This window comes from Tenrec ecaudatus, chromosome 10 (assembly GCF_050624435.1).
Source record: "Tenrec ecaudatus isolate mTenEca1 chromosome 10, mTenEca1.hap1, whole genome shotgun sequence".
Classification (NCBI taxonomy): domain Eukaryota; kingdom Metazoa; phylum Chordata; class Mammalia; order Afrosoricida; family Tenrecidae; genus Tenrec; species Tenrec ecaudatus.
In genome coordinates, this window is record NC_134539.1 from 108,522,772 (window position 1) to 108,594,860 (window position 72,089).

General features: G+C 42.1%; 4 protein-coding genes across 4 annotated transcripts; all 4 read left to right on the forward strand.

Annotated features, from left to right (window-relative positions):
• The first annotated feature begins 12,680 nt into the window (after positions 1–12,680).
• Positions 12,681–13,646, forward strand: LOC142458652 (olfactory receptor 3A2-like). Its single transcript, XM_075559605.1, has one exon. The coding sequence runs from the start codon at positions 12,693–12,695 to the stop codon at positions 13,644–13,646; it is 954 nt and encodes a 317-aa protein (XP_075415720.1). The 5' UTR covers positions 12,681–12,692.
• Positions 13,647–28,625: 14,979 nt separating this feature from the next.
• Positions 28,626–29,600, forward strand: LOC142458653 (olfactory receptor 3A2-like). The gene has a single exon (XM_075559606.1). The coding sequence runs from the start codon at positions 28,644–28,646 to the stop codon at positions 29,598–29,600; it is 957 nt and encodes a 318-aa protein (XP_075415721.1). The 5' UTR covers positions 28,626–28,643.
• A 15,004-nt stretch (positions 29,601–44,604) lies between these two features.
• Positions 44,605–45,558, forward strand: LOC142458169 (olfactory receptor 3A2-like). The gene has a single exon (XM_075559222.1). It carries the CDS (start codon positions 44,623–44,625, stop codon positions 45,556–45,558), a length of 936 nt encoding a protein of 311 aa, XP_075415337.1. The 5' UTR covers positions 44,605–44,622.
• A 15,652-nt stretch (positions 45,559–61,210) lies between these two features.
• Positions 61,211–62,170, forward strand: LOC142458170 (olfactory receptor 3A2). The gene has a single exon (XM_075559223.1). The coding sequence runs from the start codon at positions 61,223–61,225 to the stop codon at positions 62,168–62,170; it is 948 nt and encodes a 315-aa protein (XP_075415338.1). The 5' UTR covers positions 61,211–61,222.
• Positions 62,171–72,089: the final 9,919 nt, after the last annotated feature.

Below are 72,089 nucleotides of genomic sequence, written 5' to 3' on the forward strand. Positions count from 1 at the left end.
ACCCCTTTTGCATTTTTTTTCTTTTCTTTTTTATAAACTTCCCTCAGTGGATTCATGTTGTACTTGCCTTACTTCGCTTAGCATAATTCCTCTAGTTCTTCCCATGTGGCAATGTGCTTCATGTGTTCATCACTGCTTTTTAGCAATGCAAGTACTCCATTGCATATATGAACCTGTTTTTAATCCATTTGTCTGTTTCTGGAAATTTGGGTTGTTTCCAACTCCTTGAGATTGTGAACTGTGCTGCAATGAACATTGGAGCACATGTGTCTGACTGTGGTTTGTTTCTTGCCTCTTCTGGGTAAATGCCCAGTAGGGGGATGTCTGGGTCATATGGTGGCTCGATTTCCATCTGTTTTAGAAATTGCCAGATCGATTTCCATAGTGGCTGTACACACTTACAGGTCCACCAGCAGTGGATAAGAGTTCCTGTCTCCCAAGGCCCAAGTGTCGACCAATGGAGATCCCCTCATAGAGGGGTTTAGGAGAGGAGATGGGTTAATTAGGGTGTGAGGTAGTATCGATGAAGAACACAGCTTTCCCCCGGATCCTGGATGCTTCCTCCCCCCAACTACCAGGATCCGAATTCTACCTTGCAGGGCTGGATAGGACAGAGGCTGTACACTGGTGCATATGAGGGTTGGAGGTACAGGGAATCCAGGGTGGTTGATACCTTCAGGACCAAGGGTGTGAGGGACGATGCTGGGAGAGTGGAGGGTGAGTGGGTTGGAAAGGGGGAACTGATTACAAGGATCCACATGTGACCTCTTCCCTGGGAGAGGGACAGCAGAGAAGGGGGGAAGGGAGACTCCGGATAGGGAAAGATATGACAAAACAACGATGTATAAATTACCAAGGGCATATGAGGGAGGGGGGAATGGGGAGGGAGGAGGGGAAAAAAAAGAGGACCTGATGCAAGGGGCTTAAGTGGAGAGCAAATGCCTTGAGAATGATTGGGGCAGGGAATGTATGGATGTGCTTTATACAATTGATGTATGTATATGTATGGATTGTGGTAAGAGTTGTATGAGTCCCTAATAAAATGTAAAAGAAGAAAAGAGAAAAAAATGATTAGGGCAAAGACTGTACAGATGTGCTTTATACAATTGATGTATGTATATATATGAACTGTGAAAAGAATTGTATGAGCCCCAATAAATTGTTAAAATTAAAAAAAAAAAAGAGTTCCTGTCTCACCACAGCCCCTCCAACACTTGTTGCTTTCTGACTTTTGAATTGCGCTCTCTTTGAGGGTGTTAGGCGGTATCTCATAATTGTTTTAATTTGCATTTCTCTTATGGCTAAAGATCAAGTATCTTTCCTCATATGTTTATTGGCCATTTGGATTTTTCCCGTGTGCAACTTCTGTTCAGGTCCTTTGTCCACCTCCTCAGTGAGCAATTAGGTTTTTTTTTTCTTTTGGAAGCTAGCAGGGTATTATAGATTTTAGTAATAAGGCCTTTGTCTGATGTGTCATTGCTAAAGGTGATTTCACAGTGCGTGGACTCTCTTATTAATGTCTTGGTGAATTATTTTGATGTACACAGGTCTTTTATCCTCAGTATATCCCATTTGTCAGTTTGTGCCTCCTCTGTGTTTGTGTCCCTCCCTATTTCTAATAGTCTATGTATTCACTCACAATAAGGATTTCATGAAACCTTTTTGTAGTCACACACACTTCTCCCCTCATTTCTTATTTCCGTAGTACAGGGAGTGTCCTCTGGACATTTCTAAGGAACATAATGAGATGGCGGTGTCTCAGATTTCATATGAGGTTCCTATACCCTGAGCCTGTGGCTCCTTGCTCCATACTCGTCCAAAGCAATGTTGGCATCTCTTTCTCGTTCATATAGTCCACCTTCAATGGACATCTCAGCAGTTTATTGGAACAATCTCCAGGCATCCTGTCAGGATGTGGACTCCTGAGTCACAGGAAATGCTCCCATGTCAATTCCCTCTTTATAGGCATCTGGGGGTCTGCTCCATTCCCTTGGTCAACACGTGTGTTCCTCGCAAAACTGAGGACACTAGCACAGTGGGCCAGTACATTAGTTTCTTATTGCTGCTGTAATCACCACCAATTGACTAGCTTAAAACACCAGATATCTATACTCCTACCCTTCCTGATCGTAGAAATCTTCAATGAGTTGTACCAGGCTAAAATCAAAATGTTGGTAGGGCCAGTTCTTAGGGAAGCTTCACGGAAGAATTGACTGGTCCTGCTTGCTTCGCTTGGCTGCAAGAACATGTAGAATGCCCTCACTATAGTCTGAAGAAGGAGCAAAGGGCAAGAAGTCAGAAGACAGGTTGAGCATGGATGAATCAGAACATCTACTTGATGGGTCTGATACAATCAACCTCAGACAATAATTGTGAAGATCCATAGGGATGGTACGCTGGTGAAACCCTTTGCACATTGTCGTGTTCAGTCAAGCTTTTATGAATGTTAACCATGGTGAATTGTGACATACTTCAACATCTCGCCTCATTCAATCATCTCAGTAGTAATTATCGGTGGAGAATGTGCTCTTTTCACAGACCAGGACACGACACTGAGACCTAGAGTAAGGTGACCAGATTTTAACATCGGTAAAGCCGGACACAATTGACCGGGCGGGTGGGGGTGGGGAGGTGTTCTTGATTAAAAATTTGGTCTATCTAGAGCAACAAAACTTTTCTTAGAACACAAAAATAGTATTGTAATATATATTTTCATTTTAACATAAGCACATTTTACAAATATAATACATTAAAATATGTATAGTATTATTTTATTCTTTGGCATATTTCTCATTTGAGTGAATTTATTTTAGTAGATTGCTGTCGTTGCTTAAAAGGTCATGGAATTTTTCACAAGAATTTGTTAAATTATATTTGACACATAAAATGACTTTTTAAGTCTCAACACTTAATTGTGATTTTTCTGATGTGCACACTTTATTTGCCGTTGAAAACACATTCAGTGGCAGCATCAGTTCCTGGAAAGGACTGCGTATTCCACAATTTTTAGTGCATTAATGTATGGAACATGGTGTGTGTCCAAATGATGAAGTATTTCTAACCATTTGTTCTCTATTGTGATTTTTGCTGATGCCCAAGATTTAACCTTTTCCTTATCATCATATATTTTTAATAATGATACCTCATTAAAAAGATCATTTTTGAAAATATTACTATATGGGAAATTTTGAGCAATATGATCAAATGATTTTGCACATCATTCCAATTAAACTCTTGTTTTAATGCAACCCAGTGAAAATGTTAAATAGGATTGTAATGTACCGTCTACTCTTCTAAATAATCTATGCAGTTACTGTAGAACTTTTTAACATGATTCATGATATCTGCATGATTTATTACACCATGTTCTTCTGGTTGGCTTGTACTATTATGGATAGTTATTGGAAGAAAATTATTTTCTAACTGCTCGTGACCCCGAAATTTTAAATTATTAACTTCATTTGCTACTTCGATTACCAAAATTTGTCCCCTTCAATAAATTTTATAGCATTTTGGAAAAGAGCTGCTTGATTGTGTACAAACTCTAGCCAAATTTTTGAAGATTCTTTTTCAAAAAACTCTTCTAAAATTCTAGGACATTTATCCTGTGATAGAAAGTAGGATTTCAAAGGATTGTATATCTTCAAAACTCTTTCGACAGCTGGCAAAAAAGCTAACCAACACGTGTTACTGTATCAAGGTATTTTCTGATAATCGAGCCACAGTTTCACAAAATTCTTTAAGCATTTCAAGGGGCATAGTGTACATATAGAAATAAGAATATATTTTAATAACAATATTTTCCACATCTACAGGCAAAAAATCAGCAGCTGTTTGAATGGTGCTTTGTCTTATGTGCACTGCACAACCAACACCAATAATGTTTTGATTAAGGTTTTCTTCAATTTATAAAAAATATAATTTGTACCTCTTCTTGCTTTTCTTCCAAAATTTGCATTCATGTTGTCTGCACAATATGCAATCGTTTATGTTTTACATTTTTAAAATACTTTTATTGGGGGTTCTTACATCTATCACACTCCATACATTCATCCAGTGTGTCAAGCACATTTGCACATATATTGCCATTATTCTTTTCTTTTTTGAATTTAATAAATCTTTTTATTGGGGCTCATACAACTCTTATCACAATCCATACATACCTCAATTGAGTAAAGCACCCTTATACATTCATTGCCCTTGTCATTCTCAAAATTCGTCTCCCACTTGGGTTCCTGGAATCAGCTCATTTTCCATTTTTTCCCTCCTCCTCACTCCCTGCTCCCCCCTTTATAAATAATTATTTTATCTTATCTTACACTGCCCTGCGTCTTCCCTCACCCACCTTCCCATTGCCTATCTCCCAGAGAGAAGGTTACACATAGATCCCCAAGATCGTTTTTCCCTTTCTACACCCCCTTCCCTCCCGGTGTCACCACTCCCACCGCTGGTCCTGAGGGGTTCGTCTGTCCTAGATTCCCTGTGTTTCCAGGTCCCTACTGCACTGCTGTGCATCCTCTGGTTAAACCAGGTCTGCAAGGTAGAATTGGGATGATGATAATTGGGAGGGGAGGAAGCGTTCAAGAATTAGAGGAAGGTTTTGAGTTTCATTGTTGCTACACTGAACCCTAAGTGACTCATCTCCTCCCCACTATCCCTCTGCAAGCGATGTCCAGCTATCTACAGTTAGGCATTGGGTCCCCATCACGTGCTCCTCCTCATTCACGGTGATGTGATTTTCCCCGCCTGCCTTTGTTGTTTGAGACCTGGTCCCCTCTGCCCTTCACGATCACACATGTTGGTGTGCTGCTTCTGTGTGGGCTTTGTTGCTTCTGAGCAAGATGGCCGCCTGCTTGCTTTCAAGCCTTTAAGTCCCTGGACGCTATATCTCTCAATAGCCAGGCACCATTAGCCTTCTTCACCACACTTGCTTATGCACACATTCGTCTTCAGCGTTTATGTGAGGAAGGTGATCACACAATGATGATTTTTGTTCCTTGGTGTCTGCTACCTGGTCCGTTCAACACCTTGTATTCTCTTAGGCTGTGTGCTTCTTCTCTGGGGGTTTTGTTGCTTCTGAGCTAGATAGCCGCTTGTTTGCCTTCAGACCTTTAAGACCCAAGACACTATATATTTTTGACAGCCAGGCACCATGAGCTTTCTTCACCACGTTTGCTTATACACATGTCTGTCTTCAGTGATCATGTTGGGAGGGTGGGTCTCATGGAATGACCATTCACCTGGGCAAGGTGCTATTGTATTGAGGAAGTGTGCATGAGGAAGCCCGTGAAAATTATTTCAGAAGTTTCGCTGGCTACAGAAATGAAATCTAAAATTCTAATTTTAGTCAAGTTTCTGAATAAAAAATATCTAATAATGGCTGGAAATAACTTTATATCCTTATGATTAGATGCGTCAGAATATATGGATATAAAATTAATATTTCTATATTTTTGTTTAATTCCGAAAATGCATATGGGGAAAGGACATTACACACAATTGCCTCAGATTGTGTTCTAGCACAGGCAGATTTATTGTTGATTAACTTTTTGACAACTTGTGATGTACAATCCATGGATCTGAAGGAATGATTGTGATTAATAGCATGAAAAGAAATAAGTCCTTCTGCTAATGCTAATTTCTTTTCTTCATCTCCATAAGTTGTTCTCCGAAAAAAATCCTGTATTTTAGATGAAGATGCAGCAGTATTTAAATATCTTTTATGTTTCTGTGTCTCCAAGTGCATTGATATATCCTTCTTCCCGCCGTGAGAAATAGAAAATTCACCATTACATCTCTCACATTTTACCATGTAATCGCTTTTGTTTTTTTAATAAAAGGAAATTGACTCCTTAGGTCATCGTTGAATTTGCATCCTCTTTTCTTACTCATTATGTTAAAAATCAAAAAATAGATTAAAATTATATTATAAGTTAATATATACATATTGCTTCTAAAACACTGCAAGTAGGTACATAATTACATGAACATATTTTATTGTTAGCGTATAAAGTAAATTAATTAGATTGTTATAAAGTAACTATATATTTTAAATTATTTTAATTTTAATCCTATATTTCTTTCTAAATAATAGCAATACTAACTTGTATTATTTTTTCCTCTGGATTTGCAGTAACATAAGTTGTAAGTGTCACTTTCAAGGCTGGTGCTAGACTTTTTGCCAGCACTATAAAACATAAATAATACGAGTACTGTCAGCAAAATCCAAGAAAATATATGTATATTTGAAATAAATAAATAAATTACTTAGCTACATTATCGGAATAGCTGATTTGTTGACATCACTGGCTTAACTAGCACTAGTACTCAGTATGGTGTGTATCGTCTGAGACACAGGTACAAAATGTTTTCCTCATGGCCAATGCCAATAACTGCTAGTGTTCATTAAGTCCAAACAATGGTGGTCAAATTCTAACAACTGATCAACAATGCGAACTTTTCTAATCAGTTCTCAATAATCAGTTTTCCACAATTAGTTGTTATTATTAAAGTTTAACATAAAATTAACAAAAATAATGTAAAACTCATATCCTGGTGAAATAGCCACATGGCAGCCTAAAACTGTATATTCCCTTCCCGTTCTCCCGCCCTTCCCTAGCTTGTCGTGCATTCTTTCCAAACCTCGGAACTTTTTAAAAATGTATTGGAAAGGGGGACAACTTATTAAAAATCTGGACTTCCCGCCAAAAGCGGGACGTCTGGTCACCTTAACCTAAAGGGGGTCAGCTACTTGTACTCAGTAAAATCACCAGACAAGCAGATCTGTCTATTGTGACTTCCAAGCTTCCCTGTCTATTGTGCACCAAGCTTCCCTGGTGAGAGGAGAGCTTGTTCCCCCTTAGAGAAGAGGGGCTGGGTCGTCATTGTGGATAGGAGGATAAGCCAGAGAAGCACCCTCCTCAACCTTTCCACAAGTTTCACAGATGATTCTATGGCCTCTATCAGACACTCAATCTCTAAATATCTGACCTAGAAAGCTGCCTTGAGAGCCAGCTCTCCTGAGTCCTTCTAGCACCATTCAATGCTTCTACCACCACTTCCAAAGCCAGTATGAGATCCCTAAGACATGGTCCCAGTGGCCTGTGCTAACAAGCCCCCGAGAGAGGAGGTACCTGAGGATTCATTATGAAAAGGAATTTGAAGATAGCTTCTTCTTACTCTTGACTCCTTAACTGGGGGCACCTCTGAACTCCAGGTCCAAGGGAGATCTGGGAATTGGTTTTTCTTTGCTCAAGGTTCCTACTTGAGATTGACGTCTAAGGAAGAAATTGGCCCCCGTAAGCAAACCACCCCTAGTCTTCATTGCACTTCTAGTTTCCTGCATGGCTTTGGAGGTATGGACAAGAGACCCCACCACTAAGAACTTCCATCAGCTGCTCCAACAATCTGTACAGAACAGCCAGCCTTTGGAAGAGAGTGTAAAGTCCCAGAAAGTGTGAGACAGCATTGTTGTACTGAGGAAGGGTATGAGTTTGTTTACTTTTCCCTTCTCAGTCTCTCTTCCTGCTTCCTGAGAGGCCTAATTTCTGATGCCCCCAGGGGATAACACAGCAGGGATGATTGTCCTATGATACAGAGTCTATTTCCCTCTGGGTTTCTTATATATAACTCTTTGCTTGCTTTCTGGTTGGACACCAGGGTCTGAATTGCTCCTCATTTTCTCTCTTGAAGAAAGCTCACTGACTTCTATGCTCATTCCAGGTGAGTACACTCAGGGATCCTTCTTCCCAAATCAGAGAAGGGGGTTCTGTTGACATTGATTCATACATGGCTTTAAAGGTAGTGCAACTGAGGCTTCGGAGAGAAAACTTACTTATGGGAAGAGCTGGGACTACAAAAGATCCTGCATCCTTTTCAAGCACCATCTACCAAAGATTTCATCTTGAATCAAGTATTTTTCTCCCTGGGGTGAATATGAAGATAGGCACAAAGTTCAGCTTCTGCTCAGGACTTAGTCCATCAAGCTGGCTAGAACTTTCAGGTTGAGATTCATTGTGTCTTCTCATTAGCAGAACATGAAGGGGTTGACTGGAGCTCGACTGATTTGTAAATCAACTATAGCTGCATCTCCAGCCACCTAGAAATTGGGCAACATCTTCTTGCTCTCCGGTCCCTGACCATCGCTTCCTTGTCTTTAATTAATATCCACCTTAAACACCTTATTCTTTAAAACATAAAATAAAATGTTGGTATGAGGATTGCTACATTATTGCTTGGCACCTTCAATACAAAGAAAATAATTAATTCCTACAACAACCTTGTTCCCTGAACTTGAACCTACTATTTTCCTAAGTGACACCAGTCCATAAAAAGTTAGCCCAAATTCCAAGAGGACAAAATATTTCTCTCATAATTCCAAATTACGTACTTATACCCTCTTTCTCTAAAAGCCTATGAACATTTCATCATCATTATGTATTAATCTAAAACACACTGAGTACTAATGATGTAAAAAGAACAGTGTTTTTGATAAGTATTACAATAGAAAAACATTCATCAAACACATAGTCTGTCCTCAAATAACTTACATGAAGTAGAGGAGATGGTCTCTATTGATCAATGAATCCTGGAAAGTAAACACAGTAAGTTTCATCACACACTGTGTGAGGGAGGTTTGAGAGGAGAGGGATCATTTGGAGATGGGAAATTTGAAACAAGAACTATTCCGCAACCAGCATTTGAGTCAAGTCTTGAAATGTGTGGACACGTGGAGTTGGAGGAGGAGGAGAACAAATAGATGAAAGTGTATATACACAAACAGGTGGAGACTCACAGCACTGCATGGTGTCCCCTGCTGGCATTACAATGAACCCAAGAGGGAAGGAGGGGGAGCAATGGACTTTTCCTTGATAAAGAGCATGCAAAGACTTGAATCCACTGATCTTTATCTATTGTTTTGTCAATTTATCACGCACTTATCTATTGACAAACACATCAGTGAGAATCAGTCCTAAAGACAATACCCAACATATACCTCCAAATCACATGACCAATGGATTAAGGGAGATCAGAGAGGGCGCCATCGAATGTCTAGGGCTATTGCCTTTGTGTCCACTAGGTCCCGAACACATGATGGAGACCTCCTTACAGAGCTCGTCATTGGATACAGAGATACAGCCTCTGGCTCTAAGAGAGGGTCCACTCAGGTGCATATTCTCTACTGGAAGCTGCAGGTCAGATTGTAATTCTACCTGGAGGAACGTTTTGAATCCTGTAAAGAGAATATCAATCAAGAGGGGAAGCACCAGCCCTCATCTAGGCGCCCTGGGTGCAAACACATTGGCGGCTCTGGAGCCTGGGTGGATATTAAAGCCACCCGAGAAGCTGTAAGAAAGCCTGGCTTCCACCCAGACCAATGAACTCAGAATTTGTAGTACAAGATGGTGGCCTCAAGATTTTCATTTTCATGCTTCCCAGGTGATTCCACCAATCATCTTTGTTGATAGTTTAGTCTACTAGGGGGACAGGTATTGCAGTGAATAGACTGACCAACAGGGCTTTGTAAGCTGTATTAAGTTTCTGAAGCTTTGGAAACTGTCATTTTAAAACAATTGTCTCCCTCAGAAATAACAGTAAAGTAAAATTGGACGGATGTCCATGCAAGCTTCCAATGTAAGGGTGCAGAAGGGAGGGCTCCTAGCGGTTCCCAGTGAGTGAAATCCTGAGAGGACAGTGACCCATTGGAATCCCTTTGGGCAGTGGTTCTCGACCTTCCTCATGCTGTGGCCCTCTCATACAGCACCTTATGTGGCGGTGACCCCCAACCATCACATTATTTTTGCTTCATCACTGTAGTTCTGCTACCTTTATGAATCACTATGTAAGTATTCAATATGCAGGATGTATTAGAAGACCCCTGTGAAAGGGTCATTTCACTGCCAAAGTGGTCACAACCCACAGGTTGAGAACCAGACTTAGGGAGTCCTTTTTGTATTAAAAAAAAATAGTGCTGTCTGGGTCCAACCATAGAAACTCTGACTTATCTGGATGGAGTTAGAGTTGGGACTTCAGGAGGTGTTTAAGCTCCCAGTAATGCAAATGTACAATCAGGGTGGAGACCCACCATGGTAGAGCATGAAGAGATGTGAATGACAGACTAACTCCTTGTCCTGTACAGGAAGGAAGGAAAGCATCAGGCAACGAGGTAGCATCTATCCCAGAGGTGCCTTCAGTAATTTAACAGCTATAGATCCACGTGGTGGCCCTAGATATTTACAGGCTGCAAGGGGATCTAAGACCACTGAGGCACATAGTTGATTTCCAAAGAAAATGCATAAATCCCCTCACGGTATCAGAGAGAGGCACTTGCTGGATGTTTCAGGAGAGCTCAAAACAAAACAAGAACTCGAGTTCCTTCTGACTGTCAGTGACGCTATAGGACACAGTAGACCTGCCTCTTGGGGTTTCTGAGACTAGACCTCTCTCTGTGAGCAGAAAGTCTAATCTTTCTCCCAGAGTAGCTCATGGTTTTGAACAACTGACCTTGTGGTTTGCAGCTCAATGTATAACCCACTTCTCCCCCTGGAGTGTGGTTGACAGAAAAGGAAACTGAGTGAGGCAGTTTAACATAACAACCTACCCAACATTTTGCCCTAGACAGGCTCTCTTGAAATTTGCAAGACAAGGGACTCAGAGATTTGTAAGGACTTACCATGGAGGAGCAGGGACTAGAGCATTCCCTGACAAGAACGTTTATTGATACTTATAAAATAATATAGTTAGAAAAATTCAACAATGTTATATTCCTACCTTTCTTTGAAAACCACTAATAATATCTTGATATTTCCTTCCACTTACTGTGCGTTTCAGGATTGATATCAAATTTTATATATGGTTTTGCATCCTCTCTTCCTTACCATCTTATAAAAATTGTTTGGTTTTATGAAGTTATTTTGCTTATGTGGAATTTTTAAATTAGTGTTTTCCATCTTTATGTTAATATACAAGCACTCAGATCTTACTGTCCACCATTGCTCTTACAGACAGGCAGTTTGTCTGTGGGAGCTTGTGTGTTGCTGTGATGTCGGAAGCTGTCACATTTCAAATGGTATGTGGTGGTACCAACTCGGCACGTAAACACCACAATATACATTATTGTATCATTTTTAATCTTGCAATTTTATTCTACTTGGGTTCTTTAAGGATGTTTTGATCATCCACTGTGAACATTATCTCAGTAGAATTTCCTGATATAAATGAGTGATGCCTCTGGAGCATTTCTTATCTCTGGTGCCTCCTTCACAACTCCTGTCCTGGGGCTTCATCACCCCAACCCTGGCCAGTATCACCCTTTCCTCATTCCCCTCCAGACTGCAAGTTCACAACTCAAACACTGCTTCCTATCCTATTCTGTGCAAAGGCATAGCACTGATCGTTATTTTAAAAAGTCTAACCCACAACCCCACTTGTTCCATGGGCAACAGAAGTATATTGATAACTTTTGATCTGTAGCTTGACATAAAATCAGAAAGACTTAGTTCAGTCTGGTCCTCTGGGTACTTGAAATCAGTGGAAGGCTTCCCTGTTTCCATCTGCAAGCTAGTCAACTTCCACTCACAGCAACCTTCAAGGACAGACGAGTCTGTGCCCAGGGGTTCCCCAGGCCCTATTTCGTATGAAAGCAGTTTGTCACATCTTTTGCCCATGAAGCAGCATATGCGTTCCAACCGAAAGCTTTTCAGTGTGAGTTGAACTCCTTAACCCAGGGGCCACCAGAAGCCACCCACTCCTATGAAGTCAATTGTGATTCATAGCAACCGTGTCAGACAGTAGACCTGGCCCAGGGGATTTCTGAGGCTGCATAATTTCCTAGATGATTACCTCAGTGTCCTCCCAGGGATCAACTGGTGGATTTGAACCACTAACCTTTGGTTAGCAGCACAATTCTTGGCCCCTTGCACCACTGGAGCTGCTTCATGGAAAACCTGTGTTTGTGAAATGGGGAAATTCAGCTGTTGCCAGCAGAAACTAACCTACAAGCTATGGTTACAACTCTTATTTCAGTAGGTGCAAACATATAGACAAAGTCAATCATTTTAAAATTAAGTTGCTATTCAAACATCAGTGTAAGGACTGGGATAACAGCAAGTGTACTAGCAATGGATCGAAGAGAGAATTTGAATATATAGGTTAGAGCAGGTGCCTCACTTCAGGGACATGTATTTGGCTGGTCTTTCTGGTGTTTATAGTCCTGGGTATATTCTCATAGAAGACATACCTTCATTTGCTCTTCACTACTTTTTGAAATCTTCAACGCTAATTTATGGTTTCATAATCTTTCTAGTATTTTGAGCAATAAAACTTATTATTATAATTTAAATCTGTTTCATAATTTAGATGATCCCTCAAGGAAGACATGGAGAAATTCCTTCCCCATGTGACTATATTCAAAGATGTGGACTATTTTCCTCTTTTGTTCCCAAGGATTGCCGATAAGAATTTCCAATTGAAGAGTTGCTCTAGATATGTCAGCTGACAGTAGATAAGCAATATTGAATAGGTCAGTGGAGGTGTGGTAGGAAGTGGGAAAACATTCATCCTGACAACAGGGAACTTACCAGGGGCGTTTTTTTTAGTCTTTAAAATTTTTGAAAGGGTTTAAAGTATCTATACTAAGTAAGTACATTGGGGGACTGATGCCTCCACTCTCGGACATCTCCTTGCAGGAGCTCATGGAGTCAGATGTTGGGACCAACAGGACAACTCTGAAGGAGTTCATTCTGCTGGGCCTGGTGGAATCCGAAAGCCTGCAGCCACTGCTCTTTGTTCTCTTCCTCTTGGCCTACTTGGTCACCGTGGGGGGCAACCTCAGCATCCTGGCAGCCATCTTGATGGAGCCCAAACTCCACACCCCCATGTACTTCTTCCTGGGGAACTTGTCAATGCTGGATGTTGGGTGCATCACAGTCACAGTTCCCCCAATGTTGGGTCGTCTCCTGTCCCACAGGCGTACAATTCCCTATGAAGCCTGCCTCTCACAGCTCTTCTTCTTCCACCTTCTGGGTGGGATGGACTGCGTCCTGTTGACTGCCATGGCCTATGATCGCTTCCTGGCCATCTGTCGGCCCCTCACGTACAGCACCCGCATGAGCAAGGAAGTCCAGAGGACATTGGTAGCTGCGTCCTGGGCTTGTGCCTTCAGCAATGCACTGACCCACACTATTGCTCTATCTACTCTCACCTTCTGCGGCCCCAATGAGGTCAATCACTTCTACTGTGACCTCCCACAGCTCTTCCAGCTCTCCTGCTCCAGCACCCAAGTCAATGAGCTGCTGCTCTTCGGTGTAGGTTTCATTATGGCAGGTTCCCCTGTGGTTCTCATCATCATCTCCTACATCCACGTGGCAGCTGCAGTTCTTCGGATCCGTTCAGTGGAGGGGAGGAAGAAAGCCTTGTCCACATGTGGCTCCCACCTCACTGTCGTTTGCCTCTTCTATGGGACAGGGATCTTCAACTACATGCGCCTGGGTTCAGAGAAGGCTTCAGATAAGGACAAAGGGGTGGGGGTTTTCAACACGGTCATCAACCCCATGCTGAACCCACTCATCTACAGCCTCCGAAATTCCGACATTCAAGGTGTTCTACGGAGGGTGCTAGGACAGAAGAGATCACTGAATGGAGAGTGAAGTCATTTCTTTCTTGCCATATTTATGCTACAGAATTATTACCCATGAGGGCAAAATCCATTTGTTCCTATATCATGAGGCCTCAATACTTTTGTACAGTGTTTCTCCTTTAAGAAAACCCTACCTGGTTAATTTATTCATTCAATAAATATGTATTAAATTATTTCTCTGATCTACTCACTATTCTAGGGTTGATGAATCAAAAGTCTCAATATGCGTGCAAATCACATCCCAATAAAGACAAACAAACATATTGAATAAGAATCACATAAATGGTATCTCATAGTGTGATGTGCAATAGAGAAAACAAATAAGACAGCAAATATCATCTTAGGATCTGATGAGCCAGACCCTTGCCAAGTTGCTCCCTTGTTTTTAGCTGTGCTGAATTTCTGGATAGAGTTGAAGCTTTGGAAGTTTAGTAGACCTGGGAAATATGGTCCTACAGGAAAAGGGCATTTGGTTAATTACAACCTGGGTCCCCTAGAGTCACTATAAGGTTTCCTTCTGACGAGGACTTGAAATTCCCTATAGATCAAATGTCAGAGTATTGTTATTTAACCCCTGGGCCCTATACCAACAATAATTCTATTTTTCTATATCTTTCACATCTGAGAAATTCAGTTCTCCCCACCCTCCTACGCTGGCATATGAGAATCTAACCAGATATTTGGTGGCGGGTATTAGGCATGTAAAAAAGGAATAACTAAAACTGATCCCACTATTTTGGAGTCAATTGTGACTCATAGTGACAGTGCTCCGCCCAGAGCAGAATTGAACAGTACCTTGGGGTTTGCAAGACAAGATCTTTATGGTAGCAGACAACCTCGTCTGTCTCCTATTGACCAGCTGTTGGATTTGCACTCCATGAGCAGCCAAGATCTTGAACAGAACTCTTTAGAGAGGAATAATCCAAACTCCCGGGCATCTGACCCTTCAGACTCAAAGATAACCTACATAGGGTTTCTGAGCCTGGAAATCTGCACCAGAGAAGACAATCTCATCTCTCTCTGGCAGAGTGGCTCGTGGGTTTGAACAACTGAACTTTTGGTTAGCAATCCAATGCTTACCCAACAGGACCACAAGGACTACTTATAGCGAGAGGAGTAAAGTTCAATAACTAAAACTATATTGATGTCTAGATATCCTACACTCATAAGAGGAATATTTTATCTCCATTCGCTGCCATCTCTTTTATTCTTACTTGAAATGTGGCAACATCTTTGAAAGAACAAAGTTTATTCCCCACCATGTCCTCAGAATTTTAAGTATCCAATATGACCATCTCTATTACACTTCATTTTTCTCTCTCAAATCTCCAGGCTCAGAACATGTACATCCTTAAATATGGCCCCTGGGATCCATGCCACGTCCTAACTTTCTCTTATCAGTAACTCACTACAGCTCCAAGTGTCTCCCTAGTCTTCAAACAGGCATATGCTTTCTCTGCAGATTCCCTTACACAGAAACAAAAACACGCCCACCTCATGCCTTCACTTTGACTCTGATTTATGGCCATCCATATAGCGCTTCTGAGGCTATAAATCTTTATAGGAGCAAATAGCCACAGCTTTCTCCCAGAGAGGCTAGTGGGCTTGAACGAAGGATACTCTAATTCCTATCTCACAGCAAGTCTGCCCTTCCTGTACTGTGTTTTCTCCCAAGTCCTTGATTTACCTATACTCACTTCCTGGGTTCAAGCTTTTGGAAGGATAGGCTGAGGCGGGGATATAAAGAAAAGGTCGGATGAGAGGAGATGAGACAGGATTGAGAAGAGAACAATGAAGATCCAGGAAGGGGTGGGATGAGATGGTGGGAGAAGAGTGAAAGGTTAGACATGGGCGAGCGTTCAGGAGGGAAGAATGGCAGAGTGGAAAGGAGGTGAGAATTGGGGGTATCAAACAAGGAGACTCAGCTAGGTTCATGAGGGGAAAGATGGGTGTGGAGAAAGTGAATAAAGAATCAGAACGCCAATGAGAATAGCCTTCCTATTGTGGATGACTTCCCCTCACCACAGGTTCATAAAATAACCCGAATCTCTATGGTTTGGCTCCACCCTTCCAAAAAGCAGGAAAAAAATAGTCTTAATTTTTATGAAATTATAATAATATAGTCTGAGAAATCATTTTTCTTCTTCTGGGCATGATACTATTTGAGAAAGAGAGCTAGTAGGACATACAGAGAGGAGAGAGAGGGGGAGACTATGAGCACTGAGGGGTCCTCTTTCCAAAACCTATAAAAATTTCAACTCCCCAAAATATGCTAAATGCCTTTGAGGGTGAATAACTTATGAGGAAAATAATAAAATGATAAGTACAAAGTTGATGATTGTGGTTAACTTTAAAGGTGGAGAAAATGGGATAGAATGAGGAATTGAAACGATCTCTGCATTTTAACTGTATATATGTTTGAAGTCCACACATGCTGCACCTTGGATTAAATTTTGTCTCTCCAAAATATGTACGCATTTGGCTGGGCCTTGATTCCCAGTGGATTGACAGCTATTTAATGATTCAATATCACAGTATATAATGGAGCTCCATGACATGCTCTCTTATGATCAGCGCTGTAAGGGCTTAGGGTGCCATGCAATACCCTCACTTGAGTTACAGCCCTGATCTGATCTAAGGGGAGTTTATCTGGGGTGTGGCCTGGGTCATCTTTTATCTTACAAGTGATCAAAGGAGGGAGAAGCAAGCAAAGAGAGACAAACAATGCCATCAAGAACGAAGATCCGAAATTGGAGGGCATCCTTTGGATGCAGGATCCCTGTGCTGGGAAATTCCCAGACCTAGGGGAGGGAAAGCCAAGAGACATCAAGATCCCCAGGGAAGCTGAGTTCCTGATGTAGAAAGGAGATAAGGACTGTCCCCCAGAGCCTACAGAGAGCTTTGCCCTGGAGCTGGCCTGTAGAATAAATGCCTATCAGTTAAAGCTATCCACTTGGGCTTCGTTCTGTCATAGCAGTGCTAGGGAACTGAGACACAGTGTCATCATTGTAGGATTTACTAAAATTATGAGGTAGCTACACAAGTGATTTCTCCCTTTATTCTCAATGCATGCCTGGCATTTTTAAGATTCACATTTTAAAAGTCACAGAACAGATCTCTACATGTGCACACCTAGAGTGACCATCTGTCTTTGTCTGGTATTCTACTATATATATATATATATATCCCCCCATTTTATCATCCACTCACCATGATAAACATCTATCTTCTTGCTGCCACCAACCATGGTGTGGGGAACAGTCTGCTGTGGATCTCTTGAAAGATTTTCTCTGACAGTTATGCTTACGAGTGGGATATCTGAGTAATTAGGTAAGTAGGTAGGTAGGTAGATAGAGAGGTAGGAAGGGAGGTAAGTAGATAGGTAGGTAGGTAGGTAGGTAGGTAGGTAGGTAGGTAGGTAGGTAGGTTGGTAAGTAGGTAGGTAGAGAGGTAGATCAATAAGTGTATAGGTAGATACAAGCAAACAAATAATTAAACTCACAAACATTGAGTCAATTCTCAATCATGGTGACCCTATAGGACAGGGTAGAACTGCTCCTGTGAGTTTCTGAATCATAACTCTCTATGGGAGTAGAAAGCCCTATCTTTCTCCTTCAGAGAGTCTGGTGATTTTGAACTGGTGGATGGATATGGACACGTCATATTCATAGTTACATTTAATCTTAATAAATCATCATACATTGCTCTTCTGATTATCTCTACTAGTCTCCACGCCCATCTACAGGGCACACTTCCTATTTTCCGCAGGGACTCACCAGCATCTGGGTGATGAATAACTCTAGTTTGTATTCGGATCGGTGTGAAGTCACACCTCATTCTTCACTGTTTGCAAGTGAGGTGTAAGATCTATTCATATCATCTTAATCATTTGGGTTTCCATTTCTGAGATCCTCTTTTCATATGCTTTGCCAATCTTTCTTCTGAGTCTTCATCCTCCTTTTATTTGGTTTAATTTCTTACAGTTGTGGGATACTGAGATGGTTAATGTTCATTGTACTAACCTGGCCAATGACCACCTGTGGGATTAATTGAAGCCCGGAGAGATAAGCGACTCGTCGAGCTTCGCCTCTCTTGTCTCTTGCTCTTTGGTCATCAGATCACTGTGCGTCTCCCTTGTTTGTTTTGTGCCTCAATTTTCAAGCTACACTACCTGTGGGATACCTAACCTGTGAACTGCGTTGCTGTAATTTGAGGTTCCTTCAAGTCCTGCTACACCAAACTTTTGGAATGTACATCTCTTGAGCTGTGGACTGTCGGACCCTGTCATCTGGCTGACTGTTGGTGACAGTCTTGATGTTTGCTGCCTGTGCCCGGATAGCCTGAACTGCTCTACAGAGGACTACCTGGTGGCCCTCAAGACTTGAAGGACTACCAGTGTCTCAAACTATCTCATGGGAGTGAGTTGCACTGAGCCATATGTACTGATTTATAACTTAATTAACTGATTATTTCTTATCTATCTCTACAGGTAAACATATATAAAATTATGAGCGTTCTTGGTTTGTTTCTCTAGAGAACCATGTCTAACATAGATACCAATCCCTTGTTTGATTTAAAGACATTGGAAATGCTTTTCTCGAATCAATTTTCTGTTAACTTTGAGAGTGGTATCCTTTTTTTTACCAGAAAATCTTAAATTTTCCTATTTAAAAATATTATATATATAATATATATATGCTTTTATCAATTCACATGGTGAAGTAAAATCCCATATACCATTGCTGGGTTTTCTCCAATGGTAACATAGTGGAGAACTATAGTATTGTATAATGGCCACAATATTAACAATATATACAGTCAAGATCCCAAACATTTCTGTCACAACAAGGTTTTCTCCCTTTTTTTTAGGGGAGGGGGTCACAAATTACTTATTTTCTTTTTTTAAATCATCTTATTGGGGGCTTATACAATTCTTACCACAATCCATACATACATACGTTGTTTCAAGCACTTTGAACATTTGTTGCCATCGTCATTCTCAAAACATTTGCTTTCTGCCTGAGCCCTTAATATCAGCAGCTCATTTCCCCCCACCTTCACAGTTTCCCCTTCCCTCATGAACCTTTCATAATTTGTAAAATATTATTAATTTGTCATATCTTTCACTGTCCGATGTCTCCCTTCACGCACTTTTCTACTGTTCATCCCACAGGGAGGAGGTTATATATAGATCCTCATAATTGGTTCCCTCTTTCTAACCATCTTTTTCTCCACACTCCAGGTATTGCCATTCTACCACTGGCTCTGATGGGGTCATCTGTCCTGGCTCCCCGTGTTTCCAGTTCCTCTCTGTACCAATGTACATCCTCTGGTCTAGCTAGATTTGTAAGGTAGAATTGGGATCATGATAGTGGGGGAAGGAAGAATTTAAGAACTAGAGGAAAGTTGTATGTTTCATCATTACTATACTGTACCCTGACTGGCTCGGCCCTTCCCCACGACTCTTCCGTAAGGGGGTGTCCAGTTGCCTACAAATGGGCTTTGGGTCTCCACTCTTCACTCACCGCCATTTACAATGATATGATTTTTTGTTCTTTGATGCCGGATACCTGATGTCTTCAATACCTCGTGGTAACACAACTGGTGTGCTTCTTCCATGTGGGCATTGACGCCACTGAGCTAGATGGCTGCTTGTTTGCCTGCAACCTTTAAGGCTCCATATGCTATTTATTTTTTATAGCCGGGCACCATCAGCTTTCTTCACCACATTTGCTTATGCACACATTTCTCTTCACTGATTGTGTGAGGAAGGTGTGCACCATGGAATGCCAATTTAATAGAACAAAGTGTTCTTGCATTGAGAAAGTACTTGAGTGGAGGTCCAATGTGTGTCTGCTGCTTTAATTCTAGACCTATAAATATATGCACGTAGATCTATTTCCTCACCACCCTAAATAAATATGTGTTTATATGTACATGTCTCGATTTAGACCTCTACATGTACATATGTACATGCTCTTTGTCTCCTAGTTCTTTCCTCTATTTCCTTTTATTTTCCTCTTGTCCCACTATCATGCTCAGCCTTCATTTGGAGTTCAGTAATTTCGCTCGGTTACATTGCCCTTACCAAGCCTCCCACACCCTCCTTGCCACTGAGTTTGGATCACTTGTTACTCCCTTGTCCCTGGGTTGGTCAACACCACCTCCTAATTTACCTGGGTTGGTCAACACCACCTCCTTATTCCCACCACCCTCCCATGTCTTCGCCGGAACCATTGGGCCTGTTGTTTTCTCCTCCAGATTATTGATCCAGACTATCTTATCTAGATTGATCCACAGAGATAATTATATGCACCCAAAAAACAAGGCATAGCAAGACAAAGTGACAAAAGAGAGCACAACAATGACAACAAAAGAGAAAATCAATGACCCATAAAAGAATAAATTAATTTAAAAGAAGAAAACAAAAAATTTTAATTTTAAAAAGAAAGAAAAACCTGTAAATAGTTCAAGGTCTGATTTTGGACGTCTAGGCATGTCCTCCAGTCAAGTGCAATGGCATGCCACACTCTGGCCCCCGAGTCTATCCTTTGCAAAGCCTCAGGAGCTCCATGCTCTGCTCCCCCAGTTCCTCTTCTGCATGTCTTTAGTGTTTTGGCTCAATGTCGTGGGGTCAGTCTGGCCTATCCCACTCCGAGTCTCCAGTGTTGTCCCCTGTAGGCCCATGGGGTCAGCGAGGTGTCTCATAGTGGGATCAGCCATATGGTCTACTCTATATATTGGCTATTCGGAGTGGGGCTATCGTCCTCCAGGCCTGGTGGGCCAGGATGTGCTCCACTCTCTCTTCCTTCCCATTCATTTGCTCCCATTTGCTCTGATCAGACATGTCCCTCTCCCCAGCTACAGCTTCAGTACATTTTTTGGGGGGAGGGGCAGTTGTCCACTTAGCTGGGATTGGGGCAGAGGCCTCAGGCCCCTCCACTGGCTCCCTATTTCAGACCGACATGTAGCATTCGCATTCCAGAACACTGGATTTAAGTCTTGACCCTCTTTCTCTGTGGAGACTCACAGGATTCCTACCCACCCCTGGGGTGGCTCAGTGCCCTATTCCCCCTCCTCCCATCTCTTTTTTTTCCCCTTTCCTCTCCCCCACCCTCCTTTCTAGTTGACTACCATATGTACTCCTGATTTGGTCTGGCCCTGCCATACTACCGGGACCTCACCCCTGGAGTATTTGTATACAGTATTTGTATACAGTGCCCTTTTGCATTTTCTTTTCTTTTTTATAAACTTACCTCAGCGGATTCATGTTGTACTTGGCTTAGTTCACTTAGCATAATTTCCTCTAGTTCTTCCCATGTGGCGATATGCTTCATGCGTTCATCACTGCTTTTTAGTGATGCACAATACTCCATGGTATGTATGAACCGCAGTTTTTAAAACCATCCATATGTTGATGGAAATTTGGGTTGTTTCCAACTCCTTGAAATTTTGAACTGTTCTGCAATGAACGTTGGAGCACAGCTGTCTGGCCATGGTTTGTTTCTTGCCTCTTCTGGGTATATGCCCAGTAGGGGGATGGCTGGGTCGTATGTTGGCTCGATTTCCATCTGTTTTAGAAATTGCCAGATTGATTTCCATAGTGGCCGTACATACCTACAGGTCCACCAGGAGTGGATAAGAGTTCCTATCTCACCACAGCCCCTCCAACACTTGTTGCTTTCTGACTTTCTGAATTGCGCTCTCTTTGAGGGTGTTAGGTGGTATCTCATAGTTGTTTTAATTTGCATTTCTCTTATGGCTAAAGATCGAGTATCTTTCCTCATATGCTTATTGGCCATTCGGATTCCGGCCCCTGTGAAACTTCTGTTCAGGTCCTTTGCCCACCTGGCTCACTGGGCAATTAGTTTTTTTCTTTGTGGAAGCTAGCAGAGTATTATAGGTTTTAGTAATAAGACCTTTGTCTGATGTGTCATTGCTAATGATGTTTTCCCAGTCCGTGGACTGTCTTATTAATCTCTTAGTGAATTATTTTGATGTACACAGGTGTTCTATCCTCAGTATATCCCATTTGTCAGTTTGTGCCTCCTCTGTGGTTGTGTCCCTCCCTATTTCTAATAGTCTATGTATTCCCTCACAATAAGGATTTCATGAAAACTTTTTGTAGTCACACACACTTCTCCCCTCATTTCTTATTTCCGTAGTACAGGGAGTGTCCTCTGGACATTTCTAAGGAACATAATGAGATGGCGGTGTCTCAGATTTCATATGAGGTTCCTATACCCTGAGCCTGTGGCTCCTTGCTCCATACTCGTCCAAAGCAATGTTGGCGTCTCTTTCTCGTTCATATAGTCCACCTTCAATGGAACATCTCAGCAGTTTATTGGAACAATCTCCAGGCATCCTGTCAGGATGTGGACTCCTGAGTCACAGGAAATGCTCCCATGTCAAATCCCTCTTTATAGGCATCTGGGGGTCTGCTCCATTCCCTGGTCTCATTACCACTCCACGTGCGCTCCTCGCAAAACTGATGACACTAGCACAGTGGGCCAGCCTGTATTGGCCAGGACATTCGTTTCTTATTGCTGCTGTAACCACCACCAACTGACTAGCTCAAAACACCAGATATATAATATCTTACACTTCCTGATCCTAGAAATCTTCAATGAGTTGTACCAGGCTGAAATCAAAATGTTGGTAGAGCAAGTTCTTAGGGAAGCTTCACGGAAGAATTGACTGGTCCTTCTTGCTTCGCTTGGCTGCAAGAACATGTGGAATGCCCTCACTATTGTCTGAAGAAGAAGCAAAGGGCAAGAAATCAGAAGACAGGCTGAGCATGGATGAGTCAGAACATCTATTTTATGGGTCTGATACAATCAATGATAGACAATGATTGTGAAGATCCATAGGGATGTTACACTGGCGAAATCCTTAGCACATTGTCATATTTAGACAAGCTTTAATGAATGCTAACAATTGGGGAATAGTGGCATACTTCAACATCTTGCCTCATGTAATCATCTCAGTAATAATGATCAGTGGAGAATGCGCTCATTTCACCGACCAAGGCAGGACATTGAGACCTAGAGGGGGTCAGGAACTTGTAAAATCAGCAGACAACCAGGTGTGTCTATTGTGACTTCCTCATGCTCCAGGCTTCCCTGGTGAGAGGAGAGCTTCTTCTGCCTTGGAGAAGAGGGGCGGGGTGGTCATTGTGGATAAGAGGAGAAGCCAGAGATGCACACTCCTCAACCTTTCCACAAGTTCCACAGAGGATTCTATGGCCTCTATCAGACACTCAATCTCTAAAAATCTGACCTAGAAAGCTGCATTGAGAGCCAGCTCTCCTGAGTCCTTCTGGCACCACTCAATGCTTCTACCACCACTTCCAAAGCCAGTATGAGATCCCTAAGACATGGTCCCAGTTGCCCGTGCTAACAAGTCCCCGAGGGAGGAGGTACCTGAGGATTCATTATGAAAAGGAATCTGAAGATAGCATCTTCCTCTTGAATCCTAATTGGGGGTGCCTCACAACCAGGTCCAAGGGAGGTCTGGGAATTGGCTTTTCTTTGCTCAATGTTCCTAAAGAAGAAAATGGTCCCAATAATCAAACCAAACCTCATCTTTGTTGTACTTCTAGTTCCCTACGTGGCTTTGGAGGTGTGGACCAGAGACCCCACCACTAAGAAGAACTTACATCAGCTAAGCAAACTATCTGCACAGAACAGCCGGCCTTTTGGAGAGAGTCTAAAATCCTAGAAAGTGTGAGACAACATTGTTGTACTAGGGAAGGCAGTGAGTTTGTTCACTTTGTTCTTAGTCTCTCTTCCTGTTTCCTGAGAGGCCTAATTTCTGATGCCCCAAGGGAAGATTGTCCTATGATACAGAGAGTTTCTTTCCCTCTGTTTTTTTTTTTTTATATATAATTCCTTGCTTGCTTCTGGGTGGACACCAGGGTCTGAATTGCTCCTCATTTTCTCTCTTGAAGAAATCTCACTGACTTCTATGTCCATTCCAGGTGAGTACACTCAGGGGTTCTTCTTCCTAATTCAGAGAAGGGCGTTCGGTTGACATTGATTCACACATGGCTTTAAAGGTAGTTCAACTGATGCTTCTGAGGGAAAACTTATTTATGGGAAGAGCTGGAACTACAAAAGGTCCTGGATCCTTTATATCCCCCTCTGCCGAAGACTTTGTCTTGAACCACGTCTTTTCTCTGGGGTGAATATGAAGATAGTCACAAAGTTCAGCTTCTGCTCAGGACTTAGTCAGTCAACCAGGCTGCCTAGAACCTTCAGGTTGAGATTCATTGAGTTTTTCCATTGGCAGAACATGAGGGGGTTCACTGGAGTCCCACTGATGTGTAAACCAACTGTAGCTGCATCTCCAGGCATCTGGAGATTTGGCAACAACATCGTCTTGCTCGCCTGTCCCTGACTATTGTTTCCTTGTCTTTAATTAGGATCCCTCTTGAACGCCTTATTCTTTAAAACATAAAACAATGTTGGTATGAGGATTGCTACATTATTGCTTGGCACCTTCAAAACAAAGAAAATAATTCATTCCCACAATGACCTTGTTCCATGAACTTGAACCTACTACTACCCTAAGTGACATGAGTCCATAAAAAGTTATCCCAAATTCCAAGAGGACAACACATTTTCTATGAAAACTCCAAATCACGTACCTATACCCTCTTTCTCTGAAAGCCTATGAACATTTAATCTTCCTTATGTATTAATCTAAGACACACTGAGTACTAATGATGTACAAAGAACAGTGATATTGATAAGTATTGTACTAGAAAAAATCATCAAACACGTAGTCTGTCCTCTAATAACTTACAGTGAAGTAGAGGATATGGTCTCTATTCATCAATGAATCCCAGAAAGTAAACATAGTAAGTTTCATCACACACTGTGTGAGGGAGGTTTGAGAGGAGAGGGATCATTTGGAGATGGGAAATCTGAAATAAGAACTCATTCCGCAGCCAGCATTTGAGTCAAGTCTTGAAATGTGTGGACACGTGGAGTTGGAGGAGGAGGAGAACAAATGGATGAAAGTGTGTAAACACAAACAGGTGGAGACTCACAGCCCTGCAAGGTGCCCCTTGCCGGCATTACAATGAACCCAAGAGGGAAGGGGGGGAGCAATGGACTTTTCCTTGATAAAGAGCATGCAAAGACTTGAATCCATTAATCTGTATCTACTGTTTTGTCAATTTTTCATGCACTTATCTATTGATAAACTGATCAGTGAGAATCAGTCCTAAGGACAATACCCAACAAACACCTCCAAATCACATGACCACTGGATTAAGGGAGATAAGAGAGGGCACCACCTAACGTCTAGGGCTATTCAATTTGCAGTCCCCAGGTCCCGAACACATGATGGAGACCTCCTTAAGGAGTTAGTCATTGGGATACACAGAAACAGCCTCTGACTCTAAGAGAGGGTCCATTCAGGTGCTTATTCTCTACTGGAAGCTGCAGGTCAGATTGTAATTCTACCTGGACTGCAAGGCCACCTGGAGGAGTTTGTGGAGGAACGTTCTGAATCCTTTAAAGAGAAAATCGATCAAGAGGGGAAGCAACAGCCCTCATCTAGGTGCCCTGGGTGCAAACACGTTGGCGGCTCTGGAGCCCGGGTGGATATTAGAGCCACCTGAGGAGCTATAAGAAAGCCTAGCTTCCACCCAGACCAATGAACTCAGAATTTGTAGTACAAGATTTTGGCCTCAAGATTTTCATTTTCATGCTTCCCAGGTGATTCCACCAATGATCTTTTTTGATAATTTAGTCTACTAGGTGGACAGGTATTGTAACTGAATATATTGACAAACAGGGCTTTGTAAAATGGCTTAAATTTCTGAAACTTTGGACACTGTCATTTTAAAACGATTGTGTCCTTCAGCATTATCAGTAAGGTAAAATTAGACGGATGTCCATGCAAGCTTCCAATGTAAGGGTGCACAAGGGAGGGCTCCTAGCGGTTCCCAGTGAGTAGAATCCCGAGAGAACAGTGACCCATTGGAATCCCTTCGGGCAGTGGTTCCTGACCTTCCACAGGCTGTGGCCCTCTCATGCAGTGCCTCATATGGTGGCGACACCAACAATAACATTATTTTTGTGGCTTCATCACTGTAGTTTTGCTACCATTATGAATTTGAATGTAAATATCTGATATACAGATTGTATTTGGTGACCCCTGTGAAATGGTCGTTTCACCCCCAAAGGGGTCACAACCCTCAGGTTGAAAACTATTGCCTTAGGGAGTCCTTTCTGTATTAAAAAGATAGTGCTCTCTGGGTCCATCCATAGAAATTATGATTTATCTGGATGGAGTTGGAGTTGTGAAGTCAGGGGATGTTTAAGCTCCCAGTAATGCAAATGCACAATCAGGGTGGAGACCCCACATGGTAGAGTATGAAGAGATGTGAATGACAGACAAACTCCTTGTCCTCTATTAGAAGGAAGGATAGCATCAGGCAACGAGGTAGCATCTATCCCAGAGGTGCCTTCAGGAATTTAACAACTACAGATCCACGGGGTGGGTGGCTCTTTGATATTTTCAGGCTGCAAGGGGATTCAAGACCACTGAGGCATATAATTGATTTCCAAAGAAAAGGCACAAATCCCCTCACAGTATCAAAGAGAGGCACTGGCTGGATGTTTCAGGAGAGCTCAAAACAAAACAAGAACTCGCTGCCATCGAGTTAGTTCTGACTCGTAGTGACCCTATAGGACAGAGTAGACCTGCCTCTTGGGGTTTCTGAGACTAGACCTCTCTCTGTGAGCAGAAAGTCTAATCTTTCTCCCACAGAGTAGCTGGTGGTTTTGAACAACTGACCTTGTAATTTGCAGCTCAATGTATAACCCACTTCTACCCCCTGGAGTGTGGTTGACAGAAAATGAAACTGTGTGGGGCGGTTTAACATAACAATCTACCCAACATTTTGCCCTAGACAGGCTCTCTTGAAATTTGCTAGAAAAGGGACTCTAAGATTTGTAAGGAATTATGATGGAGGAGCAGGGACTAGACCATTTACTGACAAGTACGTTTATTGTTACTTCTAAAATTGGACAGTTAGAAAATTTTAAAAACTCGACAATGTTATATTCCTACCTTTCTTTGGAAACCACTAATAATATCTCGATATTTCCTTCTACTTACTGTGTGTTTCAGGATTGATATCAAATTTTATATATGGTTTTGCATCCTCTCTTCTTTACCATCTTATAAAAATTGTTTGGTTTTATGAAGTTATTCTGTTTATGTAGAATTTTTAAATTACTGTTTTCCATTTTTATATTAATATACAAGCACTCATGTATTACTGTCCATCATTTCGTCTTACAGACAGGCAGTTTGTGGGAGCTTGTTTGTTACTGTGATGCTGGAAGCAGTCACATTTCAAATGCTATGGATCAGTACCAACTCGATGGCACTTACCCACCATAACATACATTATAGTATATTTTTTAATCTTGCAATTTTATTCTACTTGCATTCTTTAAGGATTTTTTAAGGATTTTTGAATTATCCACTGTGAATATTTTATTAGTAGAATTTCCTGATATAAATGAGTGATGCCTCTGGAGCATTTCTTATCTCTGGTGCCTCCTTCATAACTCCTGTCCTGGGGCTTCATCACCCCAACCCTGGCCCTTATCACCCTTTCCTATTTCCTCTCAAGACTGCAAGTTCACAAATCAAACATTGTGTCCTACCTTATTCTGTGCAAAGGAATAGCACTAATCATTACTTTTAAAAGTCTGACCCACAACCCCACTTTTCCATGGGAACAGAAGCATATTGATAACTTTTGATCTGGAGCTTGATATAAAATCAGAAAGACATTTCAATCTGGTCCTCTGGTTACTTGCGATCAGTGGAAGGCTTCGCTGTTTCCATCTGCAAGCTAGTCAATTTCCACTCACAGCAACCTTCAAGGACAGACTAGACTGTGCCCTGGGGTTCCCCAGGCCGTATTTCGTATGAAAGGAGTTTGTCACATCTTTCACCCATGAAGCAGTGTATGCGTTCCAACCTCCAGCTCTTCACTTTGCACCAGAAGCCACCCACTCCCATGAAGTCAATTGTGATTCATAGCAACAGTGTCAGCCAAAGATCTGGCCCAGAGGATATCTGAGGTTGCATAATTTCCAAGAAGATTGCCTAGTGTCCTCCCAAGGATCAACTGGTGGATTTGAACCACTAACCTTTGGTTAGCAGCACAATTCTTAGCCCCTTGTACCACTGGAGTTGCTTCATGGAAAACGTGTGGTTGTGAAATGGGGAAATTCAGCTCTACCCAGCAGAAACTAACCCACGGGCTGTGGTTACAACTCTTATTTCAGAGGGTGCAGATAATATAGACAAAGTCAATAATTTTAAAATTAAGTTGCGATTCTAAATACAGAGTAAGGCCTGGGTTAACAACAAGAGTACTATCAATGGACTGAAGAGAAAATTTGAATGAATAGTTTAGAGCAGGTGCCTCACTTCAGGGACATGTATTTGGCTGGTCCTTCTGGGGTTTATAATCCTGGGTATCTTCTCTTAGAAGACATATCTTCATTTGCTCTTCACTACTTTTTGAAATCTTCAACGCTATTTATGGTTTCAGAATCTTTCTAGTATCTTGAGCAATAAAACCTATTATCATAATTTAAAATCTGTTTCATAATTTAGATGATCCCTCAAGGACGAGATGGGGAAATTCCTTCCCCATGTGACTATATTCAAAGATGTGGACTCTTTTCCTCTTATGTTCCCAAGAATCGCCGATAGGAATTTCCAATTGAGAAGAGTGGTTCTCTATATGTCAGCTGACAGTATATAAACAATATTAGATTGGACAGAGAAGGTGTGGCCTAGTAAGGGGGACAACATTCATCCTGACTACAGGGAACATATCTTGGGCTTTATTTTTATTTTATTTTTTTGAGTCTTTAAAACTTTCAAAAGGGCTAAAGTATTTATGCTGAGTAGGTACATTGAGAAACTGATGCTTCCGCTCTTGTACATCTCCTTGCAGGAGCTCATGGAGTCAGACGCTGGGACCAACAGGACAACTCTGAAGGAGTTCATCCTGCTGGGCCTGGTGGAATCCGAAAGCCTGCAGCCACTGCTCTTTGTTCTCTTCCTCTTGGCCTACTTGGTCACCGTGGGGGGCAACCTCAGCATCCTGGCAGCCATCTTGATGGAGCCCAAACTCCACACCCCCATGTACTTCTTCTTCCTGGGGAACTTGTCGGTGCTGGACGTTGGATGCATCACTGTCACTATTCCTCCAATGTTAGGTCAGCTCCTGTCCCACAGGCGTACAATTCCCTATGAAGCCTGCCTCTCACAGCTCTTCTTCTTCTACCTTCTGGCTGGAATGGACTGCTTCCTGTTGACAGCCATGGCCTATGACCGCTTCCTGGCCATCTGCCGGCCCCTCACGTACAGCACCCGCATGAGCAAGGAAGTCCAGAGGACATTGGTGGCTGCGTCCTGGGCTTGTGCCTTCAGCAACGCACTGACCCACACTATTGCTCTATCTACTCTCACCTTCTGCGGCCCCAATGAGGTCAATCACTTCTACTGTGATGCCCCAAAGCTCTTCCAGCTCTCTTGCTCCAGCACCCAAGTCAACGAGCTGCTGCTCTTTGGTGTAGGTTTCATTATGGCAGGTTCCCCTGTGGTTCTCATCATCATCTCCTACATCCACGTGGCAGCTGCAGTTCTTCGGATCCGTTCAGTGGAGGGGAGGAAAAAGGCTTTCTCCACATGTGGCTCCCACCTCACTGTCGTTTGCCTCTTCTATGGGACAGGGATCTTCAACTACATGCGCCTGGGTTCAGAGCAGGCTTCAGATAAGGATAAAGGGGTGGGAGTTTTCAACACGGTCATCAACCCCATGCTGAACCCACTCATCTACAGCCTCAGAAATTCCGACATTCAAGGTGTTCTACGGAGGGTGCTAGGATGGAAGAGATCACTGAATGGAGAGTGAGGTCATTTCTTTCTTGCCTTTTTTATACTACAGAATTAGTACCCATGAGGGCAAAATCCATTTGTTCCTGTATCATGATGCCTATATACTTTTGTTCAGTGTTTCTCATATAAAAAATACCATACTTGGTTAATTTATTCATTCAATAAATATGTATTAATTTATTTCTGTGATCTACTCACTATTCTGGGTTTTATGAATCAAAAGTGTCGGTATGCCTGCAAGTCACATCTCTATAAAGAAAGACACCAAAAATATAATGAATAAGAATCACATAAAGTGTATCACATAGTGCAAAGTGTCATAGAGAAAACAAATCAGATAGGAGATATCATCTTAGGATCACATGAGCCAGCCCCTTGACAACTTGCTACATTGTTTATAGCTGTGCTGAATTTCTGGATAGAGTTGAAGCTTTGTAAGTCAGTAGACCCTAGAAATATGGTCATAGAGGAAAAGGGCATTCAGTTAATTACAACCTGGTTCCCCTAGAGTCACTGTAACGTTTCCTTCTGATGAGGACTTGAAATTCCCTATAGATCAAATGTCAGAGTATTGTTATTTAACTCCTGGGCCCTATACCAACAATTATCTTATTTTTCTGTTTCTCTTTCACCTCTGAGAAAATCAGCTCTTCCCACCCCCCTCTACTGGCATACAAGAATCTCACCAGATGTTTGGTGGTGTAATTATGTATGTAATAAAGGGATAACCAAAACTGAACCCACTATGGTGGAGTCAATTCTGACTCATAGTGACAGCACTCTGCCAAGAAAAGAATTGAGCAGTACCTTGGGGTTTCCAAAAGGACATCTTTATGGTAGCAGACAGCCTCGTCTGTCTCCTATCGACCAGGAGTTGGATTTGAACTGCATGAGCAGCCCAGAACTTGACCAGGACTCTTATAGAGAGGAATAATCCAAAGTCCCGGTCATCTGACCCCTTCAGACTCAATGAGAACCTACATAGGGTTTGTGAGCCTGGAAAATCTGCACCAGAGAAGATAATCTCATCTCTCTCTGGCAGAGTGGCTCGTGGGTTTGAACAACTGACTTTTTGGATAGTAATCTAATGCTTACGCTATAGTACCACTAGGACTACTTATAACGAGAGGAGTAAAGTCCACTAAAGGAAACAATATTGATGCCTAGATAGTATATCTTAAGCTTAAAAGAGGAATATTGTATCTCCATCCTCTGCCATCTCTTTTGTTCTTACTTGAAATGTGGCAACAGCTTTGAAAGAACAAAGTTTATTCCCCACCATGTCCTCAGAATTTTAAGTATCCAATATGACCATCTTCTAAATTTTTTTTTTCTCCATCAAATCTCCAGACTCAGAACATGTCCATCCTTAAATGTGGCCCCTGGGATCCATGCCACGTCCTAACTTTCTCTTATCAGTAAGTCACTACAGCTCCCAGTGTTTATCTAGTTTTCAACCAGACATGTGCTTTCTCTCCAGACTCCCTTACACAGAAACAAAAACATGCCCACCTCATGCCGTCACATCAACTCGGATTTATAGCCATCCATATAGCGTTTCTGAGGCTATAAATCTTTACAGGAGCAGATAGCTGCAGCTTTCTCCCAGAGCGGCTAGTGGGCTTGACGAAGGATACTCTAATTCCTATCTCACAGAAATTCTGCCCTTCCTGGACTGTGTTTTCTCCCAAGTCCTTGATTTACCTATACTCACTTCCTGGGCTCAAGCTTTTGGAAGGATAGGCTGAGGCGGGGATATAAAGAAAAGATACAATGAGAGGAGATGAGACAGGATTGAGAAGCAAATAATGAAGATACAAGAAGGGTTGGGATGAGATGGTGGGAGAAGAGTGAAAGGTTAGACATGGGCAAGGGTTCAGGAGGGAAGAATGGTAGAGTGGAAAGGAGGTGAGAATTGGGTGTATCAAACAAGAAGACTCAGCTAGGTTCATGAAAGGCAAGATGGGCATCGAGAAAGTGAAAAATGAATCAGAATGGCAATGAGAATAGAATTCCTATTATGGAATTACTTACCTTCAGCACAGGTCAATAGCATAACTAGAATCTCTATGGTTTTCCTCCACCCTTCCAAAAATCAGAAAAGATAGTCTTAATTTTTATGAAATTATAATAATATAGTCTGATTACTCATTTTTTCTTCTGGGCATGATATCTTCTGAGAAAGACAAATAGTAGGACATAGAGAGAGGGGGAGACTATGAGTAATGAGGGACCCTCCTGTCACAACCTACAAAAATTTCAACTCACATAAATATGCTAAATGCCTTTGAGGGTAAAACACTTTTTTAAAATCATTTTATTGGGGGCTTCTTATCACTTCTTATCACAATCCACACTTCCATCCATTGTGTCAAGCACATATGTACATTTGTTGCCATCATTATCAGAGGGTGAATAATTTATGAGTAAATTAATAAAATGATAAGTACAAAGTTGATGGCAGGAATTAACTTTGAAGGTGGAGAAATCGGATAGAAAAAGGGGTTAAAAAGATCTCCGCATTTTAACTGTATATACGTTTGAAGTCCACACAGGCTGTGCCTTGGATTAACTTTTGTCTTTCTGAAATATGTGTGAATTTGGCCGGAAAATGATTCCCAGTGGTTTGACAGCTATTTAATGACTCAATATCACAGTATATAATGGGGCTCCATGACATGATCTCTTATGATCAGCGTTGTAAGGGCTTAGGGTGCCATGCAATACCCTCACTTGAGTTACAGCCCTGATCTGATCTAAGGGGAGTTTATCTGGGGTGTGGCCTGAGTAATCTTTTATCTTACAAGTGATCAAAGGAGGGAGAAGCAAGCAAAGAGAGATACACAATACCACCAAGAAAGAAGAGCCGGAAGTGGAGTGCATCCTTTGGATGCAAGATCCCTGTGCATCTAGGTCTGCATCCCAGACCTAGGGGAGGGAAAAAGAAGAGACATCAAGATCCCCAGGAGAAGCTAGGTTTGTGATGTGGAAAGGAGATAAGGACCGTCCCCCAGAGCCTACAGAGAGCTTTGCCCTGGAGCTGGCCTGTGGAATAAATGTCTATCAGTCAAACTATCCACTTGGGCTTAGTCCTGTCATAGCAGTACTAGGGAACTGAGGCACAGTGTCAGCATTGCAAGATTTACTAAAATCATGAGGTGGCTACACAAGTGATTTCTCCCTTTATTCTCAGTGCATACCTGGGCATTTTTAATATTCACAATTTAAAATTCACAGAACAGATTTCTACATGTGCACACCTAGAGTGATGATCTGTCTTTTTCTGGTATTCTACTATATCTATCCCCCCCATTTTATCATCCACTCACCATGATGAACATCTATCTCCCTGCTGCCACCAACCATGGTGTGAGGAACAGTCTGCTGCAGATCTCTTGCAAGATTTTCTCTGATAGTTATGCTTAAGAGTGGGATTTCTGGGTAATGAGGTAGGTAGGTAGGTAGGTAGGTAGGTAGGTAGGTAGGTAGGTAGGTAGGTAGGTAGATCAATAAGTGGATAGGTAGATACAAGCAAACTAATAATCAAACTCACAAACATTGAGTCAATTCTCAATCATGGTGACCCTATAGGACAGGGTAGAACTGCCCCTGTCAGTTTCTGAATCATAACTCTCTATGGGAGTGGAAAGCTCTATCTTTCTCCTTCAGAGTGTCTGGTGATTTTGAACTGGTGGATGGATATGGACATGTCATATTCATAGTTACATTTAATCTTAATAGATCATCATACATTGCGCTTCTGATTATCTCTACTGGTCTCCACGCCCATCAACAGGACACACTTCCTATTTTCCCCAGGGACTCACCAGCATCTGGGTGATGAATAGCTCTAGTTTGTATTCGGATCGGTGTGAAGTCACCCCTCATTCTTCACTGTTTGCAAGTGAGGTTTAAGAGCTATTCATACTGTGTTAATCATTTGGGTTTCCATTTCTGAGATCCTCTTTTTATATGCTTTGCCAATCTTTCTTCTGGGTCTTCATATTCCCTTTCTTTGATTATAGTTTCTTACAATTGTGAGTTACTGAGATAGTTAACGTTTATTGTACCAACCTGGCCAATGAACATATGTGGGCAGAGAGATAAATGGTTCAGTGAGCTTCGCCTCTCTTGTCTCTTGCTCTTTGATCATCAGAACAGTGTGCAGCTGCCTTGCTTATTCGGTGCCTCAATTTGAAAGCTACACTACTGTGGGACACCTAACCCCTGTATTGTGTTGCTGTAATTTGAGGTTCCTTCAAGTCCTGCTATGCCAAACTATTGGAATTTACATCTCTTGAGTTGGATGACTGTTGGTGACCTGTCTTGCTGTTTGTTGCCTGTGGCCGGATAGCCTGAATTTCTCTACAGAGGACTGCCCGGTGGTCCTCAAGACTTGAAGGACTGTCAGTGTCTCACAACTGATTCATGGGAGTATGTTGCACTGAGCCATTTGTACTGTTTAGTAATTTAATTAACTGTTTATTTCTTATGTTATCTATCTCTCTGTATAAATATGTATACAATTATTAGCCTTCTGGGTTTGTTTCTGTAGAGAACCATGTCTAACATAGATATCAATCCCTTGTTTGATTTGAAGACATTGGAAATACTTTTCCCTAATCAATTTTCTGTTAACTTTGAAAGTGGTATCCATTGTTGACCAGGAAATCTTAAATTTTAGTTTTTAAAACAAAATTATATATATATATATATATGTATATGTATATACACTTGATCCATTCACATGGTAAAGTTCAACCCCATATACCCTTTGTTGGTTTTTTCCCAATGTTAACAAATGGAGGAACTATAGTATTGTATAATGACCACAATATTAATAACATATACAGTCAAGATCCCAAACATTTCTTTCACACCAAATATTTCTTTCCTTTTTTAGAGGGGGGGGTATATTATTTTTTTAAATCACTTTATTGGAGGCTCATACAATTCTTATCACATTCCATCCATACATACATTTTTTCAAGCACATTTATAAATTTGTTGCCATCATCATTCTCAAAACATTTGCTTTCTACCTGAGTCCTTAATATCAGCAACTCATTTTCCCCCTCCTTCATTGCTCCCCCTTCCCTCATGAACCCTTGATAATTTATAAATTATTATTATTTTGTCATATCCTACACTGTCTAATGTCTCCTTTCACCCACTTTTCTATTGTCCATCCCACAAGAAGGAGGTTATATGTAGATCATTGTAATTGGTTCCCCTTTCTAACCAACCCTCTCTCCAACCTCCAGCTATCGCCACTCTCACCACTAGTCCTGAAGGGGTCATCTGTCCTGGAATCCTTGTGTTTTCAGTTCCTCTCTGTACCAATATACATCCTCTGGTCTAGCTATATTTGTAAGGTAGAATTGGTATCATGATAGTGGGGTGAGGAAGAATTTAAGAACTAGAGGAAAGTTCTATGTTTCATCTTTGCTACCCTGCACCCTGACTGGGTTGCCCCTCCATGCAACTCTTCCATAAGGGGGTGTCCAGTTGCCTACAGATGGGCTTTGGGTCTCCACTCTTCACTCACCCTCATTTACAATGATATGATTTTTTGTTCTTTGATGCCTGATACCTGATCCCTTCGACACCTCGTGGTCACACAGGGTGGTGTGCTTCTTCCATGTGGGTTTTGATGCTGTGCTAGATGGCTGCTTGTTTACCTGCAAGCCTTTAAGGCCCTATATGCTATATTTTTTTATAGCCGTGCACCATCAGCTTTCTTCACCACATTTGCTTATGCACACATTTGTTTTCAATGATCATGTAGGGAAGGTGTGCATCATGGAATGCCAATTTAATAGAACAAAGTGTTCTTGCATTGAATTATTACAAGAGTGCAGGTACAATGTCTATCTGCTGCCTTAGTACTAGACCTATAAATACATGCACGTGGATCTATTTTCCCACTATCCTATATAAATATATTTACATATGTACATGCCTCGATTTAGACCTCTATAAATGCCCTTTGTCTCCTAGCTCTTTCCTCTATTTCCCTTTTACTTTCCTCTTGTCCGACTATCATACTCAGCCTTCATTTGGGTTTCAGTAATTCCTCTAGGTCACATTACCCTCACAAGGCTTCCCACACCGTCCTTCACACTAAGTTGGATCACTTGTTACTCCCTTATCCCTGGGTTGGTCAACACCCCCTCCTTATTTCCCTGGGTTGCTTAAGACCACCTCCTTATTCCCACCTCCCCCTCTCCCATGCACCCCCCTTGAAACATCAGTCCAACTGTTTTCTCCTCCAGACTATTCATGCAGCCTATTTTATCTAGATTGATGAACAGAGATAGTAATATGCACCCAAAAAACAAGGCATAGCAAGACAAAGCGACAAAAGAAAGCACAACGACAGCAAAAAAGAAAACCAATGACCCATAAAAGAATAAATTAATTTAAAAGAAAGAAAAAGAAAAAAAATTTAATTTTAAAAAGAATGAAAAACCTGTAAATTGTTCAAGGTCTGATTTTTGACCTCGTGTCCTCCAGTCAAATCCGATGTGGGGCTATGCTCTGGCCTCTGAGTGTATCCTTTGCAGTCCCTCATGAGCGTCCTGCTCTGCTCCCCAGTTGTTCTTCCACATGTCTTTAGTCTTTTGCCCCAGGATCGTGGCCAGTCCTCAAGGTCAGTCTGGGCCAGTCCCAACACTGAGTCTCCACTGTTGTCCCCTGTAGGGCATTGGGTCAGCGAGGTGTCTGATAGTGGGATCCAATGGTCCACTCTGTGCATTGGTTGTTCAGAGCGGGGATATCGTCCTCCAGGTCTGGTGGACCAGGATGTGCTCCATGCTCTCTTCCTCCCCATTCATTTGCTCCAATGCGCTCTGATCAGACATGTCCCTCTCCCCCACCTGCAGCTTCAGTAAATTCTTCTTGGGGGAGGGGCAGTTGTCCACTTAGCTGGGATGCAGCAGAGGCCTCAGGCCCCTCCACTGGCTCCTACCCCAGGCAGGCATGCGACATTCACATCTCTGAACACTGGATTTAAGTCTGCTCTCTTTCTTTGTGGAGACACAAACAATACCCTCCAATTAGGTACCTCAGTGCCCTATTCCCCTGACACACATATCCCTTTTTTTTTTTCTTTCATTCTCCTCCCTCCTTTCTAGTTAGCTACCATATGGACCCCTGGATTTGGTCTGGCCCCTGCCATACTACCTGGACCTCACCCCTGAAGTGTTTCTATACAGTAGCTTTTTTCCCCTGTGCCCCTTTTGCATTTTTCTTTTCTTTTTTTTTTTAAATAAACTTACCTCAGCGAACACATGTTGTACTTCTCCTTCTGTTCTTGATTAATTCACTTAGCATAATTTCCTCTAGTTCATCGCATGCTGCGATGTGCTTCCTGCGTTCATAAGGGCTTTTTAGCGATGCACAGTACACAATTGTATGTCTAAACTGCAGTTTTTTAATTCATTTATCTGTTGATGAAAATTTGGGTTGTTTCCAAATCCTTGAGATTGTGAACTGTGCTGCAATGAACATTGAAGCCAAGATGTCTGGCTGTGGTTTATTTCTTGCCTCTTGGGGTACATGCCCAATAGAGAGATTTCTGGGTCATATGGTAGCTCAATTACCATCTGTTTTAGAAATCGCCAGATAGATTTCCATAGTGGCTGTACAAACCTACAGGTCTACCAGCAGTGGATGAGAGTTCCTATCTCACCACAACCCCTCCAACACTTATTGCTTTCTGATTTTTTGAATTGGGCAAACTTTGAGGGTGTTAGGTGGTATCTCATAGTTGTTTTAATTTGCATTTCTCTTATGGCTAAAGATCAGGAAATTTTCCACATATGTTTATTGGCCATTTGGATTTCTGCCCCTGTGAAACTTCTGTTCAGGTCCTTTGCCCACCTCCTCAGTGGGCAATTAGTTTGTTTTTTTTCTTTGTGGAAGCTAGCAGAGTATTATAGGTTTTACTAATAAGGCCTTTGTCTGATGTGTCATTGCTAATGATGTTTTCCCAGTCCGTGGACTGTCTTATTAATCTCTTAGTGAATTATTTCGATGTACACAGGTGTTCTATCCTCAGTATATCCCATTTGTCAGTTTGTGCCTCCTCTGTGTTTGTGTCCCTCCCTATTTCTAATAGTCTACGTATTCCCTCACAATAAGGATTTCATGAAAACTTTTCGTAGTCACACACATACTTCTCCCCTCATTTCTTATTTCTGTAGTACAGGGAGTGTCCTCTGGACATTTCTAAGGAACAGAATGAGATGGCGGTGTCTCAGATTACATATGAGGTTCCTATACCCTGAGCCTGTGGCTCCTTGCTCCATACTCATCCAGAGCAATGTTGGCGTCTCTTTCTCGTTCATATAGTCCACCTTCAATGGAACATCTCAGCAGTTTATTGGAACAATCTCCAGGCATCCTGTCAGGATGTGGACTCCTGAGTCACAGGGAATGCTCCCATGTCAATTCCCTCTTTATAGGCATCTGGGGTCTGCTCCATTCCCTGGTCTCATTACCACTCCGCGTGCGCTCCTCACAAAACTGACGACACTAGCACAGTGGGCCAGCCTGTATTGGCCAGGACATTCGTTTCTTATTGCTGCTGTAACCACCACCAACTGACTAGCTCAAAACACCAGATATATAATCTCTTATACTTCCTGATGCTAGCAATCTTCAATGAGTTTACCAGGCTAAAATAAAAATGTTGGTAGTTCTATTTCTTAGGGAAGCTTCACGGAAGAATTGACTGGTCCTGCTTGCTTTGCTTGGCAGCAAAAGAAATGTAGAATTCACTCACTATTGTCTGAAGAAGGAGCAAAGGGCAGGAAATTAGAGAAGAGGCTGAGCATGGATGAGTCAGAACATCTATTTGATGGGTCTGACACAATCAACCCTAGACAGTGATTGGGAAGATCCATAGGGATGGTACTGGTGAAACCCTTAGCACATTGTCGTGTTCAGACACGCTTTTATGAATGTAATCCATTGATGAGTAGTGACATAGTTCAACATGTTGCCTCATGTAATCATCTCAGTAATCAGGATCTGTGGACAATGTGCTCCTTTCTCAGACCAGGAGAACACACTGAGACATAGAGGGGGTCAGGTACTTGTCCTCAGTAAAATGACAAGAGAACTGGGTCTGTCTATTGTGACTTCCTCATGCTCCAGGCTTCCCTGGTGAGAGGAGAGCTTGTTCCGCCTTAGAGAAGAGGGGCTGGGTTGTCATTGTGGATAGGAGGAGGAGCCAGAGAAGCACACTCCTCAACCTTTCCACAAGTTCCACAGATGATTCTATGGCCTCTATCAGACACTCAATCTCTAAAAATCTGACCTAGAAAGCTGCCTTGAGAGCCAGCTCTCCTGAGTCCTTCTAGCACCATTCAATGCTTCTACCACCACTTCCAAAGCCAGTATGAGATCCCTAAGACATGGTCCCAGTGGCCTGTGCTAACAAGCCCCCGAGAGAGGAGGTACCTGAGGATTCATTATAAAAAGGAATTTGAAGATAGCTTCTTTCTCTTGGGGGTGCCTCGTGACCAGGTCCAAGAGAGGTCTGGGAATTGCCTTTCTTTGCTCAATGTTCGTAAGGAAGAAAAAGGTCCCCATAAGCAAACCAACCCTAGTGTTTGTTGCACTTCTAGTTCCCTACATGACTTTGGAGGTGTGGACAAGAGACCCCACCACTAAGAAGAACTTCCATCAGCTACTCCAACAATCTTCAAAGAAAAGCCATTCTTGGAGAGAGTCTAAAGTCCCAAAAAGTGTAAGACAGCATTGCTGTACTGAGGAAGGACATGAGTTGCTTCTTAGTCTCTCTTCCTGCTTCCTGGGAGGCCTAATTTCTGATGCCCCCAGAGGATAACACAGCAGGGCAGATTGTCCTATGACACAGAGAGTCTTATTTCCCTCTGGTTTTCTTATATATAATTCTTTGCTTGCTTTCTGCATGGACACCAGGGTCTGAATTGCTCCTCATTTTCTCTCTTGAAGAAATCTCACGGACTTCTATGCCCATTCCAGGTGAGTACCTTCAGGGATCCTTCTTCTCAAATCAGAGAAGGGGTTCAGTTAACATTGATTCATACATGACATTATAGGTAGTACAACTGAGGCTTCTGAGGGAAAACTTATTTATAGGAAGAGCTAGGACTACAAAAGGTCTTGGATCCTTTCAATCCCCCTCTGCCGAAGACTTCATCTTGAATCAAGTCATTTCTCTGTCACAAAGTTCAGCTTCGGCTCAAGATTTACTCAGCCCACCAGACTGCCTAGAACGTTCAGGTTGAGATTCATTGAGTCTTCTCATTAGCAGAATATGAAGGGGTTGACTGGAGTCCCACTAATGTGTAAACCAACTGTACCTGCATCTCCAGCCACCTGGAGATTTGGCAACATCTTCTTGCTCTACGCTCCCTGGGTATCGCTTCCTTGTCTTTAATTAGTATCCACCTTAAACGGCTTATTCCTTAAAACATAAAATAAAATGTTGGTATGAGGATTGCTACATTATTGCTTGGTACCTTCAAAACAAAGAAAATAATTCATTCCTACAACGACCTTGTTCCCTGAACTTGAACCTACTACTATCCTAAGTGACACCAGTCCATAAAAAGTTAGCCCAAATGCCAAGAGGACAAAACATTTTCTAGAATAACTCCAAATGACATACTCATAGCGTCTTTCTCTGAAAGCCTATGAACATTTAATCCTCCTTATGTATTCATCTAAGACACACTGAGTACTAATGATGTACAAAGAACAGTGTTTTTGATAAGAATTATAATAGAAAAAAATTCATGAAACACATAATCTGTCTCCAAATAACTTACATGAAGTAGAGGAGTTGGTCTCTATTCATCAACGAATCCTGGAAAGTAAGCACAGTAAGTTTCGTCACACACTGTGTGAGGAAGGTTTGAGAGGAGAGGCATCATTTGGAGATGGGAAATCTGAAACAAGAACTCATTCCACAGCCAGCATTTGAGTCAAGTCTTGAAATGTGTGGACACGTGGAGTTGGAGGAGGAGGAGAACAAATGGATGAAAGTGTGTAAACACAAACAGGTGGAGACTCACAGTGCTGCAAGGTGCCCCTTGCCAGCATTACAATGAACCCAAGAGGGAAGGAAGGCAGGGAGCAATGGACTTTTCTTTAACAAAGAGCATGCAAAGACTTGAGTCCATTAATCCTTATCCATTGTTTTGACGATTTATCATGCACTTATCTATTGACAAACCCATCAGTGAGAATCAGTCCTAAGGACAATACCCAACAAACACCTCCAAATCACATGACCACTGGTTTAAGGGAGATCAGAGAGGGCACCATCTAACGTCTAGGGCTATTGCCTTTGTGTCCACTAGGTCCCAAACACATGATGGAGACCTCCTTAAAGAGCTGGTCATTGGATACACAGATACAGCCTCTGGCTCTAAGAGAGGTTCCACTCAGGTGCACATTCTCTACTGGAAGCTGCGGGTCAGATTATAATTCTACCTGGACTGCAAGGCCACCTGGAGGAGTTTGTGGAGGAAAGTTTTAAATCCTGTAAAGAGAAAATCGATGAAGAGGGGAAGCACCAGCCCTCATCTAGGCGTCTGGGTGCAAACACGTCGGCGGCTCTGGAACATGGGTGGATATTAAAGCCACCTGAGAAGCTGTAAGAGAGCCTGGCTTCCACCCAGACCAATGAACTCAGAATTTGTAGTACAAGATGGTGGCCTCAAGATTTTCATTTTCATGCTTCCCAGGTGATTCCACCAATCATCTTTGTTGATAATCCAGTCAGTCTGCTAGGTGGGTAGGTTTTGCAACTGAACATACTGACCACCAGGTATTTGCAAGCTGTCTTAAATTTCTGAAACTTTGGACACTGTCATTTTTATAAAGATTGTGTCCTTCAGCATTATCAGTAAGGTAAAATTAGACGGATGTCCATGCAAGCTTCCAGTGTAAGGGTGCCCAAGGGAGCGTTACTAGCTGTTCCCAGTCAGTGGAATCCCGAGAGGACAGTGACCCTTTGGAATCCCTTCGGGCAGTGGTTCCCGACCTTCCTCAGGCTGCGGTGCTCTCATACAGCGCCTCATGTGGTGACCCACAACCATCACATTATTTTTGTTGCTTCTTCACTGTAGTTTTGCTAAAATTATAAATTTGAATGTAAATATCTGATATACAGGATTTATTTGGTGACCCCTGTGAAATGATCATTTCACCCCAAAAGGGGTCACAACCCTCAGGTTGAGAACTACTGCCTTAGGGAGTCCTTTTTGTTTAAAGAAAAATGGTGGTCTCTGGGCCCATCCATAGAAACTGTGATTTATCTGGATGGAGTTGGAATTCTGAAGTCAGGGAGTGTTTAAGCTCCCAGTAATGCAAATGCACAACCAGGGTGGAGACCCACCATGGTAGAGCATGCAGAGATGTGAATGACAGACTAACTCCTTGTCCTCTAAGGGAGGGAGGGAAAGCATCAGGCAACGAGTTAGAATCTGTAGAGAAGTGCCTTCAGTAATTTAAGAGCTAGAGATCCACGTGGTGGCTCTTTGATATTTTCAGGCTACAAGGGGATTCAAGACCACTGAGGCATATAGTTGATTTCCAAAGAAAAGGCACAAATCCCCTCACAGTATCAGAGCGAGGCAATTGCTGGATGTTTCAGAAGAACTCAAAACAAAACAAGAACTCGCTGCCATCGAGTTACTTCTGATTCGCAGTGACCCTATAGGGCAGAATAGACCTGCCTCTTGGGGTTTCTGAGACTAGACCTCTCTCTGTGAGCAGAAAGTCTAATCTTTCTCCCAGAGTAGCTTGTGATTTTGAACAACTGACCTTGTGGTTTGCAGCTCAATGTATAAGCCACTTCTCCCCCTGGAGTATGGTTGACAGAAAATGAAACCGTGTGGGGCAGTTTAACATAACAACCTACCCAACATTTTGCCCTAGACAAAATGTTGAAATTTGCAAGACAAGGGACTCAGAGATTTGTAAGGGTTTACCCTGGAGGAGCAGGGACTAGAGCATTCACTGACAAGAACGTTTACTGATACTTATAAAAGCAGATGGTTAGAAAAATTTTTAAAACTCAACAATGTTATATTCCTACCTTTTTTTGAAAACCACTAATAATATCTCGATATTTCCTTCTACTTACTGTGTGTTTCAGGATTGATATCAAAGTTTATATATGGTTTCACTTCCTCTCTTCCTTAGCATCTTATAAATATTTTTTGGCTTTATGAAGTTATTCTGTTTATGTAGAATTTCTAAATTAGTGTTTTCCATCTTTATGTTAGTGTACAAGCACTCAGGTCTTACTGTCCACCATTGCTCTTACAGACAGGCAGTTTGTCTGTGGGAGCTTGTGTGTTGCAGTGATGCCGGAAGCTGTCAAATTTCAAATGCTATGGGTCTATATCAACTCTATGTGACATAACCACCACAATATACATTATTGTATAATTTTTAATCTTGCAATTTTATTCTACTTGCATTCTTTAAGGATGTTTTGATCATCCACTCTTAACATTATCTTAGTAGAATTTCCTGACATAAATGAGTGATACCTCTAGAGAATTTCTTATCTCTGGTGCCCCATTCACCACTCCTGCCCCGACACTTCATCACCCTAACCCTGATCAATTTCACCCTTTCCTTTCTCCCCGCAAGACTGCAAATTCACAACTCAAAAACTATTTCCTATCCTATTCTGTGCAAGGGAATGGCATTGACCACTTAAAAAAAAAGTCTAACCCATAACCCCACTTTTTCCAGGGGCAGCACAAATATATTGATAACTTTTGATCTGGAGCTTGATATAAAATCAGAAAGACTTAGTTCAGTCTGGTCCTCTGTGTACTCTCTATCAGTAGAAAACTGCCCAGTTTCCATCTGCAAGCTAGTCAACTTCCACTCACAGCAAATCTCAAAGACAGACGAGACTGTGCCCTGGGGTTCCCCAGGCCGTATTTCGTATGAAAGCAGTTTGTCACATTTTTCACCCATGAAGCAGTGTATGAGTTCCAACCTCCAGCTTTTCAGTTTGCAGTTGAACTCCTTAACCCAGGGGCCACAAGAAGGCCACCCACTCCCATGAAGTCAATTGTGATTCATAGCAACCGTGTCAGACAGTAGTCCTTGCCCAGGGGATTTCTGAGGCTGCATAATTTCCTAGATGATTACCTCAGTGTCCTCCCAGGGATCAAGTGGTGGATTTGAACCACTAACCTTTGGTTAGCAGCTCAATTCTTAACCCCTTGCACCACTGGAGCTGCTTCATGTAAAACCTGTGGTTGTGAAATGGGGAAATTCAGCTGTTGCCAGCAGAAACTAACCTACAAGCTATGGTTACATCTCTTATTTCAGAAGGTGCAGACAATATAGACAAAGTCAATCATTTTAAAATTAAGTTGCTATTCAAAATCCAGTGTACGGCCTGGATTAAAAAGAGTACTAGCAATGGATCAAAGAGAGAATTTGAATGTATAGTTCAGAGCAGGTCCTCACTTCAGGGACATGTATTTGGCTGGTCCTTCTGGGGTTTACAGTCCTGGGTATCTTCTCTTAGAATATCTTCTTTTGCTCTTCACTCCTTTTTGAAATCTTCAACACTAATTTATGGTTTCACAATCATTCTAGCATTTTGGCAATAAAACTTATCATCATCATTTAAAATCTCTTTCATGATTTAGATGATCCTTCAAGAAAGGGATGTGTAAATTCCATCCCAATCAGGCTATATTCAAAGATGTGGACTATTTTCCTCTCATGTTCCCAAGGATTGCCGATAGGAATTTCCAATTGTGGAATGGTTCTAGATATGTCAGCTGACAGTAGATAAACAATATTAGATGGGACAGAGGAGGTGTGGCCTAGAAAGAGGGACAACATTCATCCTGACTACAGGGAACTTATCTTGGGCTTTGTTTTATTTTTATTTACTTTTTTAGTCTTTAAAACTTTCAAAAGGGTTTAAAGTGTTTATGCTGAGTAAGTACATAGAGGAACTGATGCCTCTACTCTTGGCCATCTCCTTGTAGGGGCTCATGGAGTTAGACGCTGGGACCAACAGGACAACTCTGACTGAGTTCATCCTACTGGGCCTTGTGGAATCCGAAAACCTGCAGCCATTGGTCTTTGTTCTCTTCCTCTTGGCCTACTTGGTAACCGTGGGGGGCAACCTCAGTATCCTGGCAGCCATCTTGATGGAGCCCAAACTCCACACCCCCATGTACTTCTTCTTGGGGAACCTGTCGGTGCTAGATGTTGGGTGCATCACGGTCACTATTCCTCCAATGTTGGGTCGTCTCCTGTCCCACAGGCGTACAATTCCCTATGAAGCTTGCCTCTCACAGCTCTTCTTCTTCTACCTTCTGGTTGGGATGGACTGCTTCCTGTTGACAGCCATGGCCTATGACCGCTTCCTGGCCATCTGCCGGCCCCTCACATACAGCACCCGCATGAGTAAGGAAGTCCAGAGGTCATTGGTGGCTGCGTCCTGGGCTTGTGCCTTCAGCAACGCACTGACCCACACTATTGCTCTATCTACTCTCACCTTCTGCGGCCCCAGTGAAGTCAATCACTTCTACTGTGATGCCCCACAGCTCTTCCAGCTCTCCTGCTCCAGCACCCAAGTCAATGAGCTGCTGCTCTTTGGTGTAGGTTTCATTATGGCAGGTTCCCCTGTGGTTCTCATCATCATCTCCTACATCCACGTGGCAGCTGCAGTTCTTCGGATCCGTTCAGTGGAGGGGAGGAAAAAGGCTTTCTCCACATGTGGCTCCCACCTCACTGTCGTTTGCCTCTTCTATGGGACAGGGATCTTCAACTACATGCGCCTGGGTTCAGAGGAGGCTTCAGATAAGGATAAAGGGGTGGGGGTATTCAACACGGTCATCAACCCCATGCTGAACCCACTCATCTACAGCCTCAGAAATTCTGACATTCAAGGTGTTCTACGGAGGGTGCTAGGACGGAAGTGATCACTGAACTGAGAGTGAGGTCATTTCTTTCTTGCCTCTCTTAGACTAAAGAACTATTTCCCACGAGGGAAAAATCCATTTTTTCTATATCATGATGACTACGTACTTTTGTTCAGTGTTTCTTCTATAAGAAAACCCTACATGGTTCATTTATTCATTCAATAAATATGTATTAAATTATTTCTCTGATCTACTCACTATTCCAGGGTTGATGTATCAAAAGTCTCGATATGTGTGTAAGTCACATCCCAATTAAGAAAGACAACATAAATATAATGAATAAATATCACATAAAGTGTATCACATAGTACAAAGTGAGATAGATAAAACAAATAAGATAGGAGATATCATCTTAGGATTTGATGAGCCAGCCCCTTGCCAAGTTGCTACCTTGTTTTTAGCTGTGCTGAGTTTCTGGATAGAGTTGAAGCTTTGGAAGTTCAGTAGACCTGGGAAATATGGACCTACAGTAAAGGACCATTCTGTGGACTCCAGCCTGGTTCTCCTAGATTCACTATAAAGTTTCCTCTGATGAGGACTTGAAATTCCTTATATAGCAAATGTCAGAGTATTGTTATTTAAATCCTCCGCCCATTACCAATAATTATTTTATTTTTCAGTCTCTCAGCTCTGAGAAAATAAGTTCTCTCCACGCCCCCTCCACTGGCATACAAGAATCTAACCATATATTTGGGGCTGGTAATTTGGCATGTAAAGAAAGAGATAACCAAAATCGAACCCACTACTATTGAGGCAATTCTGACTCATAGTGACAGTACTCCACCCAGAACAGTATTGAACAGCGCCTTACGGTTTCCAAGATGAGATCTTTATGGCAGCAGACAGCCTCATCTTTCTCTTCTTCATGTAGCTGTTGGATTTGAACCACATTAGCAGCCTAGTATTCGACCATGGCACTTATAGAGAGGAATAACCTAAACCCACGGTCATCTGGGCAATTCAGTTCTCTCCACAGGAACCTACATAGAGTTTCTGAGCCTGGAAATCTGTACCAGAGAATATAACCTCATCGCTCTCTTAGAGAATGGCTGGTGGTTTTGAACAACTGAACTTTTGGTTAATAATCCAATGCTTACCCTACATCACCACTAGGACTACTTAAAGCAAGGCCACTAAATAAAACTATACTCATGTATAGATAGTATATCTTAAGTTCAAAAGAGGAATATTCTATCTACATCCTCTGCCATCTCTTTTGTTCTTATTTGAAATGTGGCAACATATTTGAAAGAACAAAGTTTATACCCAACCATGTCCTTAGAATTTTAAATATCCAATATGACCATCTCCTACAACACTTCGTTTTCCTCCCTCAAATCTCCAGGTTCAGAACATGTATATCCTTAATACAGCCCCTGAGATCCATGCCACTTTCTAACTTTTTCTTATCAGTAACTCACTACAGCTCCCAGTGTCTATCTAGTCTTCAACCAGACAAGTGCTTTCTCTCCAGACTCCCTTACACAAAAACAAAAACCCTCCCACCTCATGCTGTCACATTGACTCAGATTTATGGAAATCCATATAGTGTGTCCGAGGCTATAAATCTTTACAGGAGCAGATAGCCACAACTTTCTCCCAGAGCGACTAGTGGGCTTGAAAGGGGATACTGTAATTTCTATCTCACAGCGAGCCTGCTCTTCCTGCACTGTGTTTTCTCCCACTCTTAAAACCGAACCTGTCCTTGATTTCTCTATACTCACTTCCTGGGTTCAAGCTTTTGGAAGGATAAGGTGAGACAGAGATATAAAGAAAAGATCCGATGAGAGGAGATGAGACAGGATTGAGAAGAGAACAATGAAGATCCAGGAACGAGTGGGATGAGATGGCGGGAGAAGAGTGAAAAGGTTAGACATGGGAGAGAATTCAGGACGGAAGAATGGCAGAGTGGAAAGGAGGTGAGAATTGGGTGTATCAAACAAGATGACTCAGCAAGGTTCATGAGGGGAAAGATGGGCATGGAGAAAGTGAAAAATGAATTAGAATGGCAATGAGATAGAATTCCTATTGTGGAAAGACTTCCCACAGCATAGGACCTTAATATAACCAGAATCTCTATAGTTTGGCTCCACCTTTCAAAAAAAGCAGTAAAGAAAGTCATAATTTTTATGAAGGTATAATAATATAACAGCTTTCCCCCAGATCCTGGATGCTTCCTCCCCCCAACTACCATGATCCGAATTCTACCTTGCAGGGCTGGATAGGACGGAGGCTGTACACTGGTACATATGAGGGTTGGAGGTACAGGGAATCCAGGGTGGATGATACCTTCAGGACCAAGGGTGTGAGGGACGATGCTGGGAGAGTGGAGGGTGAGTGGGTTGGAAAGGGGGAACTGATTACAAGGATCCACATGTGACCTCTTCCCTGGGAGAGGGACAGCTGAGAAGGGGGGAAGGGAGACTCCAGATAGGGCAAGATATGACAAAATAACGATGTATAAATTACCAAGGGCATATGAGGGAGGGGGTAATGGGGAGGGAGGGGGGGGAAAAAAAGAGGACCTGATGCAAGGGGCTTAAGTGGAGAGCAAATGCTTTGAGAATGATTGGGGCAGGGAATGTATGGATGTGCTTTATACAATTGATGTATGTATATGTATGGATTTTGGTAAGAGTTGTTTGAGTCCCTAATAAAATGTAAAAGAAGAAAAGAGAAAAAAATGATTAGGGCAAAGACTGTACAGATGTGCTTTATACAATTGATGTATGTATATGTATGAACTGTGAAAAGAATTGTATCAGCCCCAATAAATTGTTAAAAAAATTAAAAAATAATAATAATATAGTCTGAGTACTCATTTTCTTTTCTACTTCTGGGCATGATATTATCTGAGAAAGACAGATAGTAGGACATACAGAGAGGAAGGAGAGGGGGAGGCTATGAGTCCTGAGGGATCCTCCTTCCACAACCTATAACAATTTCAACTCACAAAAAATGCTAAATGCCATTGAGCGTCAATAATTTTTTTTTAAAATCACTTTATTGGGGGCTCATACAATCCTTATCACAATCCACACGTCCATCCTTGTGTCAAGCACATATGCACATTTGTTGCCATCATCACTCTCAGAGGGTGAATAATTTATGAGTAAATTATTTAAATGATAAGTACAAAGTTGACAACAGTAGTTGACTTTGAGGTGGAGAAAATGGGATGGAATTAGGAGTTGAAAAGATATCTTCACTATAACTGTATGTTTGTTTCAATTACACACACGCTGTGCCATGGATTAAATTTTGTCTCTCCGAAATATGTGTGGATTTGGATGGGCCATGATTCCCAGTGAATTGACAGCTATTTAATGACTCAATGTCACAGTATATAATGGGACTCCATGATATGATCTGATGTGATCATCCCTGTAAGGGCTTAGGGTGCCATGCAATACCCTCACTTGAGTTACAGCCCTGAACTGATCTAAGGGGACTTTATCTGGGGTGTGGCCTGGGTCATCCTTTATATTACAAGTGATCAAAGGAGGGAGAAGCAAGCAAAGAGAGACACACAATACCACCAAGAAACAACGCCAGAAGTGGAGTGCATCCTTTGGATGTAGGATCGCTGTGCTGGGAAATTCCCAGACCTAGGGGAGGAAAAACAAAGAGACATCAAGATCCCCAGGGGAAGCTGGGTTCGTGATATAGAAAGGACATAAGGACCGTCCCCCAGAGCCTGCAGAGAGCTTTGCCCTGGAGCTGGCCTATGGCGTAAATGTCTATCAGTTTAAGCTATCCAATTGGGCTTAGTCCTGTCATAGCAGTGCTAGGGAACTGAGACACAATGTCAGCATGGTAGATTTACTAAAATTATGGGGTAGCTACACAAGTGATTTCTCCCTTTATTCTTAATGCATGTCTGTGCATTTTTAATATTCACAATTTAAAAGTCACAGAACAGATTTCTACATGTGCACACCTAGAGTGATGATCTTTCTTTGTCTTGTATTCTACTATGTCTATTACCCCCATTTTATCATCCACTCACCATGATGAACATCTCTCTCCCTGCTGCCACCAACTATGGTGTGAGGAACAGTCTGCTGTGGATCTCTTGAAACATTTTCTCTGATAGCTATGTTTAAGAGTCGGATATCTGGGTAATTAGTTAGTTAGGTAGTTAGTTAGGTAGTTAGGTAGGTAGGTAGGTTAGTAGGTAGGTAGGTAGGTAGGTAGGTAGGTAGGTAGGTAGGTAGGTAGATGGTTAGATTAATAAGTGAATAGGTAGATACAAGCAAACTAATAATCAAACTCACAAACATTGAGTCAATTCTCAATCATGGTGACCCTTTAGGACAGGGTAGAACTGCCCCTGTCAGTTTATGAATCATAACTCTCTATGGGAGTGGAAAGCCCCATCTTTCTCCTTCAGAGAGTCTGGTGATTTTGAACTAGTGGATGGATATGGACACATCATGTTCATAGTTACATTTAATTTTAATAAATCATCATACATTGCTCTTCTGATTATCTCTACTAGTCTCCACACCCATCAACAGGACACACTTTCTATTTCCCCAGAGACTCACCAGCATCTGGGTGATAAATAGTTCTAGTTTGTATTCAGATCGGTGTGAAGTCATCCCTCATTTGTTGCCTGTTTGCAAGTGAGGTTTAACATCTATTCATATCGTGTCAATCACTTGGGTTTCCATTTCTGAGATCCTCTTTTCATATGCTTTGCTAATCTTTCTTCTGGGTCTTCACACTCACTTTCTTTGGTATAATTTCTTACACTTGTGAGTTACTGAGATAGTTAAAGTTTATTGTGCTAACCTGTCCAATGAACACATGGTGTCACTCTTGTCTCTTGCTGTTTAATGATCAGACCAGTGTGCGGCTGCCTTGCTTGTTCTGTGCCTCAATTTGCAAGCTACACTACCTGTGGGACACCTAACCCATGAACTGTGTTGCTGTAATTTGAGGTTACTTCAAGTCCTGCTACACCAAACTATTGGAATTTACCGCTTTTGAGATGGGAACTTTGGATCCTGTCATCTAGCTGAATGTTGGTGACCTGCCTTGCTTTTTACTGCCTGTGCCTGGTTAGCCTGAATTGCTCTACACAGGAGTAGCCGCTGGCCCTCAAAACTTGAAGGACTGTCAGTGTCTCTCAACTGTCTCACGGGAGTAAGTTGCACTGAGCCATCTGTACTGTTTCATAATTTAATGAACTGTTTATTTCTTATGTTATCTATCTCTGTATGTAAACATATAAAATTATGAGCCTTCTGGGTTTGTTTCTCTAGAGAACCCTGTCTAACATAGATACTAATCTATGTTGTTTGATTTGAAGACATTGGAAATATTTTTCTCTAATCAATCTTCTGTTAACTTTGATAGTGGTATCCTTTGTTTACCAGAAAATCTTAAATTTTACTGTTTTTTTAAAATATATATATATATACTTTTATTCATTCATAAGGTAAAGTCCAATCCCATATACCCTTTGCTCATTTTTTTCCAATGTTAAAAAATGGGGAAACTATAGTATTGTATAATGACCACAATATTATCAACATATACAATCAAGATCCTAAAAATTTCTCTCACACCAAAGATTTCTTTCCTTTTTTTAGGGGGGGTGGGGGTTGCAAATAATTTGTTTTAAATAATTTTATTGGGTGCTCATACAATTCTTATCACAATCCATACATACATCCATTGTTTCCATCACATTTGTAAATTTGTTACCGTCATTCTGAAACATTTGCTTTCTATTCGAGTCCTTAATATCAGCAACTCATTTTCCCCCTCCCTCACTGCTCCCCCTTCCCTCATGAACCCTTGATAATTTATAAATTATTATTATTTTGTCATATCTTACACTGTCTGATGTCTCCCTTCACCCACTTTTCTATTGTCCATCCCACAGGGAGAAGGTTATATGTAGATCCTCTTAATTCATTCCCCCTTTCTAACCAACCATCACTCCACCCTCAGGGATTGCCACTCTCACCATTGGTCCTGAAGGGTTCATCTGTCCTGGATTCCCTGTGTTTCCAGTTCCTCTCTGTACCAATGTACATCCTCTGGTCTAGCTAGATTTGTAATGTAGAATTGGGATCATGATAGTGGGGGGAGGAAGAATTTAAGAACTAGAGGAAATTGTATGTTTCATCTTCGTTACCCTGCACCCTGACTGGCTCACTCCTCCTCACGACCCTTCCGTAAGGGGGTGTCCAGTTGCCTACAGATGGGTTTTGTGTTTCCACTCTTCACTTACCCTCATTTACAATGATATGAATTTTTTTCCTTTGATGCCTGATACCTTATGCCTTCGACACCTCGTGGTCACACAGGCTGGTGTGCTTCTTCAATGTGGGCTTTAATGCTGTGCTAGATGGCTGCTTGTTTGCCTGCAAGCCTTTAAGGCCCCAGACACTATATATTTTTTATAGCCAGGCACCATCAGCTTTCTTCACCACATTTGCTTATGCACACATTTGTCTTCACTGATCATGTGGGGAAGGTGTGCATCATGGAAGGCCAATTTAATAGAACAAAGTGTTCTTGCATTGAGTTATTACAAGAGTGCAGGTACAATGTCTGTTTGCTGCCTTAATACTAGACCTATAAATATATGCACATAGATCTATTTCCCCACGATCCTATATAAATATATTTACATATGTACATGCCTCGATTTAGACCTCTATAAATGCCCTTTGTCTCCTAGTTCTTTCCTCTATTTCCTTTTACTTTCCTCTTGTCCCACTATCATGCTCAGCCTTCAATCGGGTTTCAGTAATTCCTCTCGGTTATATTACCCTCACCAGGCCTCCCAAATCCTCCTTGCCACTAAGTTGGACCACTTGTTACTCCCTTGTCCCTGGGTTGGTCAACACCACTCCTTATTTCCCTGGGTTTGTCAATACCACCTCCTTATTCCCACCTCCCCCTCTCTGATGTACCCCTGGAACCATTGGTCCTATTGTTTTCTCTTCCAGATTATTCATGAAGCCTATCTTATCTAGATTTATCTACAGAGATAATAATATGCACCCAAAAAAACAAGGCATAGCAAGACAAAGCAACAAAACAGAGCACATCAATGAAAACAAAAGAGAATACCAATGACCCATAAAAGAATAAATTAATTTAAAAGAAAGAAAATTTTAAAATTTTAATTTAAAAAGAAAGAGAAACGTGTAAATAGTTCAAGGTCTGATTTCTGACCTTGAGTCCTCCAGTCAAGTCCAATGGGGTGCCACGCTCTGGTCCCTGCGTCTATCCTTTGCACTCCCTCAGGAGCTCCCTGCTCTCCTCCACCAGATGCTCTTCAGCATGCCTTCAGTGTTTTGTGTTGGGGTCAGGGTCCTGGCGTCAGTCCGGGCCAGTCCTAACACTGAGTCTCCAGTGTTGTCCCCTGTAGGGACATGGGGTCAGTGAGGTGTCTCATAGTGGGATCAAATGGTCCACTCTGTGTATTGGCTGCTCTGAGTGGGGATATAGTCCTCCAGGCCTGGTGGGCCAGGATGTGCCCCAATCTCTCTACCTCCCCATTCATTTGCTCCCCTGTGCTATGATCAGATATGCCCCTTTCCCCCACCTGCACCTTCAGTAAATTCTTCGGGGGGAGGGGCGGTGAGGCAGTAGTTCACATAGCTGGGATTGGGGCAGAGGCCTCAGGCCCCTCCACTGGCCTCCTGCTCCAGGCTGGCATGCTGCATTCACATCCAGGAACACTGGATTTAAGTCTGGTCTCTTTCCCTGTGGAGACACAAACAAACCCCCCCCCCCCTTTGTTGGATCAGTGCCTTATCCTTGTGATACATCTCTTTTTTTTTTCTTTCCTCCTCCTCCCTCCTTTCGAGTTAGCTACCATACGGACCCCTGGATTTGGTCTGGCCTCTGCCATACTACCTGGACCTCACCCCTGGAGTGTTTCTATACAGTAGCTTTTTCCCTGTGCCCCTTTGGCATTTTTCTTTTCTTTTTTCTTTTATAAACTTATCTCAGCGAACTCATGTTTACTTTTCCTGTTCTGCTTGCCTTTTCTCACTTAGCATAATTTCCTCTAGTTCATCACATGCTGGGATATGCTTCATGAGTTCATAAGGGCTTTTTAGAGATGCACAGTACTCCATTGTATGTATAAACTGCAGTTTTTTTAATCCATTCATCTGTTGATGGAAATTTGGGTTGTTTCCAACTCCTTGAGATTGTGAACTGTGCTGCAATGAACATTGGAGCAAAGATGTCTGTCTGTGGTTTATTTCTTGGCTTTTCTGGGTACATGCCCAGTAGAGAGATTGCTGGGTCATATGGTAGCACAATTTCCATCTGTTTTAGAAATTACCAGATTGATTTCCATAGTGGTTGTACATACCTACAGGTCCACCAGCAGTGGATAAGAGTTCTTATCTCACCACAGCCCCTCCACCGCTTGTTGCTTTCTGACTTTTTTAATTTCGCTCTCTTTCAGGGTGTTAGGTGGTATCTCATAGTTGTTTTAATTTGCATTTCTCTTATGGCTAAAGATCAAGAAACTTTCCACATATGTTTATTGGCCATTTGGATTCCTGCCCCTGTGAAACTTTTGTTCAGGTCATTGGGCCACCTCCTCAGTGGGCAATTCGTTTTTTTTCTTTGGGAAGCTAGCAGAGTATTATAGATTTTAGTAATAAGGCCTTTGTCTGACGTGCCATTGCTAAAGATATTTCCCTAGTCCGTGGAATCTCTTATCAATCTCTTAGTGAATTATTTCCATGTACACAGGTGTTTTATCCTCAGTATATCCCATTTGTCAGTTTGTGCCTCCTCTGTGGTTGTGTCCCTCCCTATTACTAATAGTCTATATATTCCCTCGCATTAAGAATTTCATGAAAACTTTTCATAGTCACACCCATTTCTCCCTATCATGTCTTATTTCCATAGTACAGGGAGTGTCCTCTGGACATTTCTAAGGAACATAATGAGATGGCTGTGTCTCTGATTTCATATGAGATTCCTATAACTTGAGTTTTTGGCTCCTTGCTCCATATTCTTTCAAAGCAATGTTGGCGTCTCTTTCTCGTTCATATAGTCCACCTTCAATGGACATCTCAGCAGTTTATTGGAACAATCTCCAGGCATCCTGTCAGGATGTGGACTCCTGAGTCACAGGAAATGCTCCCATGTCAATTCCCTCTTTATAGGCATCTGGGGGTCTGATCCATTCCCTGGTCTCATTACCACTCCACGTGCGCTCCTCGCAAAACTGATGACACTAGCACAGTGGGCCAGCCTGTATTTGCCAGGACATTCGTTTCTTATTGCTGCTGTAGCCACCACCAGCTGACTAGCTCAAAACACCAGATATATAATATCTTACACTTCCTGATCCTAGAAATTTTCAATGAGTTGTACCAGGCTAAAATCAAAATGTTGGTAGAGCAAGTTCTTAGGGAAGCTTCACGGAAGAATTGACTGGTCCTGCTTGCTTCGCTTGGCTGCAAGAACATGTAGAATGCCCTCACTATTGTCTGAAGAAGGAGCAAAGGGCAAGAAATTAGAAGACAGGCTGAGCATGGATGAGTCAGAACATCTATTTGATGGGTCTGGTACAATCAACCCTAGACAATGATTTGGAAGGTCCATAGGGATTTTACAGTGATGAAATGCTTAGCACATTGTTGTGTTCAGACATGCTTTTTTGAATGCTATCCATTGGTGAGTAGTGATATAGTTCAATATCTTGTCTTATTTAAACATCTCAGTAATCAGGATCTGTGGAGAATGTGTTCCTTTCTCAGACCAGGACACGACACTGAGACCTAGAGGGGGTCAGGAACTTGTCCTCAGTAAAATCACCAGAGAACCAGATCTGTCCATTCTGACTTCCTCATGCTCTAGGCTTCCCTGATGAGAGGAGAGCTTGTTCCGCTTTAGAGAAGAGGGGCTGGGTCGTCATTGTGGATAGGAGGAGGAGCCAGAGAAGCACACTCCTCAACCTTTCCACAAGTTCCACAGATGATTCTATGGCCTCTATCAGACTCTCAATCTCTAAAAATCTGACCTAGAAAGCTGCATTGAGAGCCAGCTTTCCTGAATCCTTCAAGCAACATTCAATGCTTCTACCACCACTTCCAAAGCTATATGAGGTCCCTAAGACATTGTCCCAGTTGCCAGTGCTAACAAGCCCCCAAGGGAGGAGGTACCTGAGGATTCATTATGAAATGGAATTTGAAGATATCTTCTTTCTCTTGGGGGTGCCTCGCGACCAGGTCCAAGAGAGGTCTGGGAATTGCCTTTCTTTGCTCAATGTCCTAACGAAGAAAATGGTCCCCATAAGCGAAACAACCCTAGTGTTCATTGCACTTCTACTTCCCTGCATAGCTCTGGAGGTGTGGACAAGAGACCCCACCACTAAGAAGAACTTCCATCAGCTACTCCGACTATCAGCACAGAACAGTGGGCTTGGAGAGAGTCTAATTCCCAGAAAGTGTAAGACAGCATTGTTGTACTGAGTTAGGATATGAGTTGCTTCTTAGCCTCTCTTCCTGTTTCCTGGGAAGCCTAATTTGTGATGCCCCCAGGGGATAACACAGCAGGGAAGATTGTCCTTTGATACACAGGGTCTATTTCCCTCTGGTTTTCTTACATATAATTCTTTGCTTGCTTTCTGTGTGGACACCAGGGTCTGAATTGCTCCTCATTTTCTCTCTTGAAGAAAGCTCACTGACTTCTATGCCCATTCCAGGTGAGTACACTCAGGGATCCTTCTTCTCAAATCAGAGAAGGGGTTCAGTTGACATTGATTCATACATGACTTTATAGGTAGTGCAAGTGAGGCTTCTGAGGGAAAACTTATTTATAGGAAGAGCTGGGACTACAAAAGGTCCTGGATCCTTTCAGTCCCCCTCTGCCGAAGACTTCATCTTGAGCCAAGTCATTTCTTTTTCACAAAGTTCAGCTTCGGCTCAAGATTTACTCAGCCCACCAGACTGCCTAGAACGTTCAGGTTGAGATTCATTGAGTCTTCTCATTAGCAGAATATGAAGGGGTTGACCGGAGTCCCACTAATGTGTAAACCAACTGTACCTGCATCTCCAGCCACCTGGAGATTTGGCAACATCTTCTTGCTCTACTCTCCCTGAGTATCGCTTCCTTGTCTTTAATTAGTATCCACCTTAAACGGCTTATTCCTTAAAACATAAAATAAAATGTTGGTATGAGGATTGCTACATTATTGCTTGGCACCTTCAAAACAAAGAAAATAATTCATTCCTACAATGACCTTGTTCCCTGAACTTGGACCTACTACTACCCTAAGTGACACGAGTCCATAAAAAGATAGCCCAAATTCCAAGAGGACAAAACATTTTCTATGAAAACTCCAAATTACGTATCTATACTCTCTTTCTCTGAAAGCCTATGAACATTTAATCCTCCTTATGTATTAATCTAAGGCACACTGAGTACTAATGATGTACAAATAACAGTGTTTTTGATAAGTATTATAATAGAAAAAATTTCATCAAACACATAGTCTGTCTCCAAATAACTTACATGAAGTAGAGAAGATGGTCTCTATTGATCAAGGAATCCCGGAAAGTAAACACAGTAAGTTTCGTCACACACTGTGTGAGGGAGGTTTGAGAGAGGAGAGGGATCATTTGGAGATGGGAAATTTGAAACAAGAACTCATTCCACAGCCAGCATTTGAGACTAGTCTTGAAATGTATGGAGAGGTGGAGTTGGAGGAGGAGGAGAACAAATGGATGAAAGTGTGTATACACAAACAGGTGGAGACTCACAGTGTTGCAAGATGCCCCTTGCTGACATTACAATGAACCCAAGAGGGAAGGGGGGTAGCAATGGACTTTTCTTTAATAAAGAGCATGCAAAGACTTGAGTCCATTAATCCTTATCCATTGTTTTGTGGATGTGTCATGCACTTATCTATTGACAAACCCATCAGTGAGAATCAGTCCTAAGGACAATACCCAACAAACACCTCCAAATCACATGACCACTGGATTAAGGGAGATCAGAGAGGGCACCATCTAATGTCTAGGGCTATTGCCTTTGTGTTCACTAGGTCCCAAACACATGATGGAGACCTCCTTAAAGAGCTGGTCACTGGATACACAGATACAGCCTCTGCCTCTAAGAGAGGGTCCACTCAGGTGCATATTCTCTACTGGAAGCTGCGGGTCAGATTCTACATGGACTGCAAGGCCACCTGGAGGAGTTTGTGGAGGAATGTTTTAAATCCTGTAAAGAGAAAATCAATGAAGAGGGGAAGCACCACACCTCATCTAGACGTCCTGGGTGCAAACACATTGGCGGCTCTGGAGCCTGGGTGGATATTAAAGCCACCCGAGAAGCTGTAAGAAAGCCTGGCTTCCACCCACTCCAATGAACTCAGAATTTGTAGTACAAGATGGTGGCCTCAAGATTTTCATTTTCATGCTTCCCAGGTGATTCCACCAATCATCTTTCTGGATAATCTAGTCTGTTATGTGGACAGTTATTGCAACTGAACATACTGCCCACCACGTATTTGCAAGCTGTCTTAAATTTCCGAAACTTTGGACACTGTCATTTTTACAAAGATCGTGTCCTTCAGCATTATCAGTGAGGTAAAATTAGACGGATCTGCATCCACGCTTCCAATGTAAGGGTGCCCAAGGGAGGGTTACTAGCAGTTCCCAGTCAGTGAATCCCGAGAGGAAAGTGACCCATTGGAATCCCTTAGAGCAGTGGTTCCCTACCTTCCTCAGGCTACGACCCTCTCATACAATGTCTCATGTGGTGGTGACCCCCAACCATCACATTATTTTTGTTGCTTCATCACTGTAGTTTTGCTACCATTATGAATTTCAATGTAAATATCTGATATATAGGATATACTTTGTGACCCCTGTGAAATGGTCTTTCACCCCAAAAGGGGTCACAACCCTCAGGTTGAGAACTGCTGCCTTAGGGAGTCCTTTTTGCTTAAAGAAAAATGATGCTCTCTGGGTCCATCCGTAGAAACTGTGATTTTTCTGGATGGAGTTGGAGTTCTGAAGTCAGGAGGTGTTTAAGCTCCCAGTAATGCAAATGCACAACCAGGGTGGAGACCCACCATGGTAGAGCATGCAGAGATGTGAATGACAGACTAACTCCTTGTTCTGTACAGGAAGGACGGAAAGCATCAGGCAATGGGGTAGCGTCTGTACATGAAGTGCCTTCAGGAATTAAACAGCTACAGATCCATGTGGTGCCTCTTTGATATTTTCAGGCTGCAAGGGGATTCAAGACCACTGAGGCACATAATTGATTTCCAAAGAAAAGGCACAAATCCCCTCACAGTATCAGAGAGAGGCACTGGCTGGATATTTCAGGAGAGCTCAAAACAAAACAAAAACTCGCTGCCATCGAGTTACTTCTGACTCGCAGTGACCCTATAGGACAGAGTAGACCTGCCTCTTAGGGTTTCTGAGACTAGACCTCTCTCTGTGAGCAGAAAGTCTAATCTTTCTCCCAGAGTAGCTCGTGGTTTAGAACAACTAACCTTGTGATTTGGAGCTCAATGTATAAGCCACTTCTCCCCCTGGAGTGTGGGTGACAGAAAATGATACTGAGTGGGGCAGTTTAACATAACAACCTACCCAACATTTTGCCATAGACAGGCTCTCTTGAAATTTGCAAGACAAGGGACTCAGAGATTTGTAAGGACTTACCATGGAGGAGCAGGGACTAGAGCATTCCCTGACAAGAACGTTTACTGATACTTATAAAATAGGTAGAAAAATTTAAAATCTCAACAATGTTATATTCCTACCCCTCTTTGAAAACCACTAGTCATATCTCGATATTTCCTTCCACTTACTGTGTGTTTCAGGATTAATATCAAGTTTTACATATGGTTTTGCATCTTCTCTTCCTTATCATCTTATAAAAATTATTTGGCTGTATGAAGTTATTCTGTTTATGTAGAATTTTTAAATTAGTGTTTTCCATCTTTATGTTAGTATACAAGCACTCATGTCTTACTGTCCACCATTGCTCTTACAGACAGGCAGTTTGTCTGTGGAACTTGTGTGTTGCTGTGATGTCGGAAGCTGTCATATTTCAAAAGCTGTATGTCGGTACCGACTCAATGGCACTTACCCACAACAATATATTTTATTGTATAATTTTTAATTTTCCTTTACCTGCATTCTTTAAGGATGTTTTGATCATCCACTCTTAACATTATCTCAGTAGAATTTCCTGATATAAATGAGTGATACCTCTAAAGCATTCTTATCTCTGGTGCCCCATTCACCACTCCTGCCCCGACACTTCATCACCCCAACCCTGGCCATTATCACCCTTTCCTTTCTCCCCGCAAGACTGCAAGTTCACAAATCAAACACTGCTTCCTATCCTATTCTGTGCAAAGGAATGGCATTGATCATTATAAAAATAGTCTAACCCACAACCCCACTTGTTCCATGGCCAAAAGAAGTACATTGATAACTTTTGATCTGGAGCTTGACATAAAATCAGAAAGACTTAGTTCAGTCTAGTCCTCTGGGTACTTGTGATCAGTGGAAGGCTGTCCAGTTTCCATCTGCAAGCTAGTCAACTTCCACTCACAGCAACCTTCAAGGACAGACTAGACTGTGCCCTAGGGTTCCCCAGGCCGTATTTCGTATGAAAGCAGTTTGTCACATCTTTCACCCATGAAGCAGTGTATGCATTCCAACCTCCTGCTTTTCAGTTTACAGTTGAACTCCTTAACCACGGGGCCACCAGAAAGCCACCCACTCCCATGAAGTGAATTGTGACTCACAGGAACCGTGTCAGACCGTAGTCCTTGCCCAGGGGATTTCTGAGGCTGCATAATTTTCAAGATTTCTCGGTGGATTTGAACCACTAACCTTTGGTTAGCAGCAGAATTCTTAGCCCCTTGTACCAATGGAGCTGCATAATGGAAAAGCCGTGGCTGAGAAATGGGGAAATTCAGCTGCACCCAGCAGAAACTAACCCACAAGCTATGGTTGCAACTCTTACTTCAGAAGGTGCAGATAATATAGACATAATCAATAATTTTTAAATTAACTTGCTATTTCAAATCCAGTGTAAAGCCTGGGTTAAGAACAAGATTACTAGCAATGGATGGAAGAGAGAATTTGAATGTATAGTTTAGAGCAGGTGCCTCACTTCAGGGACATGTATTTGGCTGGTCCTTCTGGGGTTTACAATCCTTGGTATCTTCTCTTAGAAGACATACCTTCATTTGCTCTTCACTACTTTGTGAAATCTTCAAAACTAATTTATGGTTTCAGAATCTTTCTAGTAATTTTGGACAATAAAACTTATTATCATAATTTAAAATCTGTTTCATGATTTAGATGATCCCTAAGGAAGACATGGAGAAATTCCTTCCCCATCTGGCTATATCCAAAGATGTGGACTATTTTCCTCTTATGTTCCCAAGGATTGCTGATAGGAATTTCTAATTGAGAAGTGGCTTTAGATATGTCAGCTGACAGTAGATAAGCAATATTGAATGGGACAGAGGAGGTGTGACCTAGGAAGTCAGAACACATGACAACAGGGAACTTACCATGGGCATTTTTTTAAGACTTTAAAGCTTTCAAAAGGGTTTAAACTATTTATGCTGAGTAAGTACATTGAGAGACTGATGCCTCTGCTCTCTGACATCTCCTGGCAGGGGCTCATGGAGTCAGACACTGGAACAAACAGGACCTCACTTACTGAGTTCATCCTGCTGGGCCTGGTGGAATCCGAAAACCTGCAGCTACTGCTCTTTGTTTTCTTCCTCTTGGCCTACTTGGTCACCGTGGGGGGCAACCTCAGCATCCTGGCAGCCATCTTGATGGAGCCCAAACTCCACACCCCCATGTACTTCTTCCTGGGGAACCTGTCGGTGCTGGATGTTGGGTGCATCACGGTCACTGTTCCTCCAATGTTGGGTCGTCTCCTGTCCCACAGGCGTACAATTCCCTATGAAGCTTGCCTCTCACAGCTCTTCTTCTTCCACCTTTTGGCTGGGATGGACTGCTTCCTGTTGACTGCCATGGCCTATGACCGCTTCCTGGCCATCTGCTGGCCCCTCACATACAGCACCCGCATGAGCAAGGAAGTCCAGAGGACATTGGTAGCTGCATCCTGGGCTTGTGCCTTCAGCAACGCACTGACCCACACTATTGCTCTATCTACTCTCACCTTCTGCGGCCCCAATGAGGTCAATCACTTCTACTGTGACCTCCCACAGCTCTTCCAGCTCTCTTGCTCCAGCACCCAAGTCAACGAGCTGCTGCTCTTTGGTGTAGGTTTCATTATGGCAGGTTCCCCTGTGGTTCTCATCATCATCTCCTACATCCACGTGGCAGCTGCAGTTCTTCGGATCCGTTCAGTGGAGGGGAGGAAAAAGGCTTTCTCCACATGTGGCTCCCACCTCACTGTCGTTTGCCTCTTCTATGGGACAGGGATCTTCAACTACATGCGCCTGGGTTCAGAGGAGGCTTCAGATAAGGATAAAGGGGTGGGTGTTTTCAACACGGTCATCAACCCCATGCTGAACCCACTCATCTACAGCCTCAGAAACCCTGATGTTCAGGGTGCGCTGTGGCGAGTGGTTGTGGGGAAGCGAACCCTCACATGAGGGATGGTATAGGCCTTCTTCTCTTGCCATTTTTGGGAAACAAAAACAAAGAAAAAATTTCCATAGTCACTTTTTTCTCCCTGTCTTCTTATTCCTGAAGATTTGTGTTAAGTGCTTATCCTAAAAGGAATTTCTACCTAGCACATCATTTATTGTTTCAATGAATACTTAATCAATTAGTCCTCTGAACCAGACCATCCTTGAGCATTGACTGCAGAGTGAACACAAAGATCTGTGCAGCCACATTGTAATAAAAGTAAACAAAATAAATGAAGCAATTGTCATCAGAGATGGCATATCAAATAATAATTAGAGATAAGCAAGATAAGGAGATGTAGGGTTAAGTTCGGCTACTCCAGCCTCCTGGGCTTTGCTACCTTGTTTTTCTGTGCTCACTTTCTGCCTAGAAAATGAACACTTATAACCTGAGGGACAATGTCCTACAAAGAAGGACAACTGGCTTACTCCCCCCTTAAGTACTCAAGAACATCACTGTGAAGTTTCCTGCTAGTGAGGACATGAGGTTCCTATCAAGTCAGATCCCAGTCAAGGCTTATTTCATTCTATTGTTGACCTTTCATCTGTACAAAACTCATTTCTTATCTTTACCATGATGTAAGAATCCCATAGAATACTTTGTGAGAAATAAGGGGGGGGGGGAACACACTCAATAAAGTCTATATCAATATGTAGGTGGTGTATCTTGATAGCAAAAAGGAATGTCCCATCTCAATTCCCTGCTACATTTCTCTCTCTTGTTTGGTATTATCACCTTCCTCACACTTGTGACAAACCCTTGGCAAGTACCACAACCATGTCCTCAGAACCATAGAATGCCAGGTTTAACTTTTGTCTGTTCCTAGTTTACTTCCAAGCTCAAAAAATGCATAACCAACAATTGAGTTCCTGTGCGTAATGCTTCTAACATTTCTTTGTCAGTAGGTTAAGATGGCACTTAGTCAGCATTTCCTTATTTTGATGTTTAGCCAGTGTACACAGTCCTGACTTGTGTCTTCTTTCCACACTCCCCAGGAAGGCTAATTGCCTACTCATGGCAATTCTGTTCCTCTTCAGTATCTGAGGAGTCCAATTAGAATTTAGTTCATCACATAATATGCATGAGCATTAGGACTGATTCCTTTCAAGAAACTGATTGAGAAAGGATGCTCTAGACCAGTGGTTCTCAACCTTTCTAATACCACGACCCTTTAATACAGTTCCTCATGTGTGGTGACACCCCTAACCGTAAAATTATTTTCATTTCTACTTCATAATTTTAAATTTGCTACTTTTATGATTCAGGCAACTCCTGTGAAAAGGTCATTCGACCCCCAAAGGGGTCAAGACCCATTGGCTGAGAACCCCTGCTGTAGACACTTGCTCCAGGCCAAACGAAGAAACATCTTACTGACAGAAGTCTGAGTCATCAAGGAGCTTCCAAGAGATAGGGGGCCAAGATATATTTTTTAACAATTTATTAGGGGCTCATACAATTCTTATCACAGTTCATACATATACATACATCAATTGTATAAAGCACATCTGTACAGTCTTTGCCCTAATCATTTTTTTCTCCTCTTTTCTTTTTTTACAATTTATTAGGGACTCATACAACTCTTATCACCATCCATACATATACATACATCAATTGTATAAAGCACATCCATACATTCCCTGCCCCAATCATTCTCAAGGCATTTGCTCTCCACTTAAGCCCCTTGCATCAGGTCCTCTTTTTTTTCCCCTCCCTCCCCTTTCCCCCCTCCCTCGTGTGCCCTTGGTAATTTATACATCGTTATTTTGTCATATCTTGCCCTATCCGGAGTCTCCCTTCCCCCCTTCTCTGTTGTCCCTCTCCCAGGGAAGAGGTCACATGTGGATCCTTGTAATCAGTTCCCCCTTTCCAACCCACTCACCCTCCACTCTCCCAGCATCGTCCCTCACACCCTTGGTCCTGAAGGTATCATCCACCCTGGATTCCCTGTACCTCCAGCCCTCATATGTACCAGTGTACAGCCTCTGTCCTATCCAGGCCTGCAAGGTAGAATTTGGATCATGGTAGTTGGGGGGAGGAAGTATCCAGGATCTGGGGGAAAGCTGTGTTCTTCATCGGTACTACCTCATACCCTAATTAACCCATCTCCTCTCCTAAACGCCTCTATGAGGGGATCTCCATTGGCCGACACTTGGGCCTTGGGTCTCCACTCTGCACTTTCCCCTTCATTTAATATGATATATATACATATATACATATACACATATATACACATACATACACACACTTATATCGTTGTTTGTTTGTTTTTTTGCATGATGCCTTATACCTGGTCCCTTGGCACCCCGTGATCGCACTGGCCGGTGTGCTTCTTCCATGTGGGCTTTTTTGCTTCTGAGCTAGATGGCCGCTTGTTCACCTTCAAGCCTTTAAGACCCCAGACACTATCTCTTTTGATAGCCGGGCACCATCAGCTTTCTGCACCACATTTGCTTATGCACCCATTTGTCTTCAGCGATCCTATCATGGAGGTGTGCAGTCAATGATATGATTTTTTGTTCTTTGATGCCTGGTAACTGATCCCTTTGGGACCACTCGATCACACAGGCTGATGTGTTCTTCCACATGGACTTTGTTGCTTCTGAGCTAGATGGCCGCTTGTTTATCTTCAAGCCTTTAAGACCCCAGTCACTATCTCTTTTGATAGCCGGGCACCATCAGCTTTCTTCACCACATTTACTTGTTCACCCACTTTGGCTCCAGCCGTTGTGTCGGGAGAGTGAGCATCATAGAGTTCCAATTTAATAAAAGAAGGTATTCATGCATTGAGGGAGTGTTTGAGTAGAGGCCCAAGGTCCTTCCGCCACCTTAATACTTGACCTATAAATATAGACACATAGATCTATTTCCCCATCCTCCTATATATATTTGCATGTACATGTCTTTGTCTAGACCTCCATGAATGCCCTTTGACTCCTAGCTCTTTCCTCCATCTCCCTTGACTTTCCTCCTGCCCTACTACCATGCTTCATCGCCACCTGGGCTAGAGTATACCTCTTCTCTAAGCAACCTTACCCTTGATCATTTCCCACCAGGCCTGCCACTCCCCCTTCTCTACCATTTGGGGTCCCATGTTTTTCCCTTGTCCCTGGGTTTGTTAACACCACTTCCTTACCCCCCTACCCCCCACCCCAAGTCCCCCCGGAACTGTCGGTCCATTGTTTTTCCTCCAGATAGTTCATCCAGCCTGTCCTATTCAGACAGTCCTGTGGAGTCACTAACATGCATGAAAACAAGACAGAGGAAAACAAAGCAACAGTATACAACCAGACAACAAAACAACAAAAACAAACCACTGACAAAGAACAGAACAAAACAGTTCACAAGAGAAAAGCTTGTAGTTAGTTCAGGGATCCTTTGCTGGCCCTTAGGAAGCATTTTCCAGTCCAGTCTGTTGGGGCACCACGCCCTGGGGGGGGGCAAGATCTTGAAGGGAAAATAATCCCAAAGAGGTTGATGCTGCCAATTGCATTGCCTCCTCCCTTGACGCATTTGCTCCTTCTAACTCTGCTGAGAGCTTAAGAAGGAGTTTCTGAGGGGTTGAAAAGTTAGTTTTTAGCAGGATATGGAGCTGGGTAGACGAAACTGGAAGTTCCGGGTCCTGCCAAAGAGGAAAGGATGGTCAACACTGCAGGCATAGATTTGGCACTTCCAATCTGCTACCCCCTTGACCCAATGGGTTGACACAGTGGCTCAAGCATGGGATCAGCTGTGAGGATGGTGCAGGCTGGGAAGTGACTCGTTCTGTTGAACCTAGAGTTGCCAGGGGTCAGAACCTGTTGCATAACACCTCACAACCCCCAAAACCGGCGTCAGGAATAATAGGAAATAGACCATCCTTGGCAAAGCAGGAAACGTTTTCGAAGCAGCTAAAGCCTGTCTTCCTTGGATACTCCTGTCTTTACCATTGCTACCTGTCCAGACCTCCAGAAGTAAGCGGAAAGTATCCAAGTCACTGGGTAGAACAGCACCATCCAATAATAATTTATTCCAAGACACTGATTGAATTAAAATATTTACCATTAAAAAACACACAGCCATTCTGACCCAGAGGAGCCTTCTACGATTGACTAGCACTGTCCCTGTGGGCTTCTGAGACTGTCACTCCTTAGAGGTGTAGAAAGCCTCGTCTTTCTCCCTTGGAGCGGCTGCTGGTTTGGGACGGCTGACCTGTGGTTCGCAGCCCAACGCACAACTCACCATGCCATCAGGGCCCCTCTTTTGTTTTATGTTTAATATGTATCGCAACTATGTTTAAATAACAAATTAAACAAGTAAAATTAATTTGATCATATTTTAATTTGGTTTAATAAAACAAACTATCATTTCAACATGTAATGAATACTAAATCTTATAAATGAGCTATTTTGCATGGTCATTTTTCATACTGTTTTCCAAATATGACATACATTTTACATTAAATTTTATTTAGGATGCTAAATTTGCATCAAAAGTACTTGACAGGGCTCTTGGGCTCTCGTTCTTTCAAGCAATCAAGATGTGAGCCACTTCTGCAACCACCTCAATGCGTGAATGGAAAAGGATTTCCCCCCGAACTAATTCATATGGGTGATGATTGGATTCAATTGTTGGCTTGATTTCGTTCCTCCGATGTTATTGGACTGAGAATCTCTGTTTTATTGATTGTTGTCGAGGAGCTGCCTTCATTTTCTTGACAGTTGTCAATTGGATGACCTCTTTCCTCATTCAAACAAGAGAGAAAAATCAGAGCTAGAGACAAGAACAAGAGAACACAAAATGCAAGTCTTTTATAAGCTAATGTCAGTGAAGTTGCCCCATGATGTTGACTATTTTCTATGTGTTGGAAGCAAGTTCCTAAATCAGCCCACTAGCAGAAGAGGGATCTGACAGTGGTATTAATAGCAGGAGGCATTATTCATTGGGAGCTATTTTAGAAGGTAACTGCCAGACAACCAAAATACCCATGAGTAGGGGAATGGGTACACATGGAATGTCACTTAGCAACAAAATGCAATAAACTACCGACTTTCACAAAACCATGAAAAAGTGTTAAAATCATATGCTGATCGGAAATATCCAAAGAAAGGATTCAATGTGCTTGAAAGTATAGAAAATTCAAATAAATTGATAGTTAATAAAGTAAGAAAGCCGTTTCCTGTGTCCAACCTAAGAGGGAGGGCACACTAGGAAATTCTTGTCCGTGCAGAAAACATTCTGCATTTTGATGTGGTGCCGGGTCAATTAGTCTATGAGCATGCCGTTGTTAAAATACCTGAAAGAGTTGGTAAATTCCATTGAGAAGAGATGGCTTGACCCAGTGGTTGCAACAACGGGCTGAAGCATAACAACTGTGAGGCTGGGTGAGGACAGGGCGGGTTTCGTGCTATTGTATGGAGGGTGGCTGTGAGTGAGACCAACCAGGGGGCAACAAACAACATATTATCTTGTATGTAAATCATCCCTCAATACAGTTAATTTAAAGAATATGTACATTATGATACCATTTGCATCAAGTTCCAAATATTTGCACACCTGAGTACATATTGTAGGACTATACTTAGGAATTAAACCATTAAAGGAAGGAAGGACATGATGAACACAAAAATTCAAGATCACAGCTATCCGTGAAAGGGGTAAGGTATACAGAGTCTAATCAAGATCACAGCTATCCGTGAAAGCGGTAAGGTATACAGAGTCTAATCAAGATCACAGCTATCCGTGAAAGGGGTAAGGTATACAGAGTCTAATCAAGATCACAGCTATCCGTGAAAGGGGTAAGGTATACAGAGTCTAATCAAGATCACAGCTATCCGTGAAAGGGGTAAGGTATACAGAGTCTAATGGCACTGATTATGTTGTCTTTGGTATGCTTGCAGGGATATGGATATTTAATTACTTTACCCTTTATACCTTGTAAAATTTACAGAAATATATACATATTCCTTGAAAGTATGGCATTTTCATAATGTTTTAATTTTTAAATTGTGTATAGTCTACCAACTATTATCCTGCATCTGGCTATTTCTTCTTAAACACTTTTGACGTAAGTATCAGTATTTGGAACGTTCATTTCCATGCTATTATATCTACTTCAGCCTTTGCGATGATAACGTTCTCTTGTTTTTCTCATGTAAGGCCTTTTACAAGTCAGAGTGATCTGGCATTAAGCTTGTGATCCCTGCTTTATGTTTGCCAACATTTGACTAGTAGCCTCTACCTTTCAAACTTCATAATTAACTTTGTGAAGGTTTACACACACACACCATTTATTGCCTCACAGTTTAGAAGATCAAAAGTCTGAAGTCAGGCTGTCAATAGGGCTATGCTATCACTGAAGGTCCTAAGGGAAGACCCATCCATGTCTTACCCGCTTCTGGTAGTTGTAGGCATTCCTTGGCTTGGAGTTGCAGCCTAACTCCAACCTCTGCCTTCACCTTTCCTATGGTTGTCCTTTCTGTGGGTGTCTTTCTGTGCCTCTTATGTAAAAAAAAAAGAAAAGAAATGTTTTCTTTGAGTGAAATTTTAGAGAAAACTGACTTTACATTGAACAATTGATATACATCTGATTTGTGACTTTGAGTATAGTTCCCCCATAATACAGCAGAGGAGCCCTGCTGGCATAGTGGTTATGTGTTTGGCTGTTAACCTCAAGGTCAAAACCACCAGCTGCTCCTCAGGAGAAAGATGAGGCTTTCTACTCCTGTAAAGCATTAGTCTCAGAAACTCACAGGGGCATTTCGACTGTCCTATGGTCACTATGAGTTGGCATCAACCTAAGGGCTGTATATTTAAGAGAATTTATAGTGTAACAGAACTGCATCGCTTCATTCTACCCATTTTTGCTTTATCTCTTGGTAATGGCTGTCTTTTTTATGTTGAATACTTGATTTTTCCAAGAAATGTGCACCCTGTAGTGTTCTTGTTCTCCTATAGGCCTATCCATTGTTTGGTCAAAAGTTGAGCATGAGGGTGAGTTCAGTTCCTAAGAGTCACCAAGGTCCCTAGTGTTGGGGGCTCCACTCATCTTCCTCACACCCAGGCCTTAAGCCTGGTCTTTTTTATTAATTTGAGTTTTGCTCCATATTTTTCTCCCACTCTATCCATGATTCTCTACTGTGATCCATTTCAGAGTGGTTGGCAATGGTAGCCAAAGAGTAATAGAACCATCTAGTAATAGAAGGAATCATCTGGATTTAGGATTATGGAGGCTGAGTTTCACGTAGTCCACTGGTCCTTTGGACTGATTGCTTCCACATGTCTTCTGTTTTCTTCATTTTGCTCCACTCTCCTTTGCTCTAGATAGGGAGAGACCAATAGTTGAAAGCTTCTAAGACTCCAGTCCCTACTCACCAGAGTAGCATCTAGAACATTGCCTTCGTGTTCTGCTGATGAACATTGGTATCCCCAGGGATTTATTCTTCAAGATATTTGGTATTGCTAAAATGTTTACAAGCTTTGGGGATATCTATATTTTCTGCCAACCTGTATTGGCCAAGGCACTTCCAACATGTATTGGCCGGTGTATTGGTTTCTGATGGCTGCTCACAACAAATCACAACGTACTAACTTAAAACAACAGAAATGTATTGTCATACAGTTCTTGAGGCAAGAAGTTGCAAATTAATCTAAAAGCAAGATATTTTCAAAGTTGGTTCCTTTTAGGAGGTGCCAGAGAATCATATATTGTTCACCTTTGCCAGCTTCTATCAACCACTGATTTATTGGTTCACATGAGGTAATATCACTTCACTCTCTACCTCCATTATCACATGGTATTTCCTCTTCAGTAGTTACATTCCCTCAACCTCTCTCTGAGGAAGGGAAGTCAAGAAATATTGCTATAACATCATAGAAACCTTTATTAAACTAAAATATCAAAATGTAAAGCTATAGTGTCTTGACATATCCTCTCTATATATCTATACACTTCTCAAAGTGGTATTTCTATTTCTCCGACCCTTCCCTAAAGAATCTGCTCCCTTCAACTTACTACATGTCAAAATGGCAGTTTTGACATACTTGAGGGACTCAAATTGCTTTTCTTTTCAGTGTTTTAAGAACAAAAAGAAGTTTAAAAGGGCAAAATCAGGGCTGTAGGATGGGTGGGGTAAATTTACCAATGAAATTCATGTAGCACAGCCTCTGCCACTTGCAAAGAATAAGTAGCATTATGATCGAGGGGGAAAATATCCTAAGCAAAATTTCCCTGGTCTTTTTCACATATACCAATGCAGTTTTCAATAGTCTTTGAAGCGTCTTCTTAATACGTCCTCTTGATCATCTATCTATCTATCTAATATATATATAGATCCTTTCAAATCTCAATGAAACAGTCTCATAACCTTTGAAATTGATTTCTCTGCCTTGAATTTAACTGACACGGAAGTCCTCTCAGAAGCCACTATTTTTAATGGACCTTACTCTCTGGATCATATTGATAAACTCAAGACTTGTTATTGTTTGATCCATAAAATGGTCTTCATTAGCTTGGGTATTGCTTAAAAACTGAAGGGGAAAAAATTGGCTCTGTGAGTTCGCTGATCTTTGCCCAAGACTTGTAACAGTCAACCGCCAAAGCACGCTGAGGCAAAATGTTCGCTGAAGATCAAAGATACTGAATCACATGAGATCACTACTTCAGTAGCTATCTCTTCCAGAGCAATTCTAAGGTTTTCCACCAGTTTGTGAATTTCAGCTACATTTGCTTAATCTGCTGGAGTAAATGGTTATCTTAGGCTGGATTCTCTGGAAAACTAAATCCCGTGACATTTACATATGTATGTATGTATATATATATACATGTATATGTATATATATACATATATATATATAGAGAGAGAGAGAGAGAGAGAAATTTCTTCAAGAAAGTGGCTCACACAGTTGTAGAAGCTTGGCTCCACAATCAATGCTCATGGCAACAGCAGTCAAGAGATCCAAAGACATATGCCATTAGGTAAACCTGCTGCAGAGCCCTTTATAGAGTATTGAAAAGCAAGTAAGGATGTTACTTTGAGGAAGAAGGTGCACCTCCCCCAAACCATGGTATTCTCCATTGCTTCACATGTATGTGAAAGATAAACATTGAATAAGGAAGGCCACAGAAGAATTGATACAATTGAACTGTAGGACTGGAGAAGAATATTGAACCATGAACAGCCAAAAAGGCAAACCGATCTGTGTTGGAAGAAGTACGGCCAGAGTACTCCTTAGAAGCCATCCAAAGGTGGCAAGACTTCGTTTTCCATACTTTGGACATATTGTCAGGAGAGACTAGTCCCTGGAGAAGGACATCGTGCTTGGTAAAGAGGAGGGAAAGTGAAAAAGAGGATGGCCTTCAAGGAGATGGATGGACACAGTGGTTGCAACCATGGGCTCAGGCACAGGGACAATTGTAGGGATGGCGCTGGACCGTGCAGTGTTCCGTTCTGTTGTGCATAGGATTGCTATGGGTCGTAGCTGACTATATGGCACCAAACAGCAACATCCTTATTCAGTCAGTATGCTAAGCAAAAAAACAGAGAACGTGGACTGCATGCAGCAGGACTGGCATCAGGATCAAATGAATGCTCATTAACAACCTGTGATATGCAGATGGCATGACCTTGCTTGCTGGACCAGAAAAGGACTTGAAACACTTACTGATGAAGATCAAAGACTAGTCTTCAGTAGGAATTGTACTTCACTGTACAGAAAGCAAAGATCCTCACACCTGGAGCCATGAGCAGCACAATGATAAATGTAGAAAAGACGGGAATTGTCAAATATTTCATTTTTCTTAGATTCACAATCAATGCTCATGACAGCAGCAATGAAGAAATGAAATGACGTATTACATTAGACTAATCTAGTGCCTTAGACTTGTTCACCTGCAAAGATATCACT

Coding starts and splice junctions, on each gene's coding strand:
- LOC142458652 (XM_075559605.1), top strand. CDS start 12,693: ATGGAGTCAGATGTTGGGACCAACAGGACAACTCTGAAGGAGTTCATT.
- LOC142458653 (XM_075559606.1), top strand. CDS start 28,644: ATGGAGTCAGACGCTGGGACCAACAGGACAACTCTGAAGGAGTTCATC.
- LOC142458169 (XM_075559222.1), top strand. CDS start 44,623: ATGGAGTTAGACGCTGGGACCAACAGGACAACTCTGACTGAGTTCATC.
- LOC142458170 (XM_075559223.1), top strand. CDS start 61,223: ATGGAGTCAGACACTGGAACAAACAGGACCTCACTTACTGAGTTCATC.